Genomic DNA, 72,089 nt, shown 5'->3' on the forward strand with positions numbered 1-72,089 from the left:
TTTAAGTTTAATGTATTTCTGCTGAATATTATGCTTGTGAGATTTATGGATATTGATAAATGCAGCTGTGGCTGATATATTTTCATTATTATAGAATATTTTATTGTGTTATATTATGAATGTACCACAAGTGGTTTATCAATTCCCTTGCTGGTATACTTTTAGTTTGTGTCTAGATCTTTCTCACACACAGTATTATTATGCAAGCATCCTGATGCATATGTGCAACAACATTTTCCAGGTAATTATCCAGCTAAAGAAGCCTCTATAGTATAGGAGCAGAGATTTTGGAGCAGAAATGCTGAGCTGTAGAGTAGGAACACTTTCAACATTACGACGTTGTGAAATTTCAAGATTCTGTAGCAATTTATAGTCCTGCGTGCAATGCAGAAGTGTTTTTCACTGTTTTTTATCCTTACCAATGTTTATGATTTTTAAAGTTTTTAATTCTCCTTTGTTTATTTATTTTTTTTTTTTTTGAGACAATGTCTCACTCTGTCACCCAGGCTGGAGTGCAGTGGTGTGATCTGCAACCTCTGTCTCCCGGGTTCAAGAGATTCTCATGCCTCAGCCTTCTGAGCAGCCGGGACTACAGGCACGTGCCACCACACCCATTTAATTCTTGTATTTTTAGTAGAGACAGGTTTCTCCATGTTGGCCAGGCTGGTCTTGAACCCCTGACCTCAATTGATCTGCCCCACTTGGCCTCCTGAAGCGCTGGGATTATAGGCCTGAGCCACCGCCACCGCGCCCAGCCAGTTTTTAATTCTTAATCTAGTCAGTATGTTACCTCCATATTGTAATGTGAATATACTTAATTACTAGTGAAGCTTAACAGTCTTGCAATTGTATTTTTTTCTTTAGTATGTCTACTCCAGTGATATGCCTGCTCATAAATTTATGTTTCTAAGAAATGTTTTTTCTTTTACTTATTAACTGCCAGTTTCATTTCTTAATATTCTGCATATAAATTATTCGTCACTTAGAGGTGCTGCAAATAGAAACTCTACTGCCATAGCTTTGTGTCTTAATGGACATTTATTTTTAATTTAATCACACTTATTAGTCATATTTATTTGTTAATTGTTTTTGTATCTTGTTTAACAAATTCATTCCTGTGAGTATTAGGGATATGATGGTCAAAGATACACAGTTTCAGTTAGAAGGGAGAAATAAGAGATCTAATGTTCGTCACAGCGGCTACGGTTAATGACAATGTATTGTATAGATGAAAATTTCTGAGAGTAGATGTTAAGTGTTCTCATCAATAAGTTATAAGTATGTGAAGTAATATTAATTAGCTTGATTTAACCATTCCACAATGGTTAAGTACATACTTGAAATATGAATATGAAATACATATTTTAAAACATCATGTCCTATACCATAAATATATATAATTTTTATTTGTTTATTTAAAAAAATACATAATGAGGCTGGGTGCAGTTTCTCACGCCTGTAATCCCAGCACTTTGGGAGGCTGAGGCGGGTGGATCATGAGGTCAGTAGATGGAGACCATCCTGGTTAACACGGTGAAACACCGTCTCTACTAAACAAAAAAACAAAAAAATTAGCCAGGCGTGATGGCGGGCGCCTGTAGTCCCAGCTGCTCGGGAGGCTGAGGCAGGAGAATGGCGTGAACCCAGGAGGCGAAGCTTGCAGTGAGCCGAGATGACGCTACTGCACTCCAGCCTGAGTTGCAGAGTGAGACTCTGTCTCAAAAAAAAAAATAATAATAATAATAATAATATTAATAATAATAATGAAAATAAGTTAAAAAGAAAAGAAATTATTCCTGTTCAATGTTCATCTACATTTTTCTTTTCTTTTTTTGAGACGGGAGTTTCACTCTTGTAGCTCAAGCTGGAGGGCAGTGGTGCGATATCGGCTCACTGCAACCTCTGTCTCCCAGGTTCAAGTGATTCTCCTGCCTCAGCCTCCCGAGTAGCTGGGATTACAAGCGCCCACCACCATGCCCGGCTAATTTTTGTATTTTTAGTAGAGACAGGGTTTTGCCATGTTGGCCAGGCTCGTCTTGAACTCCTGACCTCTGGTGATCCAACCCCCCTCAGCCTCCTAAAGTGCTAGGATTACAGGCGTGAGCCTCTGTGCCCGGCCTCACCTACATTTTTCTAAAGAGCTTTATTTTTAAATAAATTGAGCATATGTGGAATTGATTTTGCATACAATATATGATTAAGATATAGTTTAATTTTTTTATATGAATATAGCCTTTCTAGAGCAAGTCATTAAATGATTAATTCTTTCTTCAATGACCTCCAATGTCCATTCTGTCATATACCAAGATACCATAAACTTTTAGGGCACTTATGCTTGAAATCTGGTAGCATCTGTTGGTCAATCTATTTCTGTATTAAGATTACATGCCTCAATTTATAGGTTTATAATACCTGTTTATATCTGGTAAAGGAATTCCTCCCAAAGTTTTGTTTTTTTAAAAATACCCTTCCCTATATCATGACTTATGAAGCTTTCCATTTTTTATTTATACTCAAAGACAGTTTAACCAATACAGATATTTATTAATCTTTCGATATTTAGTGGAATTCAATTATAATAACCGGGCATATGCTTTGGTCAAGGTTAGATTTATTAAACAGTCTTTAAAATTTCTCCTACAGTTTTCAGTGGAGTAAGGTAGTATGCTTTCTCTTCAGTCAATTTGAAATTTACGTTCTCCCAAACTGTCCCCATTCTATCTAGACTTACTTATTAACATGTGTAAAGCTGTTCATATTGTGCCTTAATAAGTTTTACTCTTCTCTGTATGTGTGCTTGTGTTTTGTTTTCATCCTTGATGTTTATTTTTGCCTTTACTGCCTTAAAGTTGTTTCTTAATCTAACTTGCCAGGTCAACTGTTGACGTAATCAATCACTTCTACTGTTTCATTGTTTTATAAATTTAAATATTTCTGATTTTATTTTTATCAATTACTTTCTCCTAGTTTGTTTTGATTAATTTTATTGTTCTTTTCACTTATTTTTTAAAATTCAGCTCCTTGAATTGAATGCTCTATGCCTTTGTTTTCAATTTTTCAGTTTATTCTAATAAATGCATTTAATCAAGCATGTAATTTTCTTCCAGTTCTTCATATTCTTGTTCTAATTGTTCTATCTAAATTCTTTTATTATTATAGTTTGTAAAATTTTTCTTATGTTTACAATAGTTAATTCTTTTATATACTGACACTGTTTTTCAAGGCACAAATTTAGAAGATCAATGTGTCTTCTTACTGAATTTAATATTGTTTAAATGAAAAACATATTTTTTTAACCTCAAATGCCTTTTAAAGGATCTTAGTCTAACTTTTTATAGATAAGAATGTTTTTCTTCTACAAGAAAATACACACACACATACACCTACACATACACACACACAATATACAGAATAATAAATTAGAAACCATGCTTATTTTGGAGTGAGAAGATGCCATTTCTAGGTATTTGCTTCTCAGCTGTGTAGTTGTGTGACTTTGTCCAGGTCACAGGAACTCTCTGAACTTCAGATTTGTTATCCATACAATGGGAATATCACATGTTCTTCACAACCCCAAATAGTTGCTGCAAAAATTAAATACAAAAATGTTATCAACAAAAACTTATTTCAACTACAATAGATTACTGTTCATCTTATGATTACAAATAAATAATTATGAAATAAAGAGTTGAGGATGAACATCTGAATGAAGAAACGTACTAAGTTTTGTTTTATAAAACCTTGTTGACATGGTGATGTAGTACTGATTATATTAATTTTGCGATTATTTAGTCTCACTTTTAGGCTGCAGTCTGCATATTTAAATTAGATGTAATTTATATTGTTATCAAATCTCCAGCTAGGAAAGATCCTAAGCCCAGTGTAAATATGAATGGCATTTTCTTTTTTTTGGCATTTACAACTGGAGCTTCCAATCTAGTTTTATTACCACATGGCTTAATGTTTTCCTCATAGCAGTCTACAGGTCTCAAATCTGCAGAATGCAAGACTTCATCTAAATTTCAGTCTCCCCACAACAGTTGAGACACCAGCCAATTTTTACTATCTATCTATCTACCCACCTGGTAGACCTGAAAGCAAATATTATGCGCGTATCAGTCTTTCACTGGGAAAATAAACTTCGGAAGCTGGTTACCACTGTACAGAGTTTTGAACAGTATAAGAAGACTTTTCCTTAAATACTTTTTATTTGCACCAATGAAGTTAGGAATCAGTATGCTTACCTCCCCTGTCCCTCAGTTGGTAACAAAGAAAGAGGGAACATTATGCAATCTTATATTCCATCTATAATAATTAAATCTATCAAAGTGGGATCTTTGTGCCAAATATTGAAATAAGGGCTTTACACATTGATTTAACTTATTTTAATTCTAAGAATAGTCTTTGAAATAGGTATTATTGTGAGGTCTGATAAAGGTCACATAGGCAGTAGTAAGTGGTAAAGACAAGTTTTAAATGCGGATCTACATAAGTCCCAAATCCATTTTTCTTCCATACTCCTCTTTAGCATCTCTTTTATTTGGCAGCCCTAGGAAATTTGGGGAGAAAAGTTATTTAATGACTGCCTGGTGCTCTCCTCCTGAAACCCTCCAAATTTCCCAGCTGGGATCACTTAATTCTAATCTGCACACTCTGTCTCTTCTCAGCAGCTGGAAACCTCTCTTTGAAAAGGTTTAGGCCAGGCTTGTCCATCACATGGTCTGTGGGCTGCATGCGGCCCAGGACGGCTCTGAGTGAGGCCCAACACAAATTTGTAAACTTTCTTAAAACATTATGAGCTTTTTTGTGATTTGGTTTTCTCTCATCAGCTATCATTAACGTATTTTAGTGTGGCGCCAAACAGTTCTTCTTCCAATATGACCCAGGGAAGCCAAAGGATTGGACACCCCTGGTCTAGGCCAAGGGTTCATTCTTTTGCATTTTATTTGGTTACTCTTCCTGAGTTTCTGTACCTCAGTAAATTAATTACTGAGTTGACTAGGTTCCATTCCCTCTATCCCATTACTTGGCATTGGAGGCATAATTCTCTTCTGCTGTTCTCACCAATACTTCTGGGGTCTGGACTCTCTCTCTCTTTCTTTTTTTTCCCCCAGCTTTTGTCAACTTTGGATGCCTGCTAATTTCTTCCATGTTTTTATGATACAACATGTCAGTCTGGAGACCTAGAAATGGACTTGTTACTGACTCATTATAGCTACATTTTGTCACCTCTCTGGAATCCTGTCCTTTACCCCATGCTAGACATCCTGACACCACCTATCTGCCTATCTTCATCACTGGAAAATGGGATTGTCACTGTTGACTTCTACCAGCTTAGTCTGCAGATCTTTGCTTCCATCCTAGTGTCTGCCAATTTAGCTTTGCCTCTGCTCCCATTGGAGACTGAGTATTCATTCTTATCAGTGACACCTTTATTCAGAATCTTTCCGTTTGTCCTTTTAGTGACAATTCCCACCTTAAAGCAGACATGCAGCTGCTGAGTAACTCGACGCTGTGTGTTATACGTTGAACTATTTCTCCACCTTCTACTTACTTATCAAATTTAGTACTTTGGCAAATATTTTAAAAGCTCAGATAGTAAAATCACATTGATTTATAAATGAAGGTTAAACATATACACACACATGCACACACACATAACCCTTTGTAGAGGATTCCATTTTAATTTTGTATTTTGATATAATTTTAAACTTACAAAAGTTTTGCAAAAATAATACAAAGAACTCCTATATATTTTAGTCCAGTGCACTAATTGCTAACATTTTGACACATTTACCTTATTTTTTTCTCTATGTCTGTAGAGTTTATTTTAAACCAGCCGATAGTATGTTGAAGTCATCATGCCCCTTTGCCTCCTAATACTTGAGTATTTCCCAAGGACAAGAAGAGTCTCTTGCACAATTATAGCCTGGTTATCAAATTCAATAATTTTAATCTGAATATGATTATTTATTTATTTATTTTTATTTTATTATTATTATTTTTTGAGATGCAGTCTCGCTCTGTCTCCCACGCTGGAGTGCAGTCGTGCGATCTCAGCTCACTGTAAGCTCCACCTCCTGGATTCACCCCACTCTCCTGCCTCAGCCTCCCGAGTATCTGGGACTACAGGTGCCCACCACCACGCCTAGCTAATATTTTGTATTTTTAGTAGAGACGGGGTTTCACCATGTTAGCCAGGATGATCTTAATCACCTGACCTCGTGATCCGCCCGCCTCAGCCTCCCAAAGTTCTGGGATTACAGGCATGAGCCACTGCCCCCGGCCTGAATATGATTTTTTAAAATCTAATTTGCATCTATATTTCTGGATCTCTCGGCAGAAACTCTACAAGCTAGAAGAGAGTGGGGGCCAATATTCAACATTCTTAAAGAGAAGAATTTTCAACCCAGAATTTCATATCCAGCCAAACTAAGCTTCATAAGTGAAGGAGAAATAAAATACTTTACAGACAAGCAAATGGTGAGAGATTTTGTCACCACCAGGCCTGCCCTAAAAGAGCTCCTGAAGGAAGCACTAAACATGGAAAGGAACAACCAGTACCAGCCACTGCAAAATCATGCCAAATTGTAAAGACCATCGAGGCTAGGAAGAAACTGCATCAACTAATGAGCAAAATAACCAGCTAACATCAAAATGACAGGATCAAATTCACACATAACAATATTAACTTTAAATGTAAATGGACTAAATGCTCCAATTAAAAGACACAGACTGGCAAATTGGATAAAGACTCAAGACCCATCAGTGTGCTGTATTCAGGAAACCCATCTCACGTGCAGAGACACACATAGGCTCAAAATAAAAGGATGGAGGAAGATCTACTAAGCAAATGGAAAACAAAAAAAAGGCAGGGGTTGCAATCCTAGTCTCTGTGTTAATATTTTTCTAATAATATTAACACATTTTTTTCTAATAATGTTTTTGATAACAATTTTTTTCTTTCTTTTAAGACATGGGATCTTGCTCTGTTGTCCAGGCTGGGGTACAGTGGTATGATCATGGCTCACTGCAGCTTCGAACTCTTGGGCTCAAGTGATCCTCTCACCTTAGCCTCTCAAGTAGCTGGGACTGTAGGCGTAGACTACTGCACCTGACTAATTTTTATTTTTTACTTGTTGTTGATATGGGGGTTTCACTTTGTTGCCCAGCTGGTCTTGAACTCCTAGTGTCAAGTGATCCTCTTTCCTCAACCTTCCAAAATGCTTATATTATAGGTGTGAGCCACCATATCTAGCCTACAAAAATTTTTTTCAGTGTAAGAACTGTGTTAGGGGTCCCCAAAGGCACCCTTAGGCTTGGTTCTAGAAGTACTCACAGGATACGGGACACCTATTACAATTATAGTTCATTACAGCCATCAGAGAAATGCACATCAAAACCACAATGAGATGCCATCTCACACCAGTTAGAATGGCGATCATTAAAAAGTCAGGAAACAACAGATGCTGGAGAGGATGTGGAGAAATAAGAACACTTTTACACTGTTGGTGGGACTGTAAACTAGTTCAAACATTGTGGAAGTCAGTGTGGCGATTCCTCAGGGATCTAGAACTGGAAATACCATTTGACCCAGCCATCCCATTACTGGGTATATATCCAAAGGATTATAAAACATGTTGCTATAAAGATACATGCACCTGTATGTTTATTGTGGCACTATTCACAATAGCAGAGACTTGGAACTGAGCCAAATGTCCAACAATGATAGACTGGACTAAGAAAATGTGGCACATATACACCATGGAATACTATGCAGCCATAAAAAATGATGAGTTCATGTCCTTTGTAGGGACATAGATGAAGCTGGAAACCATCATTCTCAGCAAACTATTGCAAGGATAAAAAGCAAACACCGCATGTTTTCACTCATAGGTGGGAATTGAACAATGAGAACATATGGACACAGGAAGGGGAACATCACACACTGGGGCCTGTTGTGGGGTGGGGGGAGGGGGGAGGGATAGCATTAGGAGATATACCTAATGTTAAATGATGAGTTACTGGGTGCAGCACACCAACATGCACATGTATACATATGTAACAAACCTGCATGTTGTGCACATGTACTCTAAAACTTAAAGTATAATAAAAAAAAAATCAGAAAAGGGAAAAGGTGCACAGAATGAACTCTAGGAGAAATCAGATATAAGTGTTGAGTTAGCTCTTCCTATTGGAGTCATATGGGAGTGAACTTAATTTTCCCACCAATGATGCAAAGTTTTGCCTTCTAAGAAAGCTCACCCAAGCTTTGGTATCCAAGGTTTTTATTGGGGGTCAGTCACATAGGCATTAACCACTTGCCTAACTGACTTCAGCTACTCAGACTCCAGTCTCCACCCTCCACCAGGAAAAAAAGCTGTTTATCTTAAATCACGTTACTAGGATGCACTCATCAGGTCAAACTGATACAGGATGCCTCCAGGTCTCTGGTATACAGAAAACTCTCTTATCAAGCAGAGTATTCCAAGGACTCAGAGGTAATTCCTTAGCAGACAATCAAGAGGTAATCTGAAGACAGGTCTTTCTTTGAAATGTGCAGAGTTTGAGCAACCTAGGCCTGCTGAGTTAATCGTTTCCTGCCTAGTAACCTGTCCAGTATTCTGTACTACATTTAGTGGTCATGTATATTTAGTCTTTTTAATCTAGAAGAGTTCTCCAGTTTTTATTTCATTCTGAAGGGCAACACCAACCTTGGTGACCTAATGGATTATCATGTAAACTTGTAATAATAAGTGTGAATCCCATGAATAATGGTGATCACCATTATTCATGGGATTCACACAGTTGCAGAGTTCCATCCACTTTAATTTGAGCTGGCCCCGTTATTCAATTTAAACAAAATACTTGATGGAAAGGACAATGTGCAAGTTTCATGCCCAGGCATTAAGATGCTCTGCAGCCTCTACCATTTTGTTCTCAGGAGCCCCAAAACACCATGTAAGAAGTCTGGCTACACTACTGAGGAGCCTATGTAGAAAGACTAGGTGGAGTGGAAGAGTTCCGAAGGTTAACTAGAGCAGAGAGGTCCAGCCATCCATGTTGCAGCTGAGTGAAGCTCCTTCCTAGAAGACCTGCCAGTTGAACCCAGCCTGTACAAGAAGGGTTGAGAACAAGAATACCCAGCTGAGCCATTCCTGATGGCAGAATTGTGAGAAAATACAGAAGTTGTAAATTTGAGCTACTGGATTTTGGGGAGTTTTAAAAATACATCAATAGATAACCTAAATAGTTTCCTTGAGATAATGGCTCTTGAGGTAACCAAAAAGGAAAAATGGTCGTTTTCATATATATAAGATTATGGTAGTAGTGAAGTAAACAATATTCAAAGGAGTACATAAAAAAGTTTTGAGGCCGGGTGCGGTGGCTCATGCCTGTAATCCCTGCACTTTGGGAGGCCAAGGCGGGCAGATCACAAGGTCAGGAGATCGAGACCATCCTGTGAATGGTGAAACCCTGCCTCTACTAAAAATACAAAAAATTTGCTGGGTGTGGTGGCAGGAGCCTCTAGTCCCAGCTACTTTGGAGGCTGAGGCAGGAGAATGGCTTGAACCTGGGAGGTGGAGCTTGCAGTGCGCCACTGCACTCCAGCCTGGTCAACAGAGCCAGACTCCGTCTCAAAAAAAAAAAAAAATTTTGAATACTTCTGGTGCATAAATTGAGAAAAAGGTGACTCAAAATGAACCTGGAAAATAAACCAATGGCTGAATTATAGACAGCCTTATACACCATGATATGGACTTCAATTGCATGAGTTTTTATTGAACTGTCTTTATAAAACAGTGAATCAGAACTGCATTTTAGAAAAACCACTACAGATGAAACCCTGCACAAAATGTGGGAGAAATGGCCAATATGAGCTTCTTATTGGCTGCAACTTAAATACACCAGCCTATTACTTCTAAATGTTATTTCTCATATTCCATATCTGTTACAATTGTTCTGTTTCTTCTAAAGCTAGATATCTCTGTTCTCCTTAAAAAATAAACTAATTTGTGTATCTATACTTATATCTTTTTTTGGCCTGAGAAATTTATTTATTTATGTATATATTTTTATTATACTTTATCTTACATTTTACAGAATATATTATTGCTAATTGTTTGCAACTTTTATTGCCATGGCTATAAGTCTTTAGATGGCAGGGTAGACTTATCACTTAACCATTAAGCTATTTAGACCTAACAAAGTGGTTTGAGTACAGAAAAAGTTGTAAAAATTTTATATTTCCTAGAGAATTTTTTAAATAGGTATTTTTTTTCTGTTTTCGGTAATGTTAGACTAGGTTATTCAGAAAAAAAAGATACTTAGTAAAGGCAGATATAACTCCTACCTAGAAAAAATTGACATAATCTTAGGCTTCAAATTATTTATATAAATAATGTAAATGCAGTGTCTGCCACGCAATAAAAAATGATGTGGAGCACAAGGAGGAAAGATAATATTAATGAAAAACAGAAAATAAGATGAATAAAAATATACAATTAAAATAAATCCAGAAGGGTGGATACTAGTGTTGTCAGAAGTAAATTGTAAATAATTATCTAAACAACATCCAAAGAGATAAAAAGAATAATAAATGAGAATTGGAGCACAGAATTGGAAACAAAGGCAATGTTAGATCCTAGGCTTTAAAAATATATTAAATTTGGTTGGGCACAGTGGCTCAGGACTGTTATCCCAACACTTTGAGAGGCCGAGGCGGGCAGATCACTTTAGGTAAGAAGTTCAAGACCAGCCTGGACAACATGGTGAAACTCCATCTCTACTAAAAATACAAAAATTAGCTGGGCGTGGTGGCACGTGCCTGTAATCGCAGCTACTTGGGAGGCTGAGGCATGAGAATCACTTGAAACCGGGAGGCGGACATTGCAGTGAGCCAAGATTGCACCACTGCACTCCAGCCTGGGTGACAGAGCACGACTGTCTCCAAAAAAAAAAAAAAAACCCTAATGTATACATACATATATATATATATATATATATATATAAAATTGAAGCTAGGGGTACACCAGAAGATTAGAAACAGATGAAGTGCAAGGGATCAAATGGGATTATAGGTCAGAAAGAAATATCTAAAATGAAGCATTACAAAACAGAAAGATGAATAATAGAGAAGAGTGGCTAAGATACCTAAAGTATAGTGTAAGAATGTCTGATATACATATAAATAGAGTCATCTGAAAACGTGAGGCTGTTAATAAACAATATGTGAAACAATAAGGTCAAAGGCTAATGCTGAATAAATGAGAATTATATGTCTTTGAAATACCAGTTTGAATGAACAATTATTGGCAATCAAAGGGTAAGTCATGAGGTAACGGTAGAAGAGAATAAATATTCTCAGGCCTCTGTTGCGTTCCTTCACCCCAGGTATAAGGTAAGACCCCACTGAATGAGGGTCTCATGACCTACGTTCAGGCAAAGTGGGTCAAAGAATGTCTTTATAGCCAGCTGTCCAACAGAAAGGTGTGGAAGGTTACAGTGACCTTTTTGCTTCTAGGGCCCTCCCAATCTCCCTCAGTTCAAAGTCCTTTGGAGTACAATTTTCTGGGCCCTGACAATATGATACAAGTCTCAGTACAATTCATCCTGTGAGCCTGTCTCTTAGGTCATCAGAACTGTCCTATCAATTGTGGTCGACCCTTCTATGTCCAACTATGTTATAAGAGTTGAAGGATTCGAGAATTCTCATACATTCACAGTGATGCTCAGCGGAGAGCTGGAAAGAATGCAGATAATACATGAACATTGACAGAAAATAATGATACAGTAAAAATCCTTTGACATTTTTCTATATATAGGTGTCTGAGACTACTTTCTTCATTAAGTTAATAGGAATCCAAGAAAGCATTGCCCAGAAAAGGGAGCTATGTTTAATTCTAGCAAGTCAAATACACCATCTTCGCAAAGGCTATATATATATATACACACACACACACACACACACATACATATGCACACACATATATATATTTTATATATATATCAGGTGTATACTTGAACAGAACACACTTGTAACTGTCATTGTTATCGTTGTTAGGTTGGAGCATATTCTGGGTGGTGCTTATTGTTTTGCAGGTTAAAATTCATTTTAAATATCACTATTGAGAGGGTAAGTGAATGATACGGTTTGGCTCTGTGTCCCCATCCAATTTCATCTTGAATTGTAATCCCCATGTGTCCACGGAGGGACCTGGTGGGAGGTAATTGGATCATGGGGGCAGTTTCCCTCATGCTGTTCTTGTGATAGGGAGTGAGTTCTCATGATGGCTTAAAAGTGTTGGACAGTCCCCCTTCACACTATCTCTCCTGCCACCATGTGAAAAAGGTGCCTGCTTCCCCTTTGCCTTCTGCCATGATTGCAAGTTTCCCGTGGCCTCCCCAGCCATGCATAACTGTGAGTCAATTAAACCTCTTTTGTTTATAAATTACCCAGTCTCAGGTAGTATCTTTATAGCAGTGTGCAGACAGACTAATACAGTGAAATTATTGTTTTCTTTTGGTATTTGAATTTGGATCAAGTGTGTTTCTGAAATTTTTATTTCCTTTTCAATTTAATTAGCCAGTCATAAAATTGAAAACAAGATAGACAACTAAAACAAAATTTATTTTTCAAAAGTAATTTAAAAATATATAGTAGAAAGAAGATACAGCTTTAGGCTTAAACAGTATTTTCTGAGAGAATGCTATATTTAGATTTTTTAAAAAAATCACATTGATGTTGAATATCTATAATAATTTGAAATCATGAAGCTTCTAGTTAGATATTCACATTCAGGATTTTCAACAAAGACAAGGGCATATCAAAATCATCTAGGAAGAAATTTCATACTATGCACCTGGACCCTCTTCCACTGAGTAACAGTAATTCTCAAACTTGGCTGCACATTTTAATCAACTGGGAAGCTTTAAAAAATACTTGTACTTGGGTCCCACACCAAAAAACTTTTGTATATTTGGCCTGAGGTTCAGCTTAGACACTAGGATTATTTTTAGTCACCCCAGGTGAATTTAACGTACTACCAAAATTGAGAACAATTTGCTTGTCAGAACTTCTGAGAGGACAGAAGGAGGAGATTTTTATTGCCAGGTGATTGTCATATGCATATCAGATTGCTTTCTTCCAATGTGTCACTTCAGCCAGCACCACTGTGGTGATGATTCTCAAATGTATACCTAGTTCTTAAACATTCTGCTGAGCTCCAAGTAATACTTCCAAACTTTCCACATCTTCCCACTCCACAATCAAAACTTTTCCACTTGCTTTTCCATGTTGTAGTCACTGGGACTATCATTCTGCTGAGATTCCCACACCAGAACCCAGTAAACTCTTTTTGAGACGTTTCTCTCTTCCTCTCATCCTTCATAAATGGGGTTCCAAGGCATTTCAGTTCTACTTTCCTAGCATTTCTTGAATATATTTAGTTTGTGTTTCAATTATCAATTGCCATGAAACAAACCACACTGAAATCAGTGCCTCAGAGCGATCACATATATTTGCTCACAATTCTGCAGCCTGGGCAGGACTCCTCAGATACAACTCATCCTGCTTCATGTGGTATTAGCTAGGGTCTTTCATATAGTGGTATTAGTTGGGGTCTTTCATATAGATGCATTCAATTGTGAGCTCTGCTGAGGTTTAGCGTATGACATAGACCACTCACATATCTGGTACATCAGATGGGGTAACTAGAAAGGCTGGGAGCAGGCTGGACATCTCTCTCCACATCATCTCTCCAGCAGGGTAGCAGGACCACTTTACGTGGTGGCTCAGGATTCCAAGAACACAAAAGGAGCTGTCAGTTTGCTTAAGGCCTAGAACTAAACTGAGATAGTGTCACTTATATCACATTTTGTTGATCAAAAAAAGTCACAACGCAACCTTAGATTACAGGAGGGGAAAGTGACACCACCGTTGATGGAAGGAGACATATGTGTGTAAAAAGAAAGAAAGAATTTGGGGGCACCATTTGGAAGACAATCTACCATGCTTCATTTCCACTGTTTTGTTTAAGCAATCACACCACCTTTTCTTTCATCTCTGGGTTTGTGTTTCTACAAAGGAGTCTCTATCTTAAAAGCAAGTCGATTGTACTAAAATATTACTAAAAAAAACCTCAATATTTGGACTTTCCTTAGTTCTCTAAACTCATCTCTTGACCTTCTTTTCTCACTACTTGCTCCAATAACAGAGTCACCTTTTAATTTCCCACATCAACTTTTCTCTTGAAATCTTGCCTGTTTGTAAGCTCTTTTCTCTGGGTAAATGCTGTCACTACTTTACTTGGCTATGTCATTTTTCCCATTCAGGATTTAGCTTTGCTCCATCAAAACTATTCCTTGACAGCAATATAATATATTTCCACCTCCAAACTCTGCTATCTCGGAAAAATCTTCATATGTCAACAGTAGCACTTGCAACTCTGCACTGCAATTGTTTGCTTTTCCACAACTTTCAATTCATGGGCTTTGCATGAAAAGTTAAAAGAATTTCAATACAAGCATCATTATATTTCTACACAGTGTCTATAATTTTGCCACTTTGGATTTGGCCCTTAATTTGAAGTACCAAATAACAATATTATAACTGAGATTAAAGAAAACTATAAACTCTTATAATTATCTTTCATGTCTTTCTTTTTCAATTATTCATTTCTTTGTACTTTTCTTCTGTAATCTCAGATATTTCTTGACTCAAACAAGTTCCTAGCAGCAGCTGTTTTCTTCCAATTTTAAACCATAAGATTTAAAAATTATTTCCAGTTACATACTGTCTTCTGCTACAATTTTTATTTTATTGATAGCTCCTTAAGCATCTCTTCAGTTTTCCAGAGTGGTCAGTACGTGATTTGATTTATTATATTGGATTTCTTCCTTCAAGTTGTTAGATCTCCTTAAATAAATACTTTTGTAACCTATTCGTGGGTGTATACATATGTGGGTTCATCAACAAGTGTTCGGGCCTGATTGCTGGGGTCTCTTTTTTAATAGTAATTCTACAACCAATGGAAAAAAAATAGCAATCTTTGTTTAAAAGACCAACATATAATGATAAAAAGATGGAGATCCACTCCCTGTGACATGAAATGCAGGAATTGACAACCTAAAACCTTTTCTGAGACAAGTAAGAGGCCAGATAAAAATGGGAGAGGACCTCCCTAACTGCAGGACAAAATTCGGTTCAACCCAGTAATGTTTTGCAACTCCACAGTTCTTCTCCAGGGCTAGGAAAATCATACACATTCCCAAAGGGTAGTATTGAGCATGTTGGGAAATACACTCTTCCTCACCGTGCTCTTTACTTTGCAAAACCATCCACTAGCCAAACCTGTATGATAGCTCCTAAAACTGCAGTCATTGCTTTAGATGCTCTCCATATAGTACAGACAACAAAGTACTTCTGTCATCTTCTTCCAAGAAATCACAACTTCCATTCTACATGCAATACCAGCAAATTTATTTTGTTTGTTGAGTCCTTCTAGCAAAGAATTGAGAATGACATTGAAACTGATTTTCTCTGGGATTCTAACTTCTCATAATTCCTGTAGGCATATTGTAAGCCATAGGTGCATAGTAAATGAACTGTGGCATACAAGTGGAGTAGCCTTAGATATTTTTAAAAATATGTAAGTTTACATGGAAAAATATTTTTTGATGTGTCCTTTCCAAATTATACTTAATTATTATTCTTAGGTCTTTTAAATCAGAAATTTATACCACTATAATAACAAGTAAACCAATTAAACCTCTCCTATAATATTGACAAAATTCATTTTAATGTCTGTTAGTAATCATAAGATAATTGTCTGCTACCCTTAATGTGTGCTTTAGTTAAAAACAGAAGTTGGATGCACAGTGGTGGATAAGAAGTCACAATTCTCTAGGTCTTTCTTTAAATGTAAATTCTTTGCAAATAAAAGCAGTGGGGAAAAAAGTTATTTCAGTGGTACTATACAATAAAGTTCTCAGCTTTTATAAAAGAGACAAAGGAAAAATATATCTCTGCACTTATTTTCTTTTGGTAGAAAAATGGTAGCACAGCAATTTAGAGAATAAAGTAGGTATTAAAATAATTTGTGGTTAAAAATGATTAACTGGGAAAATAACTTTAGAAGACATTCAGCTTGTATTTACTATAAAAAATGAGGCAACCTTGTATAACTTTTAAGAACACAGCCTTTAAAGCACTACGCCTGGGTTTGAATCCTGGCTCTATTTGCTTGCTAGAAGCTTTACCTCAGAAAGTCCCCTAAACTCTTGGTGAATCAGCCTGTTTCTTTCTCTAAAATATGAATGAGTACCTATCTTGTAAGTTGTTTGAGGCTTGACTGGCTTAATATTTGGAAAATGCTTGAAATGGTGCCTCGCACATGGAAACCACTGTAAAAGAATTCATTTTCCCTTCACTGTCACATTTCCATGATTCACTGGATGTGTGATCGTTGTTTCTTAAATGCCTAGAACCACACACGTAGTAGTTAATAAACGGCGTTAACTAAATGAATGAAAAAGCGATATAAATCTTCCTACTTTCAATGCATATAAAAAGATGATAATGACAGCATTTTTTCTGCATCTATTTTTTCATTATGGAAACCAATTATTCAGAGCTGTTCAAGGACTTGGCCCTATCATAATAGAATCACTTACTAATACACTAATATCTACGTCCAAGGTAATGTATTATGAACAACTTCAAATAAAATACCCTTGTAATGAAAGATTATTCCATTACCATTATGCCTAAATCACTAGTTTCATGTTTTAGTATGAATATCCATTTTCAAATCCTCTATTATTGATTGCAAAGATTTGTATTAAAATGTTACAGAAAAGACCACATTGAGAAATAATCACCTGCATCTATTAATGTATCTTGTATTAAAAGTTATAACTATATTGTTATTTATTATATAAAAAATAACTTGTCATGTTTCTTAACATCTCAACTGTTCATTAAGGTATCGTTTTAGATTTGATAACATATTTTGAAGCATATTTTATATATTTATAATTTTCTAAGCATGTTTACATATTTCTTTCATTGCAAACCAGTGATAAGATACAAAATACATAAAGAAAAAAATAAACAACTATAATTTCTCACTTCAATCAATTTGGAATGTTTATAATCATATTTTTATAGCACAGAGATCATCCTTATCTTCAGTTTTAAAGACAACAAAAATAAACTTTTAAAACAATTAGAAAATTTAAAAAGTCCAGAGAATCACCAAAAAGAAAACCATGGTTATTCAGAATTCAATAACTCCAAAATTCTTTTACAGATTTGGGTTTTGACCTTTTTTTTTTTTTTTGACATTCAATCGAGACTATTATTTTGATCTCTATGTGGGCAAATATAAAGGTTATTTAAAAGTAGATGATTGGCCGGGCACGGTGGCTCACGTCTGTAATCCCAGCACTTTGGGAGGCCAAGCGGGTGGATCATGAAGTCAGGAGATCAAGACCATCCTGGCTAACACGGTGAAACCCTGTCTCTACTAAAAATACAAAAAAATTAGTAGGGTGTGGTGGTGGGCTCCTGTAGTCCCAGCTACTCGGGAGGCTGAGGCAGGAGGACGGCGTGAATCCGGGAGGTGGAGCTTAGAGTGAGCCGAGATAGTGCCTCTGCACTCCAGCCTGGGTGACAGAGCGAGACTCTGTCTCAAAAATAAATAAATAAATAAATAAAAAATAAATTTTAAAAAAAGTAGATGATTAATTTCTGGAATTTATTACAGATTTTTGTGTATCTATTGAGATAGCCTAAAAGATTCTTCCTTTAGTTTATTAATGTAATTAATATTAATGATTATTTCATAATTTTACAAACGAATGAACAATGTTAGTAGTCATAATAGTTTTATATATTGTCTAAACATCCAAATAAATAAAATATATGTATAATATATTCTTTTCTGTAATGTGATACAATTCATCTAGTCTATGCAAAAGTATTAGTTATACTAAATGAGAATAAAACTCACAATGTTTTAAATTAAAAAAAACCCTAAGATTATCAACTGCAGATTCTCCAAAAGACCACGAAAAGAAAAAAGAAAAAATCTCACAACTGTTGATTTAGCAAAGCCTAGTTTATTACTGCAATAAGGGAGAACACCACCTTGACTAAATCTTAGCCATGTCTCAGAAGGCTTTAAGGGTCTGGATTGGGGTGGTTTAAGGAAGTTAATTCAATGTAAGAGTCTGCTCTGGATTGGGCAAAGTCCTTGATATGATATTTATAGATTGGTGAACACACCAAGTCAGGGTTCTTTGAGATGCTTTTGGGAATCGAATCAATGTTTGATATGGGTACAGCTTTGTGCCTTTGTTCTGAAAGGAAGCTGTTTAACTCAGATGAACAAGCTATTGTGTTGAGAAAGCTATCGTTTGAAGCTAGTGGTGAGGTTATTTACTGGTTTATAGCCTTATTTTAGTGAGCAAGAATTTCCAATTGATGAAGAACTCATAGTTCCTGGGTCTGGCAATCAAGCTCTGGAGGACAACCATTTCAGTCTCATGGTGATAATTCCAACTCACGTACTCTAATTAACAAAAGAGCAAAAATTGTTGTCTTTATCATTTTGTGAAATGTCAAGAAGAGAACTAAAAGGATTGATATTTGATAACTGTAATGTTATCAGTGGTAGTTAAATATGACTTCTAAAGCATAACTTTTATTCTTATTTTGAATTCATCTATTCAACCATGCATATTTTTAGGGAGTATCAAATAAGAATTATTTAGTGATTATTACCAAATAATAAATGAAACAAGAAATCTTTGTGAAAAGCCTGTGAAAATATTGAGGCTCTCTGTTGGCTTGGAAGGGTGAATGAATTGTGTGGTACTTCCTAAATTAGAAGAGAATTTACATAGCTAGCTAGTGGAGATGTAGGAGCAATATATTTAAATTTCACATATTATTGGCCTCATATATAAACAGTTAAAATGCATTGTGTTTTGAGATATAAGCTAGTATAAAGAAGTTAAGACTGAGCATTCTGAAAATTTTAATGCAATTAATTCTACCAATAACCTAATATGATTTTGACAGACTTGGAAATGATGTATATTCAATATGATGAGCAAGTCAGGAAATTTCAACAAAAACGATATTAAGTTGTAAATAATGCAGCCTTTATTGTCACACATATATCCATCCTATCTTCCACATTATAGGAAAAAATATTCAAAGAGCAGGTCATCAACTGAATGTTTAGCCATATTTGTAACCAACTTTTCAAAGACATATGGATTAGCTTCAAAAGCAAAACAAAAATCATCAGTTTTTTTGATTAGTGCACCAAAATGTATGATCAGTCATAACTAAATTGAGGCTTTTGCTTCTATTTCTGCTATCATGTGAATTTTTTCAAAATGCAAGGAGTTTGATTATTTAATTGCCATAACATTTTACTATGTTTAAACAGTGTGATACATTGAAATGAACATTTCTTTCCTCAAATAGACTGCCAGAAATCAGAAACATGAAGTGGCTTTGAGGATCATTTAGTCCAGTGGTTCTCAAAATGTGGTCATCATCAGAATTGCCTGGGGAGTGAAGTGCTTTTTCCAGACCTTTGCATCATAGATTCTGATTCAGAAGGTCTGTGATATGGCACAAAAACAAAGTTTGTTTTAAGGGTTTCAGGTGGTTTGATGATAAGTCACATTTGGAAAATACAAATATGGTACAATAGCATAGGGAAAAAGTACTAGATTTAGAATTAAAAATTCTATCTGTGTTGTGAGTTTTCAAGTGATTGAGACTTAATTCTTATATTACATGACCTTTTTGTTTTGTTTTTCAGGAGTTCATGAGATAAAAAGCACTTTGTAAAATTTAAGGCCCTAATTTTACTTTTGAAAACAAACCCTTAATCTACTTGTCCAATATTGCCAAGTGTCTTGACCAAATTAGGATCACAAAAATAATTATTTGCTTTACAAAAATACTTATCACTGTATGAATGATTTACATTTTTAAATGATTTACATCGTATATGTTAATTTCTCTTAGTTCACTCAGATAATTACTTTTTGAAACTTAAATGTTGATATGGATTTTTCTGTAAATTTTTTTTATAAAAACGTATCAAATTCATCCATTTGACAAATATTAGCTTTTGTTTTCTGGTCACAAACTTTGTGACAATTACTGAGCTAAGCGTTATAGATGTATTTTTTATGCCATTAGGAACGTATTGTCATTCCCATGTTTTATTGCCAAAGTTGGAATTCAAATGCAGGTTTGTGAGATTAGAAAGCTGGAGCTATACTGAGTGACAAAGCAATGTTAATCAATAATAACCTAAATAAACACAAATTTTTACATAGCTGTATATATATGCAGTGATTTAGTAAGTGATTTAAAATGTTACTGCATGTAGGTTTTTAAATATGGAGATTGGATCTAGACATTCAACTCCTTACTCTTCTAAATGTACATAGGAAAAATTAAAGTAGTAAAACATATAGTTAGCGTTGCCTATAAAAATAAGTAAGGGCACAGTGACTAAATCTTATATGTTTAGAGAGTCCTGCAAGTATAAGAAAGATGAGACCAGCTTAGCTACTGAATGATTGTAATTTAATTGGTAATAAGTGGCCAGAATCCTAGGAGAACTTCTCCTAAGCCCCATGATTGGAAAAGGAAGAACTGGGATGAAGGTGGGACTTGTATCGGTCAACTGGAGAACAATCTAACATCTACAGGAGACTTCAGGAGATTCAGTGGAAGCCAACACTAAGAGGTGATCAACCCTATTCTTAACCAGGTCTAGGGGATACAAAATGAGGTAGAAATATTATTGCAGGAGTGTTAAAGTTTTGCTGGCCTGAAATAGCCAGTCCAATTTTGTCCTCTCCAAGCTCTATTGCATTGTATCTATTCCTAGGGTCTATTATTTTATTATACATGCATGAAGAAAGAGCAAAAAAGGGCTTGACTGAAGAGAAAGAAGGCAAACAAGAAGCAACTATCTGAGAGCTAAGGAAGAAAGGGTGACCAAACTAGTGGTTAAAGTGAGAGAATGTTTTATGGTTTTGGCAAAAAATGATCAAAACTGAGAGATGTGAAAAAGTAGAAGAAAAGAAAAAAAGGATTTAAGAAATTTTGCCATTATGACTTGCACCTCTCTTTTATGTGTTTCTCAGTATGGGGATGAAAATTATAATAGCTAGTGAAGTGTCAATACGTGGTTAGATATAATTCATAAAATGAATGATGTAGGTAATAATCTTTTTTATTAGTGCTAAACCAGGATATTCAAGGATAGTTAATACTTAAAAACCAAATTTAACATGTGAATTTGCTAATATTGGAAGAAGATTGGAATCTCTCAAATAAGAGGCATATTTAATGCTCACATAGTGTCAAATATGCAGAAAAAACTCAAACCCTGGAGATTTGCCATTTTCAGAGATGAAAATAATAGCATGATCACCTTAAATATCGATGCTTAAGTTTGCGAATCAAATCTGCACAGCTCTATTGTAACTTTGTTTCATGCGAAGATGTTCGAGTCTTCCTTTGGGTATTTTAATAATCAGACAAATCAGTTTTCAAGTCCAGACTAAAGAACTGCAACATAAGATTTAACAGTCAACAAAATGAGATTTTTAGGCTCAAATTATAACATAAATTAAAAAGAATCAGGAATTAATACACAGTATTAGACATCACTTTTCCTTCCTTCCTTCCTTCCTTTCTTTCTTTCTTTCATTTTCTTTCTTTCTTTCTTTCTTTTTTCATTCTCTCTCTCTCTCTTTCTCTTTCTTTCTTTTCTTTCTTTCGGGTCTCACTTTGTCACCTAGGCTGGAGTTCAATTGTACCAATCTTGGCTCAATACAACCCTCACCTCCCAGGCTCAAGTGATCCTCCCACTTCAGTCTCCGGAGTAGCTGGGACTACAGGTGTGTGTCACCATACCTGGCTAATTTTTGTATATATATTTTTGTAGAGACGTGTTTTCACCATGTTGCCTAGGCAGGTCTCGAACTCCTGGGCTCAAGGGATCTGCCTGCCTCAGCTTCCCAAAGTTTTGGGATTACAAGCATGAGCCACTGTGCCCACCCACTTTCATTTTAAGGAGTCACATTGTCCCTATTCTAGCTGGTGATGAAATGAAACTGAGGGAAAAGTAAAGGTAGATTTATCGCAAATATAGAGCAGGGCTGATCTTTAAATTTAGACTAAAGGCTCTAAGAAAACTTAAAATGCAAGAAGAGGTGGTAATAACACTTCCCTTAAGAAAAACCAAGGACTTGGTAGAAAAAAAGGGGGAAAATACACAAAATATACAAAAAAAGTAAAATGGCAAAACATAATAAATCTACAAAAAACAAAAATAAAATGAACTCAAATACAAATATAACAGTGATGAGAATAAATCTAAAAGGATGCACTCTCAATTTAGAGAAAAAAATAGACATATGATAGAGCTAAATGGTACCCCAATACATGATACACATGGGAAATGAAACCGTCTAGGAACACTTAAAAAACATAATTTTACTATTCTACATTCTGCATTAACATGACTTAACTAAAGTCAGGACATTTTTGCCCAGTAAGATGAAGTTAAAAACAACTTTGGGTTCATCTGAGGAACTTCATAAAAGTTCATTTATCTAAAGAATAAACTATGCAAGTAGCCCTTGACAGGATAGCCTCTCTTCTAGTCTTAAAAAAATCAGTGGCTATAATTGGCTTATTAAATGGTATTTACTCATAAATGCTCACTTCACAATCCTCATATTGCTGTGTGCACCAACTCCAACTATGATATCACATATTTTGTCTAATCTTAATTAAGTCTGCACTTGAAATAGTACCTTAAACCAGTTTCCCAAAACAGTGTCACAACTCTGCCCTCTCTTTGCAGTACTACTAAGAGTCTGTCAATATAGTGGTTTCCATTATTGCAGTGAAAGTATAGGTATAAAAAAACAAAATACCAAGGAAATTCTAACCAAAAGTTTTGGAGTAAAACACATAAAATACCAGTTAATATAAAAAGTTATATTGGGGTAAAAATATTCAGTATAGTTTTAAATGGTTCAATTGCTATATCAAGAAAAAATAATCTCTCTGCTGAAATTCAAAAAGAATTTGAAAATTGAATCATAAGTTGATAATGTTCTTTAATATTTACTAGATTAAGTGACTTGCAGAGTATTTGAATCACACAAATAAAAATTTTGATTTCTAGAAAATATGCAGATGAATACAAGCAAATATTAGAGAAGATACATTCTTCAGAATCTCACTTGGACCTTCCACAAAAATTGGTTACATTCTAGTTTTACAGCAAACCTCAATGATTTTTTGAAAAATCGGTAATCTATAGACCAAGTTCTCTTAATTTAATTCAACTAAATTCAAAACCAATTAAATTCAAGTTATATTGACGCTGAAAAACAGCAATAAAACCTGGAAAGAATGCTTACAGCAGCTACATGAGGACTCAAAGTAAATAGTAGGAAAATTTACAAAGAAAGCCAGAATTTAAAGTAACGCTGAACTAGCAGTGAGTTTTTTCCTGTGTCTTCACGCTACCTAGCCCTGGACATAAGCATAATTACAGGAAATGCGCAGAAGAATAAAGTAAGTACAGCCTCAGATTTACAATTGCAAGAACAAAAAAGAGAAACCAGAGGGAAGTGGAAAATACTGGTAACATAGCAAGACTTGAGAAAAGTGGCCCCTTAAACTAGCATATGAATTTCTGGATTCGCTCTTGACCTTTACATGCATAGATCTGGTTGAGTGTTAAACACCGTTACAAAGACTTTGAGAGGTGAATTAATAGGTAAAGCAGATTCCATACTGGTTCTGAGTGATCCACATGAAGGACTGACCCTAATAGGACTACAAATGCTCTGAAAATTGAACTGACCTTAGACTCACAATCACAGCCCATACAGAGAAGACAGGCAGATACTGTGTTCTGAGCCTAACCAGGACAATTGACTCCTAAAACAAAATAACAACATTCTCCAGTGGATTTAATCAAAATCCAGTCTCATAACATAAAATTCAAAATGTTCAGGGAACAATTCAACATTATTCAATATATAAAGAAAGAGGAAAATATCAACTTACAGTTGAAAAGGCAATCAACAGATGCCAACACCAAGATGACACAGATATTAGAATTATTTGATAAATACTTTAAAGTAACTCTGATAAAAACGTTAAAGCAACTGAAAGCAAATCCCCTTAAAGTGGATGGAAAGATAAACATTCTGAGCAAAGAAATAAAAGACACAAAGAAGAACCAAATGAAAATTTTGGAATTAAAAGATAAAATGACAAATAAAAATACTCAAGTTGGGCTTAATAGCAGAACGGTTATGACAAACGACTCAGTGAATGAACTTTAAGATAAATCAACAAACATTATTCTGAAAATGTTAGAAAATAGATTGCAAAAAATTAACACAGACCCAGGGACTGTGGAACAATTCAAAGGTTCAATAATTGGGTCATTAGAAGTCTCAGAAGGAGAAAAGCAAGAGTACAGTGCTGAAAAATATTCACAGAAATATGATTCAAAACTACCCAAATTTACTGAAAGACATAAACCTACAGAGATGCAAGAAGCTTAGTGAAGCCCAAAAAGTATAAATCCAAAGAACTCCATGTTCAAGCTTATTATATTGGGAACAAAAAGGCATAAAAGCAGCCAAGTTACAATGATACCTTCCTTCCTTTCTTTCTTTTCTTTCTTTCTTTCTTTCTTTCTTTCTTTCTTTCTTTCTTTCTTTCTTTCTTTCTTTCTTTCTTTCTTTCTTTCTTTCTTTCTTTCTTTCTTTCCTTTCTTTCTTTCTTTCTTTCTTCTTTCTTTCTTTCTTCTCTTGCTCTCTCTTTTTTTTTTTTTTTTGACAGAGTCTCACTCTGTCACCAGGCTGGAGTGCAGTGGCACTGGCTCACTGCAACCTCCGCCTCTCAGGTTCAAGCAATTCTCTAGCCTCAGCCTCCGGAGTAGCTGGGACTGTAGGTGCGCACCACCACACCCAGCTAATTTTTTTGTATTTTTAGTAGAGATGGGGTTTCACCATGTTGGCCAGGATGGTCTCTATCTATGGCCTCATGATAGAGGCCTCAGCCTCCCAAAGTGCTGGGATTACAGGAGAGAGCCACCGCGCCTCTCTTCTTCTTCTTTTTTTTTTTTCTTCTTTTTTGAGACATGGTCTTGCTATGTTTCTGTTGCCCAGGCTGGAGTTCAGTGGCTATTCACAGGCTTGACCATAGTTTACTAATACTTTAACAACTGGGACTACAAGTGTATGCCACTGTGCCCATCTGAAATAAAAACATCCTTAAATGAAGAAAAATAAAGAATTTGTTGACAGGAGACCTTCTTTAAAACAAATGCTAAAACAAGTTCTTCAAATAGCAAAGAAATGCTAGCATAAGGAAACTTGGATCATCAGGAATAAAGGAAGAGTAGCAGAAATAGTAAATACTTAGGTAAATAGACTACTCTTTTGTTCTTTATTTCTTTAAAATATGCTTGAAAGTTGGAAGTAAAATTTTAACACTGCGGTGGGATTCTCTATATGTTAATAGAGAACTATAACAGAAAAAGGCAGGACACAGAATTGAGTTGTAAGTTTCCTATATTCTACTTGTAGTGGTAAGACATTCACTCCAAGAAGACCTAAAATATGAGTAGTAATATAAGCTGAATTGTGACCCTTCAAATTAATATTTTGAAATCTTTCATCCAGTACCTCAGAATATGACTATATTTAGAAATGGGCTCTTTAAAGAGATAATTCAAGTAAAATAAGGTCATATGAGTGGGCTCGAATCCAATATGATTGATGTCACTATAAGAAGAAGAAATTAGGACACAGATATGTGTGCACACAGAGAAAGGACTGTATGAGGACAGTAAGGAGGTGGCCATGTGAAAGCCTGGAAGAGAGGCCTCAGGAGAAACCAAGCCTGCTAGCACCTTGGTCTCAGGCTTCCAGCCCCTAGAATGAAATAATAAATTTGTATTGTTTAAGCTACCCAGTCTGTGGTATTTTGTTATGGCAATTTTAGCAAACCAATACGAGAAGATATATTGTAATATGTAGAGAATCCACTAAAATAAAATAAAATAAAACTGTACAAAGAGAATGTATCAAGAAGCTGGCAGACATATTAAAGTGGAATACTAAAACATGCACAAATAACCCAATAGAATGCAGGAAAAAGAAACGGGAACAAAAATAGAGCAAACCAAAAACAAATTAGAATATAGTAGACCTATATACAAACATATCAATAGCCACATAAAATATTAATAATATAAGCATAATAATTAAATGACTTCAGTCATGAACTTAAAAATAACTGTGTTGTCTACAAGTAATCATATATAATGACGTCAGTAGTTTGAGAGTAAAAAAAGGAATAAAATATACAAACACTCATGAAAAAAGCTGGAGTGATTACATTAATATCAGAAAAAAGTAGACATTGGAGTAATAAAAATTACCAGTGATAAAGAAGGAAAATGCATAATCATGAAAAGGATAATCATAAACATATATAATCCAAATATGTACATGATTAAAGCAGAGCATGAAAACATTAAGCAAAGAGTGGCAGAAGTAAACAAAAAATAGATAAATTAAAAATTGTAGTTGGAGACTTCAACACCACTCTCTCGATAATTTGTGGGACTAGTAAACAGAATATTAGTAAGGATAAAAAACTGAAAAACTCTTTCAACCAATGGGCTCCTATACCTATGGTGATGGCCTGAATAAAATCTGCCTTACCATGTTTTAACAAGTGTCTTTGAATACTTTTTAAAACAGTATTATAAATTCAATGACACTGTGAAACATTCTCAGTTATGTAAGAACTTAGGAATTATTTTATCCATGTACATATACAGTGTGAAAAAAATAGTGCAAAGAAATATTAATAACTTGACATCTCTTTTAAATAATATTTAACTATCTTAACACTTATTTGGAAAAGAAGTTTAGATATGCTATTAGGAAGGACAGAGGAGAACTTCTAGTAACATTACCTTACTGGCATTTGCCAAGAATAAAATAAAATTCTTCTGATTAACTAGATTTAGCTTCCTTAGAAGGTAGTATAACAATCATCTGTACCTAATTACTAATGCCTAATCCCAAATCCTCCTGTGTACTGCATAAAACACCCTCATTGAGTGATGTCCTGGTGAATAACTTCCCACTCTTTCTTTACACATTCAAGGCCATCTTACTGCCCCTTGGAATTAGTGCCCCTGGGAAACTGCTCACCTATTGTCTTCTTGAATCTAGTAATATATATATATATATAGCTCATAAACATTACAAAACTCCTGGCCGGATTGTACAAAACAGTACATTATCTAAATGTTTAGGTAGTAGATAACAGTTTCCTTATCTACTTTTTTTTGAGAAAATAATTTGAATTTATATTAGAGAAAATATATACGGACACTAGGATTGCTATAGTTAAAATTCCATATGAGCAAGGCATATTTTCTGTACTGATTGTTGTAGATGAAGCTGAAGAACACTTTCCAGTAGTTGCCATGGTATCTGACATTATGTAGATGAGAAGTAAATTGTAATTGGCAAACTAGAAGCTGTTTCCATATCTTATATTTTATTCTAATGAGGTTATATAATTGAACTTATTTTATCAGCTTGTATGTTTAAGATTGCTTCCCAACAGACAAGATTGGATGATGTACTTTTTATTACGTGACTTGATCCAATCAATATTCATATCTGATGTTTCAGTTATCAACTGTAATGCTCTTTTAGTTGACTAAGATATGGAAATTGTTTAAATTCTAATTTACCACCAAAAATATTTGCTGATGAAACCATTTAATCAAAAATATTTAAATCTAAATTACCAAATTATAATAATAATTAAGCACACTTGAGTATATAGCCTATATCAAGCTGAAATGAAAACCATTTCCTGTGCATATTAATACATTTATATTTTTCATGTTGAAAAAACTGAAAACTAATGATTTTTAATCAAGGCATAGTGGCAACTCAGGGTAGGACTAATTTGCATAGGTATATCATTTGATTTGAGTATAAAATCTGAAAATGAACATATCAAATACAGTAAAATTAAATGTTATTCTACACTAAGGACAAGCAATGGAAAGTTCCTGGCTTGAGAATTCCAACTGTAGGGGGACAAAATAGCATGAAAACAATTGACACAAAGGAAGAGAAACAATTCACCAAGATATCCAACTAGGAACTTACCTAGAGGAAAAAAATCAGAACAACACATGAACTGTATATCAAGAACATGCCTTCATTTTTTAATTGATAATACATTAACTGTTATTATTAGCTATTAACAATCTGCTACATGTAAGACATATTAACTACAAATGCTTCATACCTCAAGGAAATCAATGAAAAACAGGATGGACAATGAAAGACACTGGAATAAGCTTAAAGTTAAAGCTAAGAAAATAAACAGAGGGGAAAAAAATTTTGGTTTTCAAAGCCAGAAGCTAGCAGCTGGGCTATAATGGTGCCACTAAACAGTACCCGAGCAAAAAATCTACAAGCAGTTAGAAAACATTACTCCATGGCTGTGGTGGAACAAGAGAAAGTAGGACTTCTCAGAATCATACATGAATACAAAACTAAGATAAAGACACTGTGTCACTAGAAAACCAATCAAACATCCCCTCACCAGGCTAACAGGAGTGACTACCACCTCTTTACCAATGACAACCCTAGTCCTACATTTTCTTCCCATCTCCTAGAAACAAACAAGCAAGCAAAGATAACTGGTAGTTACATTTGCCTTGCATTCTGACAGCACTCAAACTGGAACCAAACAGAACCTGGGCAGCTGAAAAGTCTTAATGTCCCTGTTAACAGTGACAAATAAACAAATACCAAATTATCCTCAGTTGGCATTGAGAGATGGAAAGATTGACCCCTGAATTTAGGGGCTGAGTTGGCAACTTGAAGTTTCATTGTTCTTCTGCAGTCCTGACATTCCCAGAGAGCTTGGGCTCTCTAGGTGGTCAGGAGGTCCTAGACAAGTCTTCTTGGCAAACACACATGGGCAACTGCTGTATGTCCTTGGAACTATACAAAGCCCTTTACTTGCTCATTCCATTCTTCAGGACAACTGTATTAGCTTAGTGTTAATATATCCCCATGTAATATATGAAATCTGGGTTTTAGGTTAATCCTTTCCAAAAGCCAGGAAGCCAATTTGTGATGAAGCCTCAGTAAACAGAGGTTTTAGGGCAGCTTCCAAAGCACTGCTGGAGCCCAGCTCCCAAAGGAGAGATGTAGGAATCGTGGGACGAGTCTCTCAGGCATAAGAAACTGAGAAAACGCTCAGAATTCCAGACACCTGTGCTAGAAGCTCATCTGCAAGGTAAAATACTTAATTTGTGTCCTGTGGAAGGCATGGAGAAAGAATTTAGTGGTCTCTGGTACTTTGACTTCTAGGAAGTTTGAAGGAGACTCTTATACACCTCCTGAAATGTGACTGACCCCCAGAGTGCACTGGGTGGGGGCTCTCCCACAAACATCCTGCTAGTCACTCATTCATTGCCCAGAAAGTTAATGTGTGCCAACTAGATGGTAAGCATTAGATGCTGGGGATAGGACAGTGAGTAAAACAGACCATTTCCTCAGAGAAAAACATTAACTCACAAGTTACAACACAGTGATATGAGCCGGGACTAAGGCATTCCTTACACATTCCATTACACATATCCCAACTTGGGAGAGCCAAGGGGAGCTCCCAGGGACACCTTTTTTATTATAAAAGGAAAGTAGAAAGGAGAGGGATGTTGAAGTATTTTTGAAGGTATAATGAACATTTTCCATCTGATGGATTCTAGTTCCTCTGTGAAGTTGGTGTATAGCACTTCTGTGGAGGGGCAGGGAGGAGGTGGTCAACATTTATGGGAAGTGGAGATTTGAAATACTTTTGAATAGGAAGAATGTAGGCCAAAGAAAAAATCATGTAATCTTTATGGGCCTATGATCTTTGCTTGTTTGGTACACTTATCTATTTCATGTGCTGCAGTTTTACCTAACATATAATAGGCACTTAATAAAAAAGTGTAGGATAAATGAATGATTTTCAGGTGGCTTCTGAGTTGACCATCAATTCTACAGTATGTATGTATGGTGACATCCCTATGTGCCATAGCTCAATAGGGGTCAGTTACTTATAAGAAAACAGGGCTTGCAAGAGCAAAGAGATGTGTTTCTTCCAAGGCAGAAAGTGATGGAAGGAGAATAAGATGGAGTGTTTAAAATAGTCGGTTATATGACACACCTTGAAGTCTATTACAATGAGAGGGAGAAAATGAGAGCAAGTTGTTACCTCATGCGTTTAAGCCCATGTACCACTCGCACAGATTTTAATTTGAAGCAGGGGGTAAATAAGGCCCACAGTGGCCTCCCTGTGAGCACCACCTGCCTAAGAAATGCTGCCTCCCTATGTAGAGTATGTCCCAGGAAGGAGGTAAAGACAAGGTGTTAGACTGCTTAATTTTCATACAAATTAAGCTGAGATGTGGGGAGCAGTGCCCATTCACTCAGCCTTTGTAAAGAGGGGGACTGTGACAGTTATCATCCACCAAGAAACTCAAGGTAAAAGATTTATTCCCAACATCCTGAACTCCAGACCTAGCCATCACAAAACTTTCACTTTCCATATCTGTGACACATAAAGCTACTCATCCTTTGCCTTTTCTGAAGACTAGGTAGAGAGAGGCATGAGACTTCATATCCAACCCTTTTGGATTTCACCAATGATTCAAATCCCATGTCATACTTTATAAAATACTAAAAGAGACTATATAGTCTACCCAATTAAAATTACTATACCTTCAGCACATATCTGTAGATTCTAATAAGCAAAGTAACTTTTTTCCTTGAGGGCAATTACAGACTTTAAAAGACATTCTGAATGAAATGTTATCAAATCTAAAAAACTGCTACAAGACTGTAAAACTATGAACCACATGTTAAACAAAGAATAATTATCTCTTCTGGTATTCTCTGACATTAGGAATTGTCTGGAAGACACCTATGAAAAAATTCTATATTATAGAAGTCAACATAAAAATTGAAATAAATGTAACTCACAATTCATATTTTGCCCGGGTACTGTCCGATGCAAATTATGCTTAGGTATTCCAATCACGATGCTGGATTCTGAACGTTGTATTTAAACAAAGATAATAATAAAACCAGGATTGAGTTGGAGAAATGTCAGAATAGGGATGAATCTGAAAACCATGTCACATGAAAAATGGTAGAAGGAATATTCAAAGGGTTCTTGGAAAAGAAAGTATTCAAGAGAATATGCCATAAATCTGAACTTGTTCTAGTGGCAAGAATAAGTAGATTTACTTTCCTTTGTAACTTCAAAGAAAAATAATAACTACAATGGAACAAAGTTATTAAGAAACATATTTCGGTTTCAACCATAGAAAATCCTAAAGAAAGTTAAATAGTTTCGTTTGAGATGGCTTCACAGATAACTTATATTTCACCTTCTGGTAGCCAAAATCTAAGGGTCTACAAATCAAAGAGAGTTTATGAAACACAGTGAGAAAGTAGTTACTGGTTACTCTTACTAATAAAGCATACATTTTTTGTATTTTGCAAACAATTCATTGTTTTAGAATTTTTAATCATTTTGAAAGAATATATTTTTCTCCAGTTTTCTCAACAAGGAAACTTACGCAATTTTTGTGAGAGAAGATACTAAAGAAAATCCAGAGATGACTGGACAGTGCTAACTCCATCAATACCCTTTTCTCATAGATAGGCACCATGAAACGAATAAACAAAAAATTAAAATATCTCTTATTTATTTTATAATGTCAATTTTTAAAATTCAGTATTAATTATTCAATAAAATATATCTTTTTACTTTTGGAATTTAAAATATGTGGTTCTTGTCTATTTCAGAAATGGAAAGAATTCATTCTTGAAGTAGCTGTAAGATAAATACCTAGGCTTTGGAAGACTCCCAAGTTTAACTCTATATCATGTGGACTGCATAGAAGAAAGGCAGTTCATTTTCTAAATAGTTGGATGGGAGCCAAAAACTTTTATACGGAAGTAGATTTTGCTCTTTGCTATAATAAAGGAGGCAAGTATGCTTAAATGGACCACAAAAATAAAGGTGATTGAGCCAGGTCAGTGGTTCCCACCTGTAATCTCAGTGATTCAGAAAACTGAGGCAGGAGGATGGCATGAGCACAGGAGTTAGAGACCAGCCTGGGCAATAGAGTGAGACCCCATCTCTAAATAAATAAATAAAAATGATTGACTTCAGTATCATTAGTTAGCCATTTATTTTGGCTTCACTTTATTGAATAAAAATAACACGAAAGAAAGAGTTCTCAAAGGATAAACAATGACTATCCATACATCCACACATACAGGTTTATTTTTTGAGTTCAGGCGTAGAATAAAGAGCTCCAGAGGATCAAAGATCATGGGCCAACAGCAAAAGAAGAAAATTGAACTAGGCTGAAAGAATACAGAAAATCAATTTTTGAAAACAAAAAATACAAATTTTGAAATTAAGGACATATTTCAGGGAACAGTACATGCTCAATTTCAACTGTGGAATTTTTTTCTTAAATCATTTGTGAGACTGGCTGTCAAAACTATTTAAATTGCTTGCATCAGAAATTGTTCTGATCTTCAGCCTGAAAAGAAAATCTACCTTTGTGAAATTACATATTCTATCATCAGTAATAATTATACAAAACACAAACCATCTTTTATATACTAGAATAAATATTCAAATATAAATAGACATTAATCTTAAAATATTTGAATAGAAAAATAGTACAGGTTGATGAAAGCTTTGAGGACTTTTATGCAAACCTAACTTTGGACCCAGTCTAGGGCTTATTAATTTCTTTTTAGGATTCATTTGATAAACAATTACTTGAGTCTGAATTAGCAGGAAAAGTAAGATATTTTAAAGAGTTAGGGTTATTTTTTGAGCTTCAAAGCAGGCAGTGCATGTGAGGGTGTCATGAGGTGCTTGTAATTGGACAGCCATCAGGAAGTAAAATAAAAGCTGTCTTGATTGATTTCCAATTTACAAGCTCACTGCACTAGCTAATAATTTCCACTCACTCTCTAAAACATACTGATTAATTTTCATAGCATTTGAAACAGTTTTGTTTAATAGCCTCATGTCTACTGTGCCCCAACAATTCTGCACATCTGAGGTTCAACCATATGCTTAAAGTGGTTTCTGTTGCCTCTCTAACCTGCTTTTACTCCTGTACTTCACTTTTACAAGTACAGAATGTAATTATTATGTAAATTAATAAAGTAAAGTAGCATATTGTAAGAAAGCCTTTTTCTATGAAATTTAATTCCAATGCTTTGGAAACGCTTGACAAAGACACATTGCAATCTTGCAGTTAAACTAAGTGTAAAACTACAAAGGATGGGGCGAACATTATGTTTAAAATGTAGAAAAATTCTTTATTCAGTCTATCTCACAAGAGTGTTTAAGTTCTTGTTCCATTAAAAAAATTAAACTGTAAATTACAAATAATACATTATATGTGTAGTTTATTCAAGAAATACAACAATAAACTCCAATTAGCAGACCTATACACACAGAAGAAACTTTGGCATTCTATTAAAGAATAAAGATAATAAGTATACACTTACATTGAGTAAAATTAGAATCTTTATATATAAATATATATTTATAAAAATGAGTATATATTCATTTTTAATGATTTCCTGATATAAGCAAAGTTTCAACTACTATTTTTTACATATTTTGTAAAATAAAAGGGCTTTCTTCTGCCATACTAGTCTCTACCTATCTTTGGAATGAAATAATCACTTGCTTTTGCTCCTCTCTCTTTCTTTTTCAATTTTTAAAAAAAATCTGCATTATTTATTTATTTATTTAATTTACTTATTTTTGGATGAATAACAACTTTATGTTTTTACACTTAAAGGCTGATGAAAAACCATTACTAATCTGATTAAAGAAATTCCAGCCCTTCAATTGAAAAGTATGGTAGGCCAGGCATGGTAGCTTACACCTGTAATCCCAGTATTTTGGGAGGCCAAGTTGGTTGCATCATTTAGGTCAGGAGTTTGAGACCAGCCTGGGCAACATGGCAAAACCCCATCTCTACTAAAAATACAAAAATTAGCTGGGCATGGTGGCATGCACCTGTACTCCCAGCTACTTGAGAGGCTGAGACGGGAAGATCACTTGAACCCAGGAGACAAGAGGTTGCAGTGAACCAAGATTGCACCTGCACTCTCCAGCCTGGGTGACACAGCAAGACTTCGTCTCAAAAAAAAAAAAAAAAAGAAAAGAAAAAAGAACGAAAGAAAGAAAGAAAAGAAAGGAAAAAAAGTAGGGAAGTAGGGTAACACTATACTTACTCATTAAATATTATTTAAATGTTCTAAAGCACAACTTGAAAACATCCAGTATGAGTGCCGAATTTCAGTACAATGAATTCAAGACTAGATATACATGTTACGTGCATCAAGGCTAGATTAGAAATTACCATAGTTGTAGTTGTTATCATTATCATTATCATCTTCTTAATGCTTCCTTTTAAACGGACTTGATGATCCATTGGCAATATTTTGTGATGACTCCATATTAGTGGTAATAAGAATGTTTTCGGACCTAAATAATGATTGATTAATTGGAACACTCTTTACTGATGATGTTGCAGAAATTGATGCTTCTATAGCTGGAGTCTGTGAAGCAGAAAGCTGTACTGTAAACCTTTTTCCCTGTGTGGGACATTGGACTCCCTACTTTAGTTAAAACAGACATGATTTGTGGGGTGGTTGCGCCTAATGTAGGATTACTTGATTTGCTAGTAACTGAACCAATGCTTAACCATGGAATTGTTACTCTTCCTGCAGAAGTAGAATTCTTTTTCTGTAAAGACTTAAGCCTGTAGTTTGAAGTGATTAAGCAATGTCTGTTAGGATATTGAATTAGGACCTAAATATGGCTTGATTAATGGCAAAGGGGTTTAATTTCTTTGACTTGCAACATCTAACAAAAAAGCTCTTAGGGGAGAAGAGATGTTAATAAAAAACCTGTTGGTTGGTCAGCTGGTCAGTGCAACACTGGATTGCCAATCGCACATCATCTGCGTCAACAGTAGCTTTCTTAGAATGGCTTAAGTAAATTTTCGCCTCATCTAAAATTGTAGTCACATACCAGAAGTCAAACTCCAACATCTGATTTATAACTCTAAGTTCATACTTTGTAATCCTCATATCCTTCAGTATTTGTGCCATTATCTGTGTATCTTCCCACATGCTCTTGGGAGAGGGCATCTTGTCAGACTCCATGATATCTGGTGATGAGACTTCTCCAGCTAAATCACTCACATTAATGTATTCCACTTCTGATCTTGATGCAAGTTCTTTGCCTAGTGTTGTTTTTCCAGACCCTAGTGTAACATGATGGCTCCCAGTGTCTTGCCTCTTGCCTTATTTTTAATTCATTTAAAATTATTTTTAATTGGCAAATAAAAATTGTATTAATATTGATATAACCTCAATGGAAGGCAATTTAGCAAAAGTTATCATATCAAACATGTTTTGATTGGCAATTCAGGTTCCAATAATTTAACCAATAAGAAACTCCTATGTATTTGTCCTGTACAATGTGATGTTTTGAAATATGTACGCATTCTGGAATCACTAAATTGAGCTAATTAACATATGCATTACCTCAGTAATATTGTTTTATGGTGAGAGCACAAAATCTACTCAAATATTTTAAAAAACACAATGCATTATTGTTAATTATAGTCACCATGTTATACAATATATGTTCAAAACTTATTCTTCTTATATAACTGAAATTCATATCCTCTGACCACCAGCATTTCCTGTACCACACCCAACCTTTCCCAGCACGGGGTAATCACCTTCCTACTCTCTGCTTCTGTAAATTCAACTATCATAAATGCCACGTATAAGCAAGATCATGTAAAATTTATCTTTTGGTGCTAACATAATATCTTCAAGGTACATCCATGTTGTCCTAAACAGGATTACGTTCTTTTTAAAGGGTGAATAATATTCCTCTGGATACATATACAATATTTTCTTTACCCTTTCATCCTTTAATCAATACTTAGGTGGAATCCATATATTGGCTACTGTGAATAGTGCTGCAATAAACTTAGGAGTGCAGATATATTCAATATCCTGATTTTATTTCCTTTAAACTTATATACCCAGTGGTGAGAATACGGGATTATATTGTAGTTCTATTTTTAATTTTTTGAGGAAACTCCACACTGTTTACTTAATGGCTACTATAACTTACATTTCCATCAACATTGAGTAAAGGTTCTGTTTTCTTCATATCCTCTTGAACACTTGTTATATTTCACCTTTTTGATAATATTCATTCTAATGATATGAGATGAAATCTCATTGTGGTTTTAATTTGCATCTCTCTGATGATTAATAACATTGAGCATTTTTTTCATATACTTATTGGCCATTTGTATGTCTTCTTTTGAGATATGTCTATTCAGGTCCTTTGCCCATTTTAAATTCAGGTTATTTGTTTTGTTATTATTTAGTTGTTTGAGTTATTTATATATTTTGGATATTAACCTCTTATCAGATGTGAGGTTTGAAAAACATGTTTTCTTATTCCATAAATTTTCTCTTCACTGTATTGGTTGTTCCCTTTGCTACACAGAAGTGTTTTAGTTTGAGGTAACCCCTGCCTACTTCACCTTCATGCAGTTATCTCACCACAACCTGTAGTTAGAGAGAGCTAAAATTATTAGAGTGCAAGTAAATATATATGTATAGCAAGCCAAATACTTATATTTAGTCTAAGATTATTAAAAGTTCTATGGGCACTTTTAGTAAAAATAAAAATCTAGTTTCAACAATTAAATGCCCAGTTTAGTGTCATGATTACATAAATTCATATTCTAACTCTAAACTTCTTTCTCATTCACAACAGGACTTCATTCTCTCCCTGATTTCCTGTCTTTATTGTTAGCTGCTTAGGGAATGGGCCATACATTCATCCTTCTATTCTTCAGAACTAGATACACAGCAAATAGAGATTTTCAGGATTGTGAGGATGAAAAGTGATGTATCCACTCCATATCAGAAATTCCATTTGCTTTCTTTCCCTTATCCTTGCAAACCACCACTGCTAATCACCACTATTAACCACAACAACCACCATTAACAACAGCAAAAATACTTAACTATTTACAAATCCAAAAATTACTTGGTCAATACTTTTATCAAAGCTTGTTATTTCACAAGTAATTAATTGGCCAAAAGAATTTTCTTTTATAAGATACCAACTGTCAAAGAAGCAGAGAGGCTAACTTATTTGGAAGAGTTTGATGAAGTCATAGACGTTCAGTGTTTGGTTGCTAGATTTGTCGATTTAAAAATTTTAATGTACTGGTTCACCTATGGTGATTCTGTCTTCCATGATCTACTTATGCCTACTACCTTTGCTTCCTCCTTCAAAACAGTGATGTGAATACATGAATATTAATGTTTAGTCATCACTGGGAGATGTATTTGACTCAAGTATTGACTTTTGCACGAGCTCTTAGTAAGGGAATCAGTACAGAACAATAAGGTAAAGATAATAAATACACTTATAGAACACTGAAACAAGAAATGTGGAATTGGTAAACATTTGTCAAGTTCTTATTATATGCCAGGTGCTGTTCTAGGTACCAGAGGTACAATGGTTAACAAAGCGAGCTACATTTCTGCTCTCATAGAACAAAAATTTGAGTTAGTTGGGGAGATTGGCAGAGGAGGCAAAGAAATAAAGAAGACGATTTCAGAGTAATTCATGCTACGAAGGAAATGGTGTAAGGAGGATTGCCTGGGGAAGTTTGTTTTTAATTGTGTATCAGGGGATACCTTACTGAATAACTGAGACCTGAAGGAAACAGCCACTCAATTTCCTCTGTGGACAAGAAGCCTGAGTGGATAAGGGTTGGCTTATTTTATTTATTAAAAAATAAAAATAAAAACAGAACTAGGATTTAGGTTCAGAATTTCTTACTGTTCTTCTGATTGATTTTCAGGATAATCATGAAATATGAAATGGGAAAGAACTTATCTCAGGCCTTTAGTTCAACAAGCTCTCTGACACTTTGCTGTATTGTATATTCCCAAAAGACATGCTCTTAGAGCTGTTATAGTCTGATAGATTCTTTCTCTATCTAGAGTATTTCTTTTAAAAGAATAAGCTCATTATTTTCCTTGGTTATAGCTGGTTAAAGATTTACAAATCCTTGCTCTAAATTTCGATATATTCAGGTTGGTTCAAAATTAATGCGGTTTTGGCCATTACTTTTAATATTTTGTCACCACAAGAGCCAGGCAAGTCACTACATAATTATGGCAGTTTTCCTTTCCATTAATCATAGTTAAATAATCTTTTCCTAATATTATATATTAGTTTCCTTGATTGAGAATGTAATCGAGAATTTTCACTAACTCTCTGAGTGTCTTTTTGTTACAGATGACTAAACTCATTCATTTAGTCACAAACATGTATAGAGGGCCCACTATGTGTCAGATAGAAGATAGGAGCTGAGCATAGATAAATAAACACGCAGGAAATTTTCCTGATCTCATAGAGCTTGGGCTTTTGTTTGTATACATTGATTTTGTTAGTATTTCAAAAAAAATCCTTTGATTTTGTTTCCAGGTCTATGAGCATGTTTCTGTGATTTACACCAGAGAAGTGACACTTCCTTCCACATAAAAGTATAGGCTTAGAGATTATAACTCTGCAAATCACTTACTCGAATTTCTCATTATAGATATCTGCAACGGGATCCTGTTGTGTAAGTTATTTTAAGAGGTAAGCCTTTTCCTCCCAGAATGATGAAACCAGATGGCAATGATAATGAAAATAAATGTTTATCACAGTAGTCACAAAATGTGATTGATTCTTCTCTTATTTCAAAAAACTAAGCTACTGACTTTATATACATTTTTTTGAGAAACGCAGTGGAGATTACAACAGTGTGTTTAAACACTCACCACAGTAACACAAATCAACCATATTCCTTCCTCTCACACATCATTATGGATTAGAAAGATGCTCAGGCTGCAGTGTCTCCACTGCTTATAACAAGAGCTTAATATTTACAGAAGCATACTGTAAAGTTGGTAAGAATGAGAAAATTTAAGGAATCCCACAAGAGTGCATATCTTTAGTCTAAGAACGTTCCATATTTTGTGTGAACATAGTGATAAAGTTAAAATAACCTGTAATGATTCTCATGCTTAGAGAGGTCTCAGTGAAGTGTAACAACCTTCTTGGCTGATAATTTTCTTCAGATGTAAACTTCAAATGCAACTACCCTTAGAATAAGCTGCCTTCACAAGTAGAGCTTCTTAACATCTCGTTCGTGGCTGAAAGCAAAGAAGACGAATTAGCAAGGCATAAAGGCACTGGGCCTCTGAACACAAGAGAAAGGACGTAGCCTGGGATCCGAAGATAAGCTTCCATTTCTCACAAGCTTTTCTGTTCAGCCGTATGCTGTCTGCTGGAGACCAATTAGGCATAAATTCATGGCTAATGAAGACAGTAATCTACACTCTTTACCCTTCACTGGTGAGAGGAAGGAACAATGACTGTGGTCTGGAATAATGTGACCTAACAGACTGCTAGCAGAAATGAGAGCTTTAGCATCTTATCATGTATGTAGGTTAAATATGATGTCCCTTTGCCTTTCTTCTTCTGGCCTATTTTGATGATGGAGTCCATACTTTACCATTAGTAGATTGTGTCAGTTGGTTTCTGTAAGCTTATAAGAAAGCTTGCTAACTAGTTTGTTTACTATTTAGAATCTCACTATTAGAGAAATTATATTTGAAAGGCATTTTAGCTGAAAGCAAGGAAAAAGAAGAGTCTTGAAAAAGATGCCATTTAAATAAAAATGTGTTTAATTTGTCATGAACAGAAGATTAATAGAAGTGTTTTCTACTCCTAAATTCCAGCCGTAAATAGAACTCCTCAATTTATTTCTTTTGTCTTTTCTACCCAACCAGAAATGAAAAAATGACACAACAGGCTTTTTTTTTTTTAATCTATTTGCCACTTGATTTACCAATATGGCAATTAGTTGAAAAATCTTTCTATTTTTTAATTGTCTTATCTAAAGAATGTAGAAATGCTAATGTTAAAAATTAAATTCTAAGAACCTAGATATTCAATCAGATTTTTTATGTGCTAATAAAGTCTAATTAAATATTATGACAATGAAATGCTCTAATTATTTGTGATTTCTCAGTAGGTACAAATTTACTCAAATTTTCCTGCAGAAAGAAGTATATAATTCTATATTGTTAGCTGTTATTTAATCATTTCACTTATTCAGTATTGTTAGGTGCTAATTAGATCAAATACTATAAATGTTCCTTTCCTAACTTTAATGAAAGGATTAAAAAAGTACTAACTAAACATTACTAAATGCTTAGCATTCTTGTTAATTATTGTGTGAGAAAGATGTACAGATAATGGCCTCTTACTCCAATAATTTAAAACAAAATTGAAAATCCATGACTAACCACATGCAATACAACATGGGATATGGATAAAATGTATCTACCAGCTTTGTGTGGATAAATGGATTCTCTATTCTGAATCAATACTTTCAAGATGCAGCAAAGGAAAGCAACAAAGTCATGAAGATGGTGGAAAAAATCAGCATCCAAAACAGCCTCATTTTAATCTCCAAGTCGTGGATGATATATATCAACTGAGCTATAAATGCCTAGAATGTGTCAAGGTATCTGAGGTTCTTATCTATTTTATGAACCTCAAGAAACTGCCAAGAAAGTTGGCTTTTCAAAGCAGATTGGTATGGATTGTAATCATTGGAAAAATTGGTATAGTTGAGAAAGATCTTTTTTGGTATGATCAAAGTTGTGCAGGTTATTACAGCTTTGAATTCATTATAACATAAAAGTGCTGGAAAAAACACCAATCTTGAAAAATAGTATCATAAATTTAACTCAAGCGTTCCTCCTGAGCTTCAGAACCACAAATGTATAACGACCTAGTGGACACCTCCAAATGACATTCTCTGGTAATCTCAAGCTCAATACGTCCAAAACAGAACTCATTATTTTTCTCTAAAATATGGTTGTCCTCTTCTGTGCTAAAATCCCAGTGAATGGTGTCACCATGCACCAAGTCGCTAAAGCAAGAAACTTGGGAGTAATTTTAAACTCTTTACCCGCCCACATCCAATCAATCATCATGTTCTGTTTATGTAACTTCATAAATGTCTCTTGATTCTCTATATCGCACTCCTCTAACTCAGTCCACCATTAAATTTCATCTTGAGCATGGCTACAACCTCCTCATTTTGCTCTCTGTCTTCCATTCTGCACTTCTCCAATTCAGCCTTCACACAGCAGCCAAATAAATTTTCCTAAAACCCACACTGGAACCTGGCATTTCTCTGTTTAAACCTTTGTGGCACTTCCCATTGCCTCTGGGGTGGGGGGAACCAACCCTATATAATCTGTTTATCAGATTCTGTAAATGAACCCTTTCCTTCATTTCTTGTATCTTCTATCACTATTCCAAAACAATGTACTCTGGGTTTCATCCGTAGGGACTACTATCATTTTTTTTCTAAGGCTCTATGCACTACTGTAAATGATGATTATATATTAAGTCATTAAGTCAAGTTAGTGGGTCATTCTTAATAACTTTAAAATGAAAAAATTAGAATTTTAGTAATAAAATGACATAAACCAGAAATATATTTTGCCACATGTATATACATACAAAATGTTGTATATATTAGGCTATGTAAAAATTTTAAAATCTTTCTACTAATTAATACATACTTAATCAGTTTGAACCATATATAATCTTTGGCTTCAAATGGCCACCACTACAACCACCAACAAACACCTTCTTGCAACATATCTTCTTTTCTGCACATCTTTGCCTGGATAAATCCTACTCACCATTTAAGTCTGAGCTTTTCTCTTACCCCCTATAGGACCTGAAACCTGAGGTTTCTTGGTACTCTTCTAGCACAATGTACTGCCAACTCAATAGTATTGTTGTATACTACATATTTTTTGAAGTAAAATGATGATATTATTGTTTTTTATTTTTAAATTTTTTTATTTCAATAGTTTCTGAGGTACAGGTGGTTTTGGATTACATAGAGAAGTTGTTTAGTGGTGATTTCTGAGATTTTAGTGCACCCATTACCCGAGCAGTGTACATTGTACCTAATATGCAGTCTTTTATCTCTCATTCGCCTCTCAACATTGCCCACCCCCAAGTCCTCAAAGTCTATTATATAATTCTTGTGCCTTTCCATCCTCACAGTTTACTCCCACTTATAAGTGAGAACATACGATATTTTTCTATAGTATATTTTAATTTCCTATTTATATTAGATAATAATTTATAGGATGTGGGCAAATATATCTTCTTGTATTTTAACATATTCATCCTATCTTTTATAGCACCTGGCACATTATTGTAAGTGCTTAATAAATATATGCTGAATGAATAAATAAATTTTCTGAAAATTCTGGCTCATCCATCCTCTCTTCTTTGTTCCTGAGTCATAATATTCCTTTTTTTCATAATGTATTCTGTATTTTCATCCTTTGACTATCTACAGCATAATGGTATTTTCTTATATTTTCAAATAAAAAGTTTCTAATTGAATAATTAAACTATTTTAAATTGTTCAATAAAAATATGAAATAAAATAATTTTGTATTTAAATTACAGCTTTTCTCAATTTTCTGAGCATTACTGGCATGCATATTAATCTTCAGGGTAAAATTTTATGAATCATTAAAGATGTGCACATGTGTGTAGAGAGATAAAGGAAAATAAAATAATATTACTCAATATATTAGTACTGATCATTTAATGTTGTTTTCTGAATGACAAAGGTAGATAAAATACAAAAACATGAATATTTCTGATGTAATATAGTTCAAGGTGACCCTAATTTCATGAGTTACAGAATATATTTGGATGGTGCTTCTATATTGCTCTCTGTATACATTTTCCTAATTCTTGATTGCAAAAGCAGATGGATAATGTTAAGACTTTATTTTATGGGAAATTAGACATTATAAACATAGCTCTAAAATATGTTTTATTTATTTAGAAATGTTCTCATTTAAGATGTGACCAGAAGGCAAAATTATTTTGTTGATATTTCAAACTACTTACTACTCTAAACATATAAAATGATGTAAGTGGCAATGCCAGATGTGACTAATTATGACAAAAGCACTTCCTTAATCTAGGATCTGGAAAAGCTATAGCTAAACAGTTCTTATATTTGATATCTGAACCTCGATTTACACTGGAAGCTGTTACGAAGCAAAAAATGACACAACTCTAAAAATAATAGGCTCCAAAATCTAAAGGTAGAAAGATCCCGGTTATGGAAATAAAGATTAAGATCAATGTAATTATAATTTAATATTGGTTGAAATTTAAATTGGAACTGGGATGCTGAAATATTAATAACAGCTAATTAAAATTTCAGAGAAAATGATATATCTGTTTACAGAATTATTTGAACAGACATTGTGTAGAGATTACAATCCATTAAAAAAATAAAGAAGAGGTCTAAATGTTACCATAAAATTTAAATTAAATCAATAGTCATTCTGGACTCAGTCATCATTGAGACTTTTTCTAATAAAATAAATCTAAAAATAGTAGCAATTCCTATGTGCCAAGCCTTGGTCTTTGGGCTTTATCTATTGCTCCACACAGTATCTGTTGGTTCTTCATGCCATTCTCTCCCTCCTGTATTGTCTCTGCACTACAGGATTAGAAAACTTCATTTCCCAGATGTCCTTGACAGCTGGGTTATTAATCTTGTCTGAGATTAAAAGGGGGAAAAATATGGGAAAGAGATGATGATGATACTTCTGGCCCTGGCATTGGTGGGTAAACCCAGGCTCCCGTAGCATATGCTAAGGTTTCAGCCTATGCATCAAGAGGAATGCAGATTTTGGGTTCCTATGAGCTCCCTGGTCACTTTTCAGATAATAATAATGGCAATTATAATAGTAGCTATTCCAGCAGCTATGCTCCAGTGGCATCGTGGGACAATGTGGCCCTTTCTGTCCTCATTCTCAAGGGTAGCAGCAGCTTCCTGCAGTTACTATAAATGTCTCTGGGTAAGGCCTCTATTCTTTTTCCAACCCTTTCAAAACATTTAAATTCAATTCCTTATATTGATTTCTAGTTCATTTTTAATACCTAGAATAGTTTCTATTTTATTAATAGTTTATTGTAGTTTCTATTAACTGGACATATAATAATAAATATATTGATTCATTTAATCTCTACACACTATGTTCTAAGATAGTTATTTTATTCACTCCATTATACAGATGAGAAAAGAGAAGCACAGAGTGATCGAATAACTTTCCAGAGATTATCCATCTGTTTCTAGCATTTAGGCTTTTAACTGCTATGCTATGCTGGTTAAACCAAATACCCTTATTCTATTACTAGGAGGTTTATTTCCACAAGATTGTTTGCTGGTAACCTTGAGACTGCATGTATATTACAGGAATCTACATTTGCCAAGAATTGGAGAAAATTAAGTTTGTATTCTACAGATATGAACTATGCACATAGTAGACAGCTGAATTTGCTATATTACCTTAAATAATCAATCTTCTTTGACATCACAATTCTATTTTTTCTTTGTTTTAGCAGCTTCATTTTTATATATTTATTTGTTATGTCAATAGCTTTAGAGGTACAATGGTTTTTAGTTATGTGGATGAATTGTATAGTGATAAAGTCTGGGTTTTAGGGTACCCTATATACCCTGATAGTACACATTTTACCCAACAGGTAATTCTTTATCCCTCACCAGCCCCCTCACACTCCTCCCTTCTAAATCTCCAATGTCCATTTTATCACTCTGTATATACATCGTTTAGTTCCCACTTATAAGTGAGGACATTCAGCATTTGGTTTTCTGTTCCTGAGTTACTTCTCTTAAGGTAATGGTCTCCAGTTGCATCTAAGTTGCTGCAAAATACATTACTTTCTTCTTTTTTTATGCTATTTTCCATTATTGCTTAAAAGTGAAAAGAAATTTAAGTGTTCAAGAAAATACAAGAAATAATTGCACTTATATCAGAAATTGCTTAGTGATTTTGTCATTTAAATGGCAGTAAATTGATAACATACAGAAATATAACTAAACAGAAAACAGAATGTACTTGTGCACATTAACTCATATTTCATGTGAGAATTAACTATGTGAGATATTGTAAAGAAACCTCTGAAATACTTGTAAGAGTAAGTAAATGGAGCATGCTTTGATTTATCTAAGCAAGTACTACTTTAATGTAAACAAAGAAGTATGCTTTGTTAGTATTTTGTTGTTTAAATAATAGACTCTATCATAAATGAAAGTCAGATCTGTGAGAAATAATTTTAAAACTGTTTATATGATATGCAGAAATCACTTGTTGAAAGAATGTGATGAATACTGAAAAGCGTAACTCTAAGAAGCATAGTGATAGAAATTTAATGTGGAGAATAACATCTCTAAAATAATATGAGAGAAAATTATGAATGAGCTATATTTTTTCAATCTCAGTAGACATTTCTTCATTTATCCATCTATATAGTTACTAAAACCCTATCATATGCCTATTAGTTATTGAAAGCCTAAGTATCAATGACCTCAAACTCACATTCTTCAAGGTTTGATTTTCCCAATTATATACTGAGAATTCGTAGGAGGAGGAGTTTTATGTGTCACTTGAGTTCTCTACTTACCAAAGGTCCCACAAAATGTCTGTGTCTCTCTGATTCCATTGTGAGCCATTTCTTCCTTGGCTGCCCTTCACAGTCTAAAACCCCTGGGCATGATCTTCTTTGGGTTATTTCTGAACTCCAAATTCTATTCCATTTGTCTCTCTCTATATATCCTTCTGTTGGTATCACTCTCTTTTCATTACTTTCTCTTTGTGCAGTAGTTTCAAAATCAGGAAATATGAGTGTCCAAATTTGTTCTTTTTCAAGATTGTTTTGGCTGGCTGGGGGGCCCTTAAAATTTCATATGAATTCGAGCATCAAATTTTCTTCTTTTATAAAATATACCTGCTGGAATTTTAATAGAGACTTCACCGAACTTGTAAGTTTGCTTTGGGTAGTACTGACATCTTAACAACACTGATTCTTTCTACCCATGATCACAGAATGGCTCTACATTTATTTAGGTCTTTAAAAATTTCTTTCATATTTGTTGCACAGTTTTCAGCAAACAAGTTTCTGACCTCTTTAGTTTAATTTATACCTAGATATTTTTTCTTCTAAATTATATTATAAATGGAATAACATTAAATTTCCTGTTTGGGTTGCTCATTCCGGCAACCCAAACTGATAACACAACTGATTTTTGTGTGTTGATCTTTAAAACTTTAATGAATCCATTCATTATTTCAAGTAGCTGTCCTGTGAAATCTTTGGGATTTTGCTATATGAGATCATGCTATCTTTTACTAGAGATAATTTTAATTCTTCCCTTCTAACTTGGATGCTCATTTCTTTTTCTTTATTTTTATTGTCTAATTGCTCATGCTAGAATATCCAATACTATGTTGAATAGCAGCAGAGAAAGTAGGCATCCTTATCTTATTCTCAGTTTTTGGAGAAAGCCTTATCTTTTATCAAATATTATGTTAGCTCTGGGTTTTTCCTAAATGCCCTTTATTATGTTAAGTAAGTCCTGTTCTATTCCTGTTTTTCTGAGTATTTTTATCATAAAAAGGGTTTGGATTTTGTCAAATATCTTTCTGCATCAATTGAAATAATCTTTTTTTTCATTTTGTTAATTAATTTTCTGAGGTTGACCCACTTGTGCATTCCTGAAATAAACTCCACTTGGTAATGATGTATAACCCTTTTAATATGCTGTTAGATTCAGTCTGCTAGCATTTTGCAGAGAATCTTTGCATCTATATTTCTAAGGGATATATGTCTGTAATGTTCTCTTTTGTGATGTCTTTATCTGGCTTTAACATCAGGATTATGCTGGATTCATAGAATAAGTTAGTAAGTATTCCCCTCTCTTCTATTTTTTAGTCATTTGAGAAAAATTGGTATTAATTCTTATTTAAATGTATAATGGAATTCACCAGTGAATCTCTCTGGTCTTGGATTTTTATTTGTTGAGCAGTTTTTGAATACTGATTTAATCTCTTTATTATTACAGATCTGTTGAGGTTTGCTATTTCCTCTTGAGCAAGTTTGGGTAATTGGTGTGTTTCTAAGAATTTATCCCTTTCAATAGGTTATCTAATTTGTTGGTGTACAATTGTTTGCAATATTTTGCTGCAGTCATTTTAATTTTTATAAAGTCTGTAAGATCTCCACTTTTATATTTTTTATTTTAGTTGTATTCTCTCTATTTTTTATTATTAGTCTAGTTAAGTTTGTCAGTTCTAGTTTGCAACACAGATGCTCCTTGACTTGAAATGGAATTCGGTTCTGATAAAACTATCATAAGTTGAAAATATTATAAGTTGAAAACGGATTTAATATACCTAATCTAATGAGCATGGTAGCATAGCCTAACCCACCTTAAACATGCTCAGAACACTTACATTAGCCTACGATTGAGCAAAAATCATCTGGCAACACAGTGTACTGTAGAGTATCAGTTGTCAGGAGTCACCACTTGTGACACTGTGGTTGATTGGGAGCTGCAGCTCGCTGCCAGAGCCTAGCAACATGGGTGAGTGTCATACATCATATTGCTAGCTCTGGAACAGATCAAAATTCAAAACTCAAAGTATGGTTTCTACTGAATGCGTATCACTTTTGTACCACCATAAAGTTGAAAAATCGTACGACAAACCATTGCAAGTTGGAGGCCATCTGTACGTGTTATTTCTGAATGTCTCAATGACACCAAATAACCTAGTTCTTGGGCCATGGCTTGAACTTGAGAGAAATATGTGTAACAGGAAAAAACAGGAAACTCAATTAGTCTTAGACTGCCTTCACTAACGAAAGCTTCTTTGACATCAATTTTCAAATGGTCTTTTTTGTTGGTAAAGTGGAAAAAGGTGAATGAGGAAAAGGAAATGAGAAAGGAATATTCCCAAGGAATTTTAGTAAAGAATACATGTGGGAGATGAGTTCTCTTGAGTCTGTTTGTTTCATATATTTCTTTAAAAATGAATATATAATGCTGCTGTAAACTTTCTTGTTCATGTTTTTTGATGGGCAATGCACTCATCTCTATTGGGTACATACCTAGGAATGCAAGTGCTGGATCACAGAGTTTGCATATATTCAACTTTGATGCTTCCAAGGTGGTTCTTCAGGAGCTTGCAGAAAAAATATGACCCCAATAGAAGTATATGATTCTCAGCTGCTTCAGATGCTGCCAACACTTATATATGGCATGTTCAGCTTTATCTTTAAAACTGTATCTATTCTAATGTGTGAGAAGTGGTATCTCATTATGTTTTATCTTTTATTTCCTTGATGACTGATGATATTGAGCACCTTTTCAAATGTTGATTGTTCATATGTGTGTTATCTTTTTTGAAATGCCTATACAAGTCTTTTGTCTTTTATAGCTTGGCTTTTCTCTTATTGATTTATAGAAGTCTTTATTCTTGATATAAGTTTTGTCACATGTATGTATTGCAAATGTTTTTCTCCTACTTTGTAATTTGCCTTTTCACTTTGTTAATGGTATCTTTCGATAAACTCCCATTGTTCTCTTTTAATTTAATAAAGTATAATTTATCAAATTTTTCCTAGTGTTAATGTTTTCCTTAATGTTTTTCATGTCCTATTTAAGAATTGTGTTCAAACTGGGCAGAAACTAACTTGAGAATCCTGAAAGAAAATTAGCATCGAGGATGAGATAGCCTTTATTTTAGTAAGTATTTGTTATATTTATATTATTTCTCTTTCTATTATTTTTATAATGCTTAAAGAGCATGGTGCCATAGAACTTTCTGAGATGATAGATATGTTCTATATATTCACTATCCAATATGGTGGTCATAAGCCACATGTGGCCATGAGACTTTGAAATACAGTAATGCAATTGAAGAAATGTATTTAAAATTTTACTTGATTTAAATTAAATTTAAATATAAATAACTACATGTGTCTAATGGCTACCATATTGCACATACAGCTTTAGAAACTTTTGACTTTCTTTTCCAGTTGACTCCTATTTCACCTTGTGAACTTGACTGCCATTTAATTTTATCACCAATTTAAGAATAAGGAAACAGAGGCACATAGAGGATAAATAACTTGTCCACCATTGTAGTACTGTTAATGAATAGAGTCGGGAATCAAATCCAGGTCTATCTGATTCTGGTCTTGTTTTAAAAACCATGAGGGCCGGGCGCGGTGGCTCACGCCTATAATCCCAGCACTTTGGGAAGCCGAGGCAGGTGGATCACGAGGTCAGGAGATCGAGGCTATCCTGGCTAACACGGTGAAACCCTGTCTCTACTAAAAACACAACAAATTAGCCAGGTGTGGTGGTGGGTGCTTGTAGTCCCAGCTACTCCAGAGGCTGAGGCAGGAGAATGGCGTGAATATGGGAGGTGGAGCTTGCAGTGAGCGGAGATCGCGCCACTGCAGTCCAGCCTGGGCAACAGAGCGAGACTCCGTCTCAAAACAAAACAACAAACAAACAAACAAACAAACAAAAACCATGAGGAGGCCGGGAGCAGTGGCTCACGCTTGTAATCCCAGCACTTTGGGAGGCTGGGGGGGCGGGGGGGCGTGGATCATCTGAGGTCAGGAGTTCGAGACCAGCCTGACTAACATGGTGAAACTCCGTCTCTACCAAAAATACAAAAATTAGCTGGGTGTGGTGGCATGCAACTGTAGTCCCAGCTACTCGGGAGTCTGAGACAGGAGAATTGCTTGAACCCGGGAGGCAGAGGTTTCAGTGAGCTGGGATCACTGCACTGCACTCCAGCCTGGGCGACAGAGCGAGACTCCGCCTCAAAAAAAAAAAAAAACCCTTCAGGACCTATATATACAAAATAAAACCATCATTAATTTTGAGAAGAGAAGAGATACTTGTCTGAAGACACAGAAAACTACTTGAATTAAAAAAAAAAAAGTAGAAATAAAGCTCAAAACCGAAGCCATCTCTTCCCTATGAAGCCTTCTCAATGATACCAGCTCAAATTGGTTTTTGTGGTTACAATTCCCTTTGTACTTATTCTTTAAAACATCTAATCAGTGTCTTCTTGTAAATTGTATTTTCCAATGCTCTGAATAACAGAAATTGATAGAGTTAGAAGTAACTTATAATAGTAGCATTGTTCTCCTGTTTATGTTTTCATACATGTGTTTATTATATTCCCAATGTGATTAGGAACTGTAAACTTCTGTGCTCAGTTTCAAGTCACTAGTAACTGGTCATTTTCCTTTGGAAATACGGAATGGTTCAAAATTGAATATACTTAGGCCCTTCCACCCATCAGAACTATTTTTCTATCTTTTCTTCTTTTGTAATTCTTATCTTAGTGAACACTATCCATGTAGTTTCCCATATCAGAAACCTCATAACTTTGTCTCACCCACCTCCTGGTCCACCTCTCTTTAAAACATCTCTTGTGTCTTTCTCTTCTCTCTCTAGCCTTACTGCCATGTTATTATATTAGGACTTCCATCTCTTTTTTCTGTTATATTGTGAGATTATTCTAACCTGCTTTTTTTTATGCTAGTCTTGCATTCTTCCAATTATTTTTCATCATGCTCAAAGGCTAGCACTCTAAAATTCAAATAATAACATGCATTCAACAAAAGTTTTCCAATATGTATATTGCATACCCACTATGTTCTAGGCACCATGCTGCCTATAGAAAATACAGCCATAAGCACAAAAGTTAAATTCTTCTCCATTAGCTACTAGTCAAACTCCAAACTTATAATTGCACTTTGTAATCTGCCTAATTCTCCTAGAAAATCAAGCACCAACTTCTATCTCTTCCCCCAGGGAATATTTCTCCCCATATATTCTATTCCCACCAGAAGTTTTTCTATTTCATTACGGGTTTTTGTGCCTTTGGAATTTGATGTGTACTTTATACTGCCAATAATGCCTTTACTTACTGACCTCCAAAAATTACATAAAGCTCTATAACAACCAATTATATTTCAAAATGTGTGAACTTAAATATTCAAAATTTGTGAACTTAATGTTGTTACTTTTGAAAATCTCAGAGACAGAAAACTACTTCCGTGGTAACTGAGTGGAGAGCAAAATTTTGATATGAGTAATTCAGAGAAGTTTATTAGTTTGAAATGTTATTTCCTTTCCTTATTAAACAATAATAAATCACTAACATTCAGTAGTCTCTTGTTTTCTATTAATTTTGTAGAAAACTACAGTTTTTACATTATGTGATTCTTTTTTTTATATACTTTAAGTTCTGGGATACATATAAAGAATATGGAGGTTTGTCACATAGGTATACACGTGTCATGGTGATTTGCTGCATCCATCAACCCATCATCTACATGAGGTATTTCTCCTAATGCTGTCCCTCTCCTAGCCCACCACCCCCTGACAGGCCCCAGTGTGTAATGTTCTCCTCCCTGTGTCCATGTGTTCTCACTCTTTTTTTAACTTTTAAGTTCAGGGCTACATGTGCAGGTTTGCTATATAGATAAATTGCATGTCATGTGAGTTTGGCATACAGATTATTTCATCACCCAGGTAATAATCATAGTAGCTGGTATGTAGTTTTTTGATCCTCACCCTCTTCCTACCCTCCTCCCTCAAGCAGGCCCTAGTGTCTGTTGTTCCCTTCTTTGTGTCCATGTGCTCTAGTTGTTCCGCTACCATTTATAAGGTAGAACATGCAGTGTTTGGTTTTCTGTTCCCGTGTTAGTTTGCTTAGGATGATGGCCTCCAGGTCCAACCATATTGCTGCAGAGAATATGGTCTCATTCTTTTTACGGCTATTTTTCGTGGTGTACATGTACCAGATTTTCTTTATCCTGTCTACCATTGATGAGTGTTTAGGTTGATTCCATGTCTTTACTATTGTGAATTGAGGAGAATTCACATCACCACATGGAATTGTTTACTAATAATTTTTCATATTCTGACAAACTACAAAATACCAAAAAGTCACTAAATAAACTTGAGTGTTGTTGACATGTTTGCGTTTTCACTCTCAAGGGTGACTTGCACATATTTTTAGGTGTCCAATTTTAAGTGATACTCTAAATATTTTATTGGAAAGAGGACTTAAAATGAGAATAATTATCATGTATACAACAGGAACATGCCTAGCAAAAATTAAGCAGAAAAAATTAGCACAAACATAATGTTCTGTTTCATTTTAGAGCTTTTATTGATTGAAGGAAAATAAAAAGGAAGAAAACACAAAGAAATGACATGGTTGTCTTAGTTAACGACTATCATCTTACGTGATTATCTCTCTTTCCTGTCTGCTGCTACATTTAATAACTTGAAGGCAATTAAGAAAGAAGGAACAGAAAGTATATAGTATTATGTCCAAAGCAAATGACTTACTTTAGTTTTTTTATTTTTACTATGTCTAACTGATTAACTTCATTAAACATACTAATTTACAGACTTTGAAATTAAGGATATACTACTAACATGTTTGCTTTAAAATTGATTTTCCAATTTTAAGTAAGCACTTGAAAATATCATTAATCCTCCTGTATTTATTATTAACAAGATTTATTGTTTATTTCCATTATAGCACATATTTAGCTAATTTCTAATATAAATATAGAAAACATGATTCTGATTACCCTTAAAGAACTTGAAGTCTAGTAATGAAGAAACACAAAAATTAACAATTACAATAAATTATGATATCCTGTGAAATGTATTAATTGTAGACTATTCATAGTTACAGTATACAAAGTATCTCTTTATGTGTTCCAAACTGTACTAGTATTGTTTCATTTATTATTGAGAATCTTATGCATTACTTTTTATTTCTAATGCCCAGAGTAAAATTTTCAAGGCAGCAGAGCCAGTATAAAATGCCAGTCCTATTTGATTTCAGAGCCTGTGTGTTTTACATGTACAGACAAGAGGCATCTAACCTACGCAACAAAGTCATTCAGCTATGCCTTGAAAAAACATCGGATAAATACTTGTATAAGAGAAGGTAAGGTACATGATGCACTGGAGAACTATTATTATTTTATTAAGGCTCTCAAATGAGAAATGTCACAGAAATGGGATCTAGAGAAAGTGGGACAGTAACCATAAATGACCTCATACACCATTGTTCACTATTACAGTGTCCTGCATTATATATTTTATGTTTGAATTCACACAGATCTCATTATTTAAACTGTAATTCCTGAGCTTTACTATATTTAGATGTATAATATAAATCTTCTCAAAACACATTATACTGTACCAACTTACATGGGAAACTTTTAGCACGTACTTTTCTTGATGATTGTAATAAAGTTTGTCGATGTTCACTTCGCCAATAGTAAGCTACTGACTAACCATTCTCTTTTGCTTGCTGGATATTAAATAATTAAATCAAACATAAAATGTTTTGTCTTGTATTGAAAGTGCAATGTGTTCATAATTCTCCTTTAAGAAAGTAGAGCCATTCTGTTTTGATTTAAATAATTTCTTGATTATTTTTATTGGTAAATACGTAACTTGTTAATTTTTAAAATAAAACCTATATAGGCATTTCTAAATTTTATAGGATTATTTTTCAGACCAATGTTTTGTGAACCTGCTTAATGTATTATAAAATTTAAACAGCAGACACTGTTAAGAGTTTCAAACTGTTTAAACTCCATTTGTATTGTTAATAGTATTTCATTTATAGTGTTATTTTTTTCCATTAGTATAGTTAATATTTTTCTGTAAATATCCAGCAGTTATTTAGTTTAGGTCTCATGAGTTTTGCCAATTTTATAAGTAACTGAGTCTCCAGTAACAGCAGAGGGAGCTCACAGTTTATGATTTAGATTATTGCTAAGTATTTGCTTCTGTGGTTCAATGTCAGGCTCGTAAAACTAAAAGGTTTATTTTTTCAAGGGAATTTGCATAAATAGGCAATGGCAGATACAATTTAGTACTATGCTTTATAGCAATAAAATATAGAGCAAAATAAATTTGATAACTTCATTACACATGCATTCATTAAATTCAAACTAATGAAAACTAAACTTGAATCACTTCCAAGTGATACAATTATCCTAGATTTCTATGTCTCACTGAAATCTATCTCCTGAGCTCCAGACTTTGATATCTATTCAGTATCTTTCCTCAGATGTGTAATAAACATCTCACTCAGTCCAAAAGTAATCTTCCCTTTCTGTCAACCTGTCTCTCACAGTCTTCCCCATCTCTGCTGAGGATAATATCATCCTGTAATTGCACAAACCACAGCCTTGGATTCACCTTGACCTACCTCTTTCTCTAAAATCTTAGGTCTCACCCATTGCAAAATTATTTTTACTATTCTTTCAAAATATTTTAGAACGCAATTAGTTTTCAATATCGATATGAATATAGATGCTACCATCTATCATCATTTCTTTCTTTTTTTTTTTTTTTTTGAGACAGAGCCTTGCTCTGTCGCCAGGCTGGAGTGCAATGGCGCAATCTCTGCACACTGCAACTGCCGCATCCTGGGTTCAAGGGATTCTCCTGCCTCAGCCTCCCAAGTAGCTGGGACTACAGGCCCACACCACCATGTCGGCTAATTTTTTTTATTTTTAATAGAGATGGGGTTTCATCCTGTTAGCCAGGATGGTCTTGATTTCCTGACCTCGTGATCTGCTCACCTTGGCCTCCCAAAGTGCTGGGATTACAGGCGTGAGCCACCGTACCCAGCCCCATCATCATTTCTTACCTGGATTGCTACAAGAGCCTCTTAAAGAATATTCTGCCGACTTTTTGATGGGGTTGTTTGTTTTTTTCTTGTAAATTTGTTTGAGTTCATTGTAGATTCTGAATATTAGCCCTTTGTCAGATGAGCAGATTGCAAAAATTTTCTCCCATTCCGTAGGTCGCTTGTTCACTCTGATAGTAGTTTCTTTTGCTGTGCAGAAGCTCTTTAGTTTAATTAGATCCCATTTGTCAATTTTGGCTTTTGTTGCCATTGCTTTTGGTGTTTTAGACATGAAGTAGTTGCCCATGCCTATGTTTTGAATGGTATTGCCCAGGTTTTCTTCTAGGGTTTTTATGGTTTTAGGTCTAACATTTAAGTCTTTAATCCATCTTGAATTAATTTTTGTATAAGGTGTAAGGAAGGGATCCAGTTTCAGCTTTCTACATATGGCTAGCCAGTTTTCCCAGCACCATTTATTAAATAGGGAATCCTTTCCCCATTTCTTGTTTTTGTCGGGTTTGTCAAAGATCAGATGGTTGTAGATATGCGGCATTATTTCTGAGGGCTCTGTTCTGTTCCATTGGTCTATATCTCTGTTTTGGTACCAGTACCATGCTGTTTTGGTTACTGTAGCCTTGTAGTATAGTTTGAAGTCAGGTAGCATTCCTCCAGCTCAAAAAGTGGGTGAAGGATATGAACAGACACTTCTCAAAAGAAGACATTTATGCAGCCAAAAAACACATGAAAAAATGCTCATCATCACTGGCCATCAGAGAAATGCAATCAAAACCACAATGAGATACCATCTCACACCAGTTACAATGGTGATCATTAAAAAGTCAGGAAACAACAGGTGCTGGAGAGGATGTGGAGAAATAGGAACACTTTTACACTGTTGGTGGGACCGTAAACTAGTTCAACCATTGTGGAAATCAGTGTGGCAATTCCTCAGGGATCTAGAACTAGAAATACCATTTGACCCAGCAATCCCATCACTGGGTATATACCAAAAGGATTATAAATCATGCTGCTATAAAGACACATACACACGTATGTTTATTGTGGCACTATTCACAATAGCAAAGACTTGGAACCAAGCCAAATGTTCATCAATGATAGACTGGATTAAGAAAATGTGGCACGTATACACCATGGAATACTATGCAGCCATAAAAAATGATGAATTCATCTCCTTTGTAGGTACATGGATGAAGCTGGAAACCATCATTCTCAGCAAACTATCGCAAGGACAAAAAACCAAGCACCGCATGTTCTCACTCATAGGTGGGAATTGAAGAGTGAGAACACATGGACACAGGAAGGGGAACATCACACACCGAGGCCTGTTGTGGGGTGGGGGGAGGAGGAAGTGATAGCATTAGGAGATATACCTAATGTTAAATGACGAGTTCATGGGTGCAGCACACCAACATGGCACATGTATACATATGTAACTAACCTGCACGTTGTGCGCATGTACCCTAAAACTTAAAGTATAATAACAAAAAAAGAATATTCTAGCTTTTTTCCATGTAACTTCCACCCTCAGTTTATTCTCAGCACAACAGCAAATAAAATCTTTTAAAAATAAAAGATCTGTTGTGTCGCTCTTTTCTTCAAAACCTTCCAATGGCTCCCCATTTCACAGAAAATGAAATGCAGTATCTTTTCAACAGCCTATTAGGCCTAGTACAATCACTCCCAAGAGAAACTCTTAGACATAGAACTCTTAGCAGAAAAAAGTAGAATCTGATTAACAGGGGTGGGCGGGGGGTGCCTTGGAGAGATATTGGTCAAAGTGTACACAGCTTCAGTTAGACAGCATGATTAAGTTCTGGAGATCTATTACAGAGTATGATGACTATAGTCAACGATAAGGCACTCTATACTTGAAAATGGCTAAGAAGGTAGATTTTAAAAATTCTAACCACAAAAAATAATAAGTTTGTAAGATGATGGATAGCTTAATAAACTTGATGAATAACTTAATTAAATCATTGTGGATTTACTCATTCCAAAATGTATACATATACAAAAAATCCTGCTGTATTCCATAAATAAATACAATAAAAATATTTTTAAAATAAATGAAACAAATTTTTAAAGAGGTACCAAAAATTCAGTAATCAAGCTAAATAAAATTTCATGTAATAAACTAAAAATCAATATCAAACAAATATGTAACAAGGAAAATATCAAAAATTTAAATATAAGCAGGTTACTCTTCTTAATTTATGACCCAGTAGCATCGTGCAACTGGAACAGTTGTTTGTTATCAACTCTCTTTTCCTGGGTCTGGGCAGCAGTCATCACTCCTTGCCTGGCATGTTTATGAGAGTTCACAATGATTTGAAAATTGATTTGGCAACTCAGATTTACTATATACATATATCTATTCTATAAGCACATATATAATACATAACGGTATATGTGCATAACACATTATACATATATATAGGTCTATGCAGGCATACTTCATTTTATTGCACTTCACAGCTACTGTGTGTTTTTCAAATTGAAGGGTTGTGGCAACCCTGCATCAAGCACATATTTTGGTGCCATTTTTCCACAAGCATGTGCTCACTTCATGTCTGTGTCACATTTTGGCAATTCTCACAATATTCAGATTTTTTCATTATTATTATATCTATAGTGATTCTCCATGATCAGTGATCTTTGATGCTACTATTGTAATTGTTTTGGGGCACCACAAACTATACCCATATAAGAAAGCAAACTTAATTAATAAATGTTTTGTGTGTTCCAACTGCTCTGTCAATGAGTTGTTTCCATATTCTCTTTCCCTCTCAGATCTCTGAGGAGATACAACATTGAAATCAGGTCAATTAATAACCCTATAATGGTCTCTAAGTGTTCAAGTGAAGAAAGAGTTATATGTCCCTTGCTTTAAGTCAAAAGTTCTAGGGCCCTTAAGAATCATGCTAAATCTACTCTGCCTGTGCTCCATTAGTGAGAATCAAGTCAAAAGCTAAAAATGATTAGCCTCAGGGAGGAAGGCATGTCAAAAGCTGTGATAGGCCAAAAGCTCAACCTCTTGTGCCAAACTGTTAGCCAACTTGTAAATACAATGAAAAAGTTCTTGAAGGAAATTAAAAGTGCTGCTCTAGTGACCATACAAATGATAAGAAAGTGAAACAGCCTTTTTGCTAATAGGAAGAAAGTTTTAATGGTCTGAACAGAAGATCAAACCAGCCACAACATTCCCTTAAGCCAAAGCCTAATCCAGAGCAACGTCCTTTCTTTGATTCTTCAAAGCTGAGAGAATTGAGGAAACGCAGAAGAAAAGTTGGAAGCAAGCACAGATTGGCTCGTGAAGTTTTAGGAAGGAAGCTGTCTTCACAACATAAAATTGCAAGGTGAAGGAGCAAATTTTGATGAAGAAGCTGCAACAAGTTCTCCAGAATATCTAGTTAAGAGAATTGATGAAGGTGGCTATGCTAACAATAGATTATCAATGTAGATGAAATAGCCTTCCGTTGGAAGAAGATGCCATCCAGTACTTTCATAATTAGAAGAAGTCAATGCCTGACTTTGAAGATTCAAAGGACAGATTGGCTGTCTTGTTAGGGGACAATGTAGCTGATGACTTTAAGTTAAAGCCAATGCTCATTTGCCATAATGAAAATTCTAGGCCCCTTAAGAATTATGCTAAATCTCCTCTGCCCTTGCTCCATAAATAAAGCAACAAAGCCTGGATGACAGCACATTTGCTTACAGCATGGTTTACTGAATATTTTAAGCTCACTGATGAGAGCTGCTGCTCAGAAAAAGAGATTTTTAAAAAAATATTACTGCCATTTGACAATATGCCTAGTCACCCAGGAGCTCTGATAGAGATATACTAGGAGATTAATGTGGTTTTCATGCCTGCTAACACAAAATCCATTTTGCAGCCCATGGTCAAGTAGCAATTTTAGCTTTCAAGTCTCATTATTTAAGAAATACATTTCAGAAGGGTTTAACTTACACAGATAGCAATTCTTCTGATGGATCTGGACAAAAGAAGTGAAAAACTTTCTGGAAAGGATTTAATGCCATTCAGAATATTCGTGATTCATGGATGGAGGTCAAAATGTCAACAGGAGTTTGGAAGAAGTTGATTCCAAACTTCCTGAGTGACTCTGAGGAGTTCAAGACATCAGGGGAGGAAATCGCTAAAGATGTGGTATAAGTAGCAAGAGAACTATGATTAGAAGTAAAGCCGGAAGATGTGACTAAATTGCTGCAATCTCATGATAAAATGTTAATGGATGAGGAATTGCTTCTTACGGATGAGCAAAGAGAGTGATTTCTTCACATGTAATCTATTCCTGGTGAAGATGTTGTCAATGTTGTTTTAATGATCAAAGGGTTTATAATGTTGCATGCACTATGTTGATAATGTAGTGGCAGGATTTGAGAGGATTGACTCCAATTCTTAAATTATACTGTGAATAAAATGACATCAAACAGCATGGCATGTTACAGAGAAATCTTTCGTGAAGGAAGAATCAAGTAATGTTATAAACTTCATTGTTGTCTTACTTTAAAAAATTGCCACAGCCACTTCAAATTTCAGCAACCACCACCTTGACCTGTCAGCAGTCATCAACATCAAGGCAAGGCTCCCTACCGGCAGAAAGATTATAACTTGCTGAAGGTTCAGATGATCATTAGTGTTTTTAACACTAAGGCATTTTTAAATGAAGTTATACATATATTGTATTTTTAAACCCAATCCTATTGCACACTTAATAGATTACACTGTAGTGTAAGCATAACTTTTATAAGCACTAAGAAACCAAAAAATGTATGTGATTTGCTTTATTGCTGTGGTCTGGAACCAAGAACACAATATCTCTGATTTATGCCTGTGTGTGTGTGTTTCTATAGGGGTGTATGTATGGGGAGATGTATGTTGTACACACATTATATACATAGGATACATATATAGAGAGTGATGTATTATATGTGACATATATCTCCATATATATTTATCTTTCTATCTCTATCACTCTTTTTCTCTCTACTTCAATATATATATATGTCTTCCTATATATGTATATCTCTATATTTACTCCCATAACATATATCTCCATGTATATATAAATTCTCACATATAAATTTACCTATATATATATCCATATATATCACTGTTTACACAGATATAAACAAAGCTCTAATGTATATTGTGTGTATATATACATAGCACATAAATGTATGTGTGTATACAGTCATGTGTCACATAATAATGTTTTGATCAACAACAGACCTCATTTATAATCTTTGTCTCATAAGATTATAATAGAGCAGAAAAATTTCTATCACCTAGTGACATCATAACAGTTGTAACTAACATTCCTATTTCAATGGATTACTCAAGTGTCTGCAGTGATGCTGATGTAAAAAGAAAGCTATTGAGCTGCTAGTTATATAAATTTATAACATATACAATTATGCATAATACATAATACTTGATAATGACTCTATCACTAGATTATGTATTTACTATCTCATACTTTTTATTGCTATTTTACAATGTACTTCTTCTACTTATAAAAAATAGTTACATAAAATAGCCTCAGTCAGGTCCTTCAGGAGGTACTCCAGAAGAATGCATTGTTTTCATTGGAGATGACAGCTCGATGCATGTTATTGCCCTTGAAGACTTTCCAGTGGGAAAAGATGTGGAGGTGGAACAGTGATATTTATTGATGATCCTGACTCTGTATAGGTTTCCTATGTATGTGTTCCATCATCTTTTTTAACAAAAAAAATAGTTTTAAAAGTACAAAAAAATAAAGATAGAAACATAGCTTATAGATTAAGAATATAAAGAAAGAAAATATTTTTGCATAGCTGTGAGATGTGTTTGGGCTTTAAGACAAGTTTAAAAAAGTTTAAAATAAAAAGCTTATACTCTATAAAAGTTATAGTAAGCTAAAGTTAATTTATTATTGAATGAAAGATTTTTAATAAATTTGTATATCCTGTGTGTACAGTGTTGATAAAGCCTACAGTAGTGTACAGTTATGTCCTTGGCCTTCACATTCACTTACCACTCACTCACTGACTCATCCAGAACAACTTCCGGTCTTACAAGCTTCATTCGTGGTAAGTGCCCTATACAGGTATACCACATTTTCTATTTTATATTCTATTTTTACTGTACCTTTTCTATGTTTAAATAGGTTTAGATAAACAAATAATTACTATTGTGTTATAAATGCCTACAGTATTCAATACAGTAACATGCTATACAGGTTTTAGCCTAGGAGCAAAAGGCTACACCATATAACATAGGTGTGTAGGATGCTATACCATCAGGTTTGTGTGAGTAAACTCTATGATGTTCATACAATGACAAAAATTGCCACTGATGCATTTATCAGAATGTACATGTGTCATTAAGCAATGCCTGACTATACTATGCTGTTTACTTATTCATTATAATTAGTTTCTACTCTAAATAGTACCAAAAGACCAGGTTTTTAAAAGAAATCTGTGATGTAGCTCAGGCATATAAGCTATGTCTTCAATTTCTCAGATGTAGTAGGTGCTACTAAATATTGGTTGAATATTTATTGAATATATATGATAGACATTAATTTTGATTGCTTTTTAGGGTACATATGCTGTCATATATTTTCAGTTCTGTGCTATACTAGTGATTCTTTTTATCTAATATCCTGAAGTTTTAACTTTAAAGCTAATCTTCGTGAGAATTATCAATCAATCATATATATATGTGTGTGTGTGTGTGTGTATGTATGTTTAATAATGAATAGTAGGTATTCAATAAAATGCAGGTGATTTGTGGTATAATGTACTTGGAGTAAAAGGATGACAAAAGCTTTGTAATAATTTTCTTTTTTTTCAGATTTTTTTTTGAAGTGAGATTCACATAGCATAACACAATTTAAAAATAAACAATTGAGTAGCACTGAGCACCTTCACAGTGTGGAACAACCATCACTTCTATCTAATTCTAAAACATTTTCATTACCTGAAAAGAAAACCTTTTAAACATTAAGCATCTTTCTCCTCTCCAGTCCCTGGCAACCACCAATCTGTGTTCTGTCTCTTATGGACTTATCTGTTCTAGATATTTCATATAAAGGGAATCATACAATATGTGACCCTTTGTGTCGGGCTTCTTTCACTTAGCATATTTTTGAGGTTCATCCACATGGTAGATGTATCAGTACTTCATTCCTTTTAATGGCTGAGTAATATTTCATTCTGCAATATACAAGAGTTTGTTTCTCCATTTATTCATTGATGGGCATTTGAGATGTTTTCATTTTTTGGCTGTTGTAAATAGTACTGCTGTGACCATGTATACACATTTACTTGTTTGAATTATTTGGGGTATGTACCTAGGAGTAGAATTGCTGGGTCATTTGATAATTCCATGTTTAATTTTTTGAGGAGCTGTCGAGCTCTTTTCTTCAGTGGCTGCACCATTTACACTCCCACCAGCAATGTACAAGAGCTCAAATTTTTCCATTTCCTTGCCCAAACTTTTTATTTTCCATTTTTAAAATTATCATTCTAGTGAAAGTGAAGTGGTACTTTGGTTTTAATTTGTATTTCACTAATGACTAATGATTTTGCACTTCTTTTCATGTGCTTGTTAACCATTTGTACATCTTAGGAGATCCAAATGTTATTATTTTTAAAAATTTATTCAGATACACTTTATTCAGATTTTTAAATTATATATATTGTTTCAATAGGATTTTGGGGAGAAGATGTTGCCTGGATACATGAATAAGGTTTTTAGTGGTGATTTCTGAGCTTTTGTTGCACCTGTCACCTGAGCAGTGTACACTGTACCCAATGTGTTGTCCTTTATCCCTCACCCTCCTCCCACACTTTTCTCTGAGTCCCCAAAGTCCATTATATTATTCTTATAACTTTGAATCCTCATAGCTTAGCTCCCACTTATAAGTGAGAACATATGGTGTTTGGTTTTTCCATTCATGAGTTGCTTCACTTAGAATAATGGTTGCTACCCAGGGTGCAGTGAATGCCATTATTTCATTCCTTTTTATGGCTGAGTAGTATTCCACGGTATACATCAACCACAACCTCTTTATCCACTCGTTAATTGATGGGTATTTGGGCTGGTTCCATATTCTTGTAATTGTGAATTCTGCTGCTATAAACATGCATGTGCAAGTATCTTTTTTGTATAATGACTTCTTTTCCTCTGGGTAGAATCCCAGCAGTGGGATTGCTGGATCAAATGGTAGTTCTACTTTTAGTGCTTTAAGGAATCTCCACACTGTTTTCCATGGTGGTTGTGCTAGTTTACATTTCCAACAGCAGTATAAAAGTATTCCCTTTTCACCAAGTCCACACCAACATCTATTTTTATTATTATTATTATTATTATTATTATTATTATGGCCATTCTTGCAGGAGTAAGGTGGTATCACATGGTGGTTTTTATTTGCATTCCCCTAATCATTAGTGATGTTAAGCATTTTTTTCATATGTTTGCTGTCCTTTTGTGTATCTTCTTTTAAGAACTGTTTGGTCGGGCGTGGTGGCTGGTGCCTGTAGTCCCAGCTACTCTGGAGGCTGAGGCAGGAAAAGGACATGGATCCGGGAGGCGGAACTTGCAGTGAGCCGAGATTGCGCCACTGCACTCCAGCCTGGTCGACAGAGCAAGACTCCGTCAAAAAAAAAAAAAAGAAAGAAAAGAAAAGAAAAAAAATAAAGAATTGTTTAGTCATGTTCTTAGCACACGTTTTAATAGGAATGCTTGTTTTTTTCTTGCCGATTTATTTGAGTTCCTTGTAGCTCTGGATATTAGTACTTTGTCAGATTGCGAAGATTTTTTCCCATTCTGTGGGTTGTCTATTTACTCCGCTGATTGTTTTTTTGTTTGTTTGTTTGTTTTTGGTTTTGATTTTTGGCTGCGCAGAACCTTTTTAGTTTAATTAAATGACACCTATTTATCTTTGTTTTTGTTGCATTTGCTTTTGGGTTCTTGGTCATGATGTCTTTGCTTAAGCCAATGTCTAGAAGGATTTTTCTGATGTTATCGTCCAGAATTTTTATGGTTTCAGGTCTTAGATTTAAGTCCTTGATCCATCTTGAGTTGATTTTTGTATAAGGTAAGAGATGAGGATCTAGTTTCATTCTTCTACACGTGACTTGCCAATTATCCCAGCACTATTTGTTGAATAGGGTGTCCTTTCCCCACTTTACGTTTTTGTTTGCTTTGTCGAATTTCAGTTAGCTGTAAGCACTTGGCTTCATTTCTGGGTTCTCTATTCTGTTTCATTTGTCTAAGTGCCTATTTTTATACCAGTGTCATGCTGTTTCGGTGACTATGGTCTTATAGTATACTTTGAAGTCAGGTAATGTGATGCCTCCAGGTTCGTTCTTTTTGCTTAGTCTTGCTTTGGCTATGTGGGCTCTTTCTTTGGTTCCATATAAATTTTAGGATTGTTTTTTCTAGTTCTATGAAGAATGGTGGTGGTATTTTAATGGGAATTGTACTGAAATTGTAGATTGCTTTTGGCAGTATGGTCATTTGCACAATATTGACTCTAGCTGTCCATGAGCATGGGATGTGTTTTCATTTGTTTGTGTCATCTATGATTTCTTTTAGCAGTGCTTTGTAGTTTTCCTTGTAGAGGTCTTTCACCTCCTTGGTTAGTTATATTCCTAAGTATTTTATTTAATTTTTGCAATTATTGTAAAAGTGGTTGAGTTCTTGATTCTCAACTTGGACGCTGTTGGTGTATAGCAAAGCTATTGATTTGTGTACATTAATTTTGTATACTGAAACTTCGCTGAATTCATTTATTAGTTCTAGGAGCTTTATGGAGGAGTCTTTAGGGTTTTCTAGGTACTCAATTATTTCATCAGCCAACAGCAACAGTTTTACTTCCGCCTTACTGATTTGTATGCCTTTTATTTCTCCTTTTTTTTTTTTTTTCCTGATTGCTCTGGCTAAGACTTCCAGTACTATGTTGACTAGAAGTGGTGAGGGTGGGTATCCTTGTCTTGTTCCAGTTCTCAGAAGGAATGTTTTCAACTTTTCCCAGTTTAGTATGTTGTAGGCTGTGGGTTTGTCATAGATGTCTTTTATTATATTAAAGTATGTCCCTTCTATGCCAATATTTCTAAGGGTTTTAATCATAAAGGGATACTGGATTTTGTCAAATGTTTTATCTGCACCTATTGAGGTGATCATGTGATTTTTGTTTTTAATTCTGTTTAGGTGGTGTATCACATTTATTGACTTGTATATGTTAAACTATCCTTGCATCCCTGGTATGAGAACCACTTGATCATGGTGGATTACCTTTTTGATATGCTGTTGAATTTGCTTTGCTAGTATTTTGTTAATGATTTTTGCATTCATATTCATCAGAGATATTGGTCTGTATGTTTCTTTCTTTTTTTTTGTTTGTTATGTCCTTTCCTGGTTTGGGTATTAGGATGATACTGATTTCATAGAATGATTTAGGGAGGATTCTCTCTTTCTATATCTTATGGAATAGGGTCAATAGGATAGATACCAATTCTTTGAATGTCTAATAGAATTCAGCTGTGAATTTGATTCTGGACTTTGTTTTGTTGGCATTTTTTTATTACCATTTCAAACTTGCCACTTGTTATTGGTCTGTTCAGTTTCTATTTCTTTCTGTTAATCTTGAAGGGTTGTATATTTCCAGGAATTTATCCATCTCCTCCAGGTTTTCCAGTTTATGCACATAAAGATATTCATAGTATCCTTGAATGATCTTTTGTATTTCTGTGGTATCTGTCGTAATATCTCCCATTTTGTTTCTAATTGAGCTTATTTGGATCTTCTGTTTTCTTTTCTTGCTTAATCTCACTAATGGTCTGTTGATTTTATTTATCTTTTCAAAGAATCAGCTCTTTGTTTCATTTATGTTTTGTATTTTTTGTTGTTTCAATTTCATTTGGTTCTGCTCTGATCTTTTTTTTTTTTTTTCTTCTGCTGGATTTATGTTTGATTTGCTCTTGTTTCTCTAGTTCTTTGAAGTGTGACCTTAGATTGTCTATTTGTGCTCTTTCAGACTATTTAATGCAGGCATTGAAGGCTATGAACTTTCCAGTTAGCATTGCCTGTGCCGTATCTGAGAGGTTTTGATAGGTTGTTTCATTATTATTGTTCAGTTCAAAGAATTTTTAAATTTCCATCCTGATGTTATTGTTGACCCAATGATCATTTATGAGCAGTTTATTTAATGTCCATGTATTTGCGTGGTTTTGATGGTTCCTTTTGGAATTGATTTCCAATTTTATTCCACTGTGGTGTGAGAGAGTACTTGATATAATTTCAATTTTCTTAAATTTATTGAGGCTTGTTTTGTGCTCTATCATATAGTCTATCTTGGGGAATGTTCCTTGTGCTGATGAACAGGATTTACGTTCTGCAGTTGTTTGGTAGAAAGTTCTGTAAATATCTGTTAAGCCATTTGTTCTAGAGTATAGTTTAAAGCCATTGTTTCGTTGTTGACTTTCTGTCTTGATGACCTGTCTAGTGCTGTCAGTGGAGTATTGAAATATCCCACTATTACTGTGCTGCTGTCTATCAGCACAGTAGGTTTCTTAGGTTTAGTAGTAATTGTTTTTATAAATTCGAGAACTCCAGTGTTAGGTGGATATATATTTGGGATTGTGATATTTTCCTGTTAGACAAGTCCTTTTATCATTGCATAATGTCTCTCTTTGTCTTTTTTTAACTGCTATTGCTTTAAAGTTTATTTTGTCTGATACAAGAATAGCTACTCCTGCTCACTTTTGGTGTCCATTTTTGTGAAATATCTTTTTCCGCCCCTCTACCTGAAGTTTATGTGAGTTCTTGTGTGTTAGCTGAGTCTCTTGAAGACAGTAGATACTTGGTTGGTAAATTCTTATCCATTCTACCATTCTGCATCATTTGAGTGGAGCATTTAGGCCATTTACATTCGACATTGGTATTGAAATGTGAGGTACTGTTCTATTTATTGTGCTATTTGTTGCCTGAATACCCTTTTTTATTATTTTGTTTTTGTTTTATAGGTCCTGGGAGATTTATAGGAAGTTTTGTACAAACTTTCTGTAGAAAAATGTAATGTTACTCTCTCAATTGAAAAAAAATTATTATAGAAATAGTTTCGATCTCTATGTAGCCTTTCCTTCAATTTTCTTAAAATAATAAGATATGTAAATCGGATGAGTCTGATGGTATTTAAGCTGGTATTTTGGACTGGTAGGTGTCTGATTGCCTATTATAAGTAAAAAATTATAAATCTTAACTGATTGTCTTAAGAAAGATATTTATACTAAGATTATTGCATTATTTTATCATTTTTATAGGCAATGATACAAACATGATCAAATCTGCTTGTTACTCAAAGTAACTATATAGCTTTCCTCCACTGTCTCAAGACCAAAACTGAAAGGCTTTTGCATGGCTTCTGCGTATTTAGCTAAAACAACCTGTGGCTTTCTAAAACACATCAACCATGCTCAAACACAGAAGCCTTTGACCATACTATTTTTCTGTTTATTTGAAATATTTACTGTGGCAAACCTCATCAGTAGTCCCCCCAAATCTCTTTTCTCTCTCTCCAGGTCTTTCAGTCTCCACTGCAGTTAAGTACAGCACGGGATGAAGTTCTGTGAGACAATGAAATGCATGCCACTTCTAAGTCTGGCATACAAATCTTCCACAAGCACTCCTCCAAGCTCTGTTTATTTAACTGATTAGAACAACTTCGTAAAGGGTTAATCTTGGAAGTCACGCATTAAAAATTCCAAGTAACCATTAGTCTGAGTATGAGAATAGTTGTATAAAGAAGACTTCCTTGCTGTAAATTAACCTGCCCTGGATGTACTTATGAAAGAGATAAACGTCTTGCTCTACTACCATTGAAACAGAAATAGATGACATTGTTACTGGATTTTTTAGTGTGAACATTATCAGAATAATCATGAAGTCATTTGTCTTAACAAACAAACAAAAACTCTTTTGACAAATAGAGCTAGGCAAGGGTATAAAAAGGGTTCCCAAGCTTGTATGCATGATAACAAAACCATCACAAAAGACATTGCAGAAACCACAACCTTGCACAAAGGCCATTGCAACCTTACAAAAAATGCTGGGAGGACATCTGCCCAGCAACTGCCTGTCTAACCTCAGACTTGTGTCACTCTTATTGATTTGTGTAGCCAAGGATAATCATTTCAAATCAGTCATGTAATCCTTGTCATTTTTCCTTTGAAAACCCTTTGTCTTTCTTTACCTTCCTGAATACGCATATAAGTTACTCTGGCCTGTGTGTTCTCACTGCAACATCCGATTGAAGAATAAATATCTCCTTTTTTTAGGGAACCTTTCTCTGTTTATAATGTAGGTTTACATTAGCTTATCCTAATATACTGCTAACAAATACCAAATACCTACATCTATTAAGTAGATGTCTTCCCTGACTTTTACCCAACTCTCAAGGCAGAACGGGAGTTCTGTGTTCCCACTGAAATAGCTACAATTATTCCACAGATGAATTACAACATTCAATGGTAAATATTTTTATATTTGTCTTTGTCTTACTATTGAACTCTTAAAGGATAAGGATTTAATTTTCCACTCTCAGAGTCTCAGATACAGAGTATCTAGAACACTCTAAATCCTGAATATTTATTGCTTTATTAATACATAAACAAATGAATCAATGGCCTCAGAAATAATGCAAACTTAATTCTACTCAGCAGCACTTTTCAAAATTAAAATATTAGTTTATTGAATCTTTAAAAACTGCAAAATACCTCCTACATATTTCTTATTTTTTTTCTGTCCCTGTTTCTTCAGTCAAATACCACCACCACCACCACCAACAAAACAGAAATCCTACACAGATATAGCCACATGAAAACAATGTCTTTTTAGAATCCAGATGTTCACATTACAGATTATTAGGGACTTTCAGAAGTTCATCTTGTCAAATAAAGTTTGCATTTTCATAACATTCATTATTTAATATAGACCATAGTGAATGTAGTACAATACAAACTCTAATAAAAATTGTTTTATTCAAAATACTATTTTTCTCCTTCAGTTACAAATGAGAAATGCTTTAAATTTATATTGGAAGCACACATCAGTATGATAAGGACATAGCCTTCAAAAGGTCAGTTGTTATTGTGTACAAGGAAACTGTAATAAAATTGCATTGCTCATTCACTTGTAGGGGTTAATTAGTTAAATCTGCAATACTACTTAGTAATTTTCACACACATCACATAGTTCAAGTGCACACACTACAAAGCAATTACACAGCAGCGAAAATTTGACAAAGGAGAAAAGCAAGATCAAATTCTGTAATGCCTACCTCTTTCTTCTAAAAATAATACCTTTGGTTCAAAACCTAGTCTCCTGCCTGTTAGATTACTCTATATTGGAAAACAGAGTGCCGAGAGAGAAAAGAGAAAAAATGGTATATCAAGAAGTAGAACTAGTAATAACATCTACTGAATTATATGGTTCCAGAATATTGTAAATCACAGAAAAATGTAGCAAAACAGTAGAACTATAAGAAAATGAACATATGGAGTAAAAACATAAGCAGATAAACACTTTTTCTGTCTTATGCTTTGAATTTTAAAAAAAATCTCCATTAGTTCTTTGGAGTAATTGTGCAATATTTTTCAATGATTTCTTTTCGATAGTACCCTCTGATACTTAGAATTTCAACAGTCTAGTTTTATATCAAGGGATAACGTGATTCAAGAATTATATATCTATTTATTGTCACTCTTTGTTTCCCCCATTTTAAAATGCCTACTTTTCCTGATGTCTTGCCAACATTTCCAATTCCATTATAATGCATTATTTCAATACAAAAGCACTCTTTTAGTTTGCTTATAATGAATGGGAATATTTATAGGTGTGCCTTTCTTAAATGGCATGTTTTCTATAAAATTTACATTTGAAAGAACCGTTTTATAAATTTGAATAACTATTGCACATATATAATTTTCAATTTGTTTGAAAACAATATATTTAAGCAAGAAGATAATAAATGTTTACTTCATCTATACTGTACAATAAACTCTGAGTTTCTATTGCATTAGGGTAAGACTATGGTATAAATAATCCAAACCCATTTTAACATATTATTGAAGTATATTGTGTTTCAATTCCACAATATATATAATTTATATTTGGTGGAATTTAGTAAACTTCAGTATGATTTCACATTGTTGGATGTTAAAAGAATAAATATTTAATATTGTCTCTTTTATTGTTTATTTGGGATATCTATCACCAACAGTCAGAGTTGGTTCCTTCTTTCCTTACACATATTCTTTTTGTATTTTTCCCTCAACAAAGGAGAAGTACTATATAATATAAAAATTTTAAGTAGCTCCTAATATTTCTAGATATAATCTCAAAAGCCATCATCTTTGAAGTTACTTACAGAAATAATTAGTTTTTAATTTTTTAAAGTACTTTCAATAAGTGAATAAATGAAAAAGAAACACTTAACAGGAAACATTTAAAATAGTTAAACTGGATTGTCTGACTCTGCTATGCCTCCACAATATTCACCAAATTTATTAGTTATTCTATATCTATTTATATTTTCATTTAACTGGCATTTGCTAACTTTATTTTTTGAACATATGCAATCAACATTGGAAGTAATTCTAAAAGCATTTATGCCAACAGTGAGAAGCTAGCCTGAAATTAGGACTTTGTTTCAGTTTATATACATCCAGCCATTAACCATATACATTCAATAACTGAATTTAAAACAATTCTGGGTCTATCCAAAATTTAGGGACACCGTTAAATCCTACCTTTTATTTCCAAGATTGTCAACAGAACATTCCATGAAGAATGTGTCCCAGAAGAAGACATCTGATAGAGAATCGTAAAAGTTGAAATAGCATGGCCGACTATTAGGTACAATTATAAAATCTGATTGATAAGGAAAGAAAGAGAAAGGTTGCATATATAAAATAGATGTGAAGAGATGGAGTTAGATAAACATAGATTTGGGTATAGATGTAAATATAGATGAGAAGATTTAGAAAGATATTTAGAAGAATGTATAGGTACAGATAAAAATATAGATACCAATTCAAAAACAACTTGTTACCATCTCTCCAGTTTCCATGAAAAGAGAAGAAATATCTTTGGGTCTTGGAGAATTGGGGAGAAGAATCTGAGCATGCTCAATGGACACTCTTCCTCTTATTTCTTCTGGATCCTGTCTGTGCAGAGAAAAGCATGTGTTCACCTTGGATATTTTCTGTGTGATAAGAGTGATGACCTTGCCTGGGAAATGTGAATGCACATGCAACTCAGTCAATAAATGAATCTCATTACAAGTATTATAAACTGTATACCTCAGTGCAGTCTATCACGAATAAAGCTAATCGTTCAACTTCTAAACTTGGAGAAACTAACTCTTAACTTGTTTTGCACTCAGCTGTGTTGGAGGGATGTTATTTATTGTCCCAGAAGATAACCATTTTGCATCCTCATAATACAGAAATATATTATTTTCTTAGAAACAAAATGGAAATATATTTCCTGTCAGTTTGCATACCAAGTAATGCTTCATATACTATATAGATGTTCTAACAAGTATAAAATGACTCACTGGGTAAGAAATAAAATTAATAATTTACTTGGGAAATACATTTTTAAAAAATTCTGAATATATAATAGCATCTTTGACTAACTTTATTGATTGAAACTTTTCACCTGTTCTTTGTGACAGCTAAGTACTGGGAAAGGGGACATCCCCAATCTGAGACTTATTAACGCATGTGTCCTATATAAATAAAACCCTAAATAAAATTTATTTTGCCATTAGCAGGACACTATGTATTCCATCTAACCTCTGATAAAAAAATAAAATTTTAGATGGAAAAAAAGGACTGATACGATGTGTAAAGCACTATTTTTGGTGCTAAAGGACTCACAGAAGTGCACAAGCCAAGATCCCCCCATTCTAAGGGTTGAGAAAAATTAAAACAAAAATGATTTCTCATCTATCTATCTGTCTATCAATCTATCTATCTATCTAGCTATCATCTATCTATCTATCTATCTGTTT

At 34.4% G+C, this 72,089-nt stretch overlaps 1 pseudogene; it reads right to left on the minus strand.

The window, feature by feature from the left end:
- Positions 1-34,590: 34,590 nt before the first annotated feature.
- On the minus strand, positions 34,591-35,409 carry LOC129010746 (transcription initiation factor TFIID subunit 9-like; annotated as a pseudogene).
- Positions 35,410-72,089: the final 36,680 nt, after the last annotated feature.

This window comes from Pongo pygmaeus, chromosome 10 (genome assembly GCF_028885625.2).
Source record: "Pongo pygmaeus isolate AG05252 chromosome 10, NHGRI_mPonPyg2-v2.0_pri, whole genome shotgun sequence".
Lineage (NCBI taxonomy): Eukaryota > Metazoa > Chordata > Mammalia > Primates > Hominidae > Pongo > Pongo pygmaeus.